This window comes from Balearica regulorum, chromosome 6 (genome assembly GCF_011004875.1).
Source record: "Balearica regulorum gibbericeps isolate bBalReg1 chromosome 6, bBalReg1.pri, whole genome shotgun sequence".
In the NCBI taxonomy this organism is placed as follows: Eukaryota; Metazoa; Chordata; class Aves; order Gruiformes; family Gruidae; genus Balearica; species Balearica regulorum.
In genome coordinates, this window is record NC_046189.1 from 8,732,023 (window position 1) to 8,803,856 (window position 71,834).

The 71,834-nt window shown below is 38.9% G+C and overlaps 2 protein-coding genes and 1 long non-coding RNA gene across 5 annotated transcripts in view; 1 reads left to right on the forward strand and 2 right to left on the reverse strand.

The window, feature by feature from the left end:
• The first annotated feature begins 9,167 nt into the window (after positions 1-9,167).
• WDR75 (WD repeat domain 75) lies at positions 9,168-26,144 on the forward strand. The gene is made up of 21 exons (XM_075756151.1): positions 9,168-9,302; positions 9,476-9,605; positions 9,969-10,034; positions 10,693-10,786; positions 11,525-11,649; positions 11,979-12,049; positions 12,606-12,722; positions 13,305-13,393; positions 14,220-14,378; positions 14,721-14,780; positions 14,868-14,983; positions 15,463-15,635; positions 16,468-16,631; positions 18,788-18,971; positions 20,622-20,716; positions 20,939-21,034; positions 21,629-21,798; positions 22,394-22,453; positions 23,578-23,721; positions 23,802-23,893; positions 25,879-26,144. Exons 1-21 carry the CDS (start codon positions 9,217-9,219, stop codon positions 26,084-26,086), a joined length of 2,499 nt encoding a protein of 832 aa, XP_075612266.1. The 5' UTR covers positions 9,168-9,216; the 3' UTR covers positions 26,087-26,144.
• On the reverse strand, positions 19,099-38,767 carry LOC142602324 (uncharacterized). 3 transcript variants are annotated; one of them, XR_012836024.1, is made up of 6 exons: positions 38,637-38,767; positions 37,256-37,341; positions 37,075-37,122; positions 33,834-36,541; positions 19,746-19,860; positions 19,099-19,273 (listed from the first exon to the last, which is right to left on the reverse strand). It is a non-coding gene; the product is annotated as an uncharacterized LOC142602324 (long non-coding RNA). The 3 variants fall into 3 exon arrangements; XR_012836025.1 differs by lacking the exon at positions 19,099-19,273 and having other exon boundaries at positions 19,542-19,860; positions 33,834-34,062; positions 34,250-36,541; XR_012836023.1 differs by lacking the exon at positions 19,099-19,273 and having other exon boundaries at positions 19,542-19,860.
• Positions 38,768-61,137: 22,370 nt separating this feature from the next.
• The window catches only part of SLC40A1 (solute carrier family 40 member 1), a 15,795-nt gene continuing 5,098 nt past the window's right edge, over positions 61,138-71,834 (reverse strand). The window contains exons 3-8 of the mRNA XM_075756149.1: positions 71,679-71,834; positions 70,677-70,792; positions 70,223-70,349; positions 66,723-66,965; positions 64,178-64,843; positions 61,138-63,035 (exon numbers count right to left, since the gene is read on the reverse strand). The exon at positions 71,679-71,834 is cut by the window's right edge and continues 4 nt beyond it. Of these exons, the coding sequence (XP_075612264.1) occupies positions 62,716-63,035; positions 64,178-64,843; positions 66,723-66,965; positions 70,223-70,349; positions 70,677-70,792; positions 71,679-71,834 (1,628 nt within the window). The 3' untranslated portion in view covers positions 61,138-62,715. The remainder of the gene's footprint in view (positions 63,036-64,177; positions 64,844-66,722; positions 66,966-70,222; positions 70,350-70,676; positions 70,793-71,678) is intronic.

Below are 71,834 nucleotides of genomic sequence, written 5' to 3' on the forward strand. Positions count from 1 at the left end.
GGCCTGAAACACACCCATTGAAACAAAATGCAGGTGTAAGAAGATTTCAGCATTTGCCATAAGGCTGAGTGAAGCCTGGCTTTCTAGATTTGTACTGGAAACCCTTGTTGTATTTGGCAGCCACTCCTTTGTGGAGCTCTCAGGATTTTTATTTTTTTTTTTTGTCTACAGACATAATTGCTCAATAGAGGAAGAAAATTCAGCCAAAAAAGTCAGTTGCAGATACCTTTGCTATTTTACTTTGACAACCTAGATTATTTTGGAAATTTCAAAAGCTACACATCCTTTCAGACAAGGTTATTTAACACTGCAAACTAACCTTCGGTCCTGCTCCTCAGACCTGATAGTTACTTAAGAACACAGATTCCACAGAAGTCATCATGTGGCCAGCAATCAATACAGTTTAAACAGAAACTGAATACTTATCAAGCTTTCTGCCTTGCCAGCCAAGTACTTTAGTTCCTCCTATACCATCACGTAAGAGACTAAACATTTCCGATTCCTTTTTCTCCTCTTTGCAGAAGCGACTGGAAGCACGGCAGTAACAATATACCTAGTCTCTGGGGGAAGGGAGGGCCTCAAGTTGTTCAACAGCTAGTCTGCTGGCTGACCAAAGAGAAGATTTTAATGGCTCTGGCAGGAGCTCTGTCTGGCCTTTCACGGCCAGTAACTATGAGCTCTCCTAAATGATGACAGCTACAAGTCTTAGGGAAGAGTGGAGGCAAAATGTTTATCCGCAAATGTCAAATATAATTTATTTAATCATCTTTGAAGTAGGCAATACCTGCATAATACGTCACTATAACTGATAAAAGTAGGCCCATGGCAGAATCTTACTGTAATTAAAGCAATTTAGCTACCTAGACACCTATTAAGGCAGCAAAACAGCAGGGCACACTATCCACAAGTTTATGGAATGTGTTGGGGACTTCTTCTTCAGAGACAGAGCAAATTGCTAGGGGGTATCAGTTTCTTTACCTCTGATATTGATCAAGAGGCTATTCCAAAAAATTGAAATTTGGAAGAAAATAATTTGGAAATGAAAAAGTTTAGTACTCTAAGCAGGAAAGGTGTAGCAGTAGCACAGGAAGGACAATGGGCTTCAGAAAAAAACCCACACATTTAAGAGTTTTACTGCAGTTTACAAGCAGAGTAGCACTGAAGACAATGCAAAGCCTACTATGGCTCTTGAAATGAAACTACACAGAACATATCACAAAAATTTATATGATTTACCTTCAAAGAGGTTGGAATAAAAGCTTAAGTAGTAAGGTCAAACTGAAGTCTGCCATAGAAACCATAATAGCTTGAGGGTGTATTAATTTACCCAGAGCAAGCCATGAATTAAACACATAGTCAAGATAGGAGAATGTATTGAAACAAAAGAAAAAAAAGAAATTGAACCAGCACAAATAAGCAAATAATTCCAATTAAAAATTGTGGAGGGAAAGGATTTAGAGGAATAGGTGCCTCAGGAAGATTTTCTCACAGGAATAACATGTATGCAAAACCACAGGTAAATCAGATTAACATTAGTGTTCATGAACACCATGGTATCCCAAATAAATGCTTTCACTCCATAGTGTGTTTTCTCTCACCTCCATTTAACTAATTATAAACTGTATCAAATACCTGGGAAACTTCACCAGTTCTGTAACTCCTAAAAGTAGGTTTCTTTTACAGTGTGCTAGTCCAGATGGACCAGAAGCGCAGTTTGCAGCAACTCCAGGTTCTTCCTGCAGGAATACATTTCAAGGCTGTCATGAAATAAGTCCAAAAGTTCATGCAAGTACTCATGCTGGGATCCTTCAATTAGACCTGCCATCATTTGAAGACAGCAAAGATGCTGCTACTTCTGCCTGCAAAAATATGGCACTATCCTTATTAGTTCATTGGAACAATACCTTCCTGCTAAGTCAGGAAATCAGCTGGACTTCATTACTATGAACTTTTTAATCTGTCAGTGTCCTGCAAATACACGGTGTGGATCAGAAGCACACTGTGCCAATACAGCAGGCAGACTCCAAAAAAAGTGTGCCAATAAAAACTACAAAACGTTAGCAACATGAATGATAGCAACAATTGCTAAAGGCAACATGAACCTAAACCCAAAGACAATTTTTGCTCCACCAGCTACCAAGTTCTAGTAAACTTTAGGAAAGGGTATGTAAAGTATGTAACGGATTAATATGTGCAGACCATTTTATAAAATTCTTTTGTTAGAATTAGTGCCTATGAATTAACATTGTGGAAAGAGCAGGCATGCAGCAGTACAACTGAACAACTGTGTTTGGCTTAAGCAGGAGAGAATTTGGAGTGTCATGCCCAAACCACACTTCACACATTCACATAACCTGTTACTTGCATGTAAACTAGGAGGTATTCTCCTTTTATGCTTGTCAGTCCAATAGACTTTAAACTACAAAGCTATTCCATCATGACTGACTGTTGTTTCTAATAGCTAAAGTGCCACAGCTCAGAATACACCATGGTTTGAGATATTTATGTTGTTTTTTCTCCTGCTACTTAAGGCAGCAGCATTTACCCAGAACAATAAAAACAGTGTGCATTAAAAGACACCACACAACTCTGAAATAAACAGTAAATTTGGACTCTCCCCCCAACATCCTTCTCTTGATAGAGATCACAGTAACAACCACTTGGCAACAAAACAGTTTTCCGTGCTATGAAACTCAATACAACTGTTCAAAAAATCCACTCCACAGCTGCTGCAAGACAAAAACACAAACCTTAGTAATAGGCATCTGGACTTGGCCCTTGGAAATAATTTGGGAAATGAGTTTTATCTCAACTTGAATATACTTATAAACTAGAGTTCTGTTGGTATTCTTTAGCTCAGAGGAGACCTGTAAATAGGAGAGGGTACATACCCTTCAGCAAGCATCAGCATGCATGTGTCAGACAAATGCCAAGGCATGAAAGAAACATCAATGCAAAATGCAGGAAGAAAGCAGAGGATATATTTCTCATGAGAAATAGGTTTGTGAGAGGAAAAAACAGGTAACCCTACTAGATGTAATATCAGAAGAGGGGAAGGTGGTCATGACCTGACCCATTATATTACGTTACTTGGGACAGGACACCCACCAGTTCTTAAGCATCACTCTCACTGATCTTATCTACGAACCTTTGAGGCCCCTTGCAGAGTTCTCTCCCATTAAAGATAACCACCTTTCCTGAGGAATATTTTTAAGGAATTAATTAAAATACTGGAAAAATAAGAGTCTATGCTTGCTTTCTGAATTGCTTCTTGAAAAGTAGTGCAGTTAATCCTAATGAACTAATGCCAAAAAAAGTACCATTTTTCTCCAGTTGCAAGTTTTTACAATGAGACTTTTCACAAAGACACTAAAAGCTGCACCAAGACCCCAGTCTCTTTGACCTGCTTCCTCCCAGTCACTGGGCATGTAATCCAATACTAGGCCCTGTTCTTGCTGGTTTCAACAGGAACAGGATGGGATTAAAAAACTGAGTGATTATCAGTAGTAGAGAAGTAATGTAAGTCAGTTGAAAAGACAACAGTAAAGCTTACATTCTGTTGCTTTGTGGTTGGAAATGCCAAGAGCAGGAGAACACTGTTTACACACAGTCATGCATAGTTACAGCTGGTTTGTATCAGAGGAAAGGCCGTGAACATTTGCTACACTACAGGCACAGAATTTCTAAAAGACTAAGAGTCTCTCTTTTTAATCCAGAATCTTTTTGTAAATATTGCAGTACTCACCTTCCCTAGCTGGACAAAGCTTGGCCTCCTTTGCCAACAGGGAACACTAGAGATTCAGCAGCTGCTTGAGGTAAATAATCTCACAAGGATCATTTAATCCCCACTCCTCTCTAACTGTGTCCTTGCTTACTAACAGCCACTATTCAAAGAGAACAAGACCTTGAAGCGAGATCTTCACATAAAATAATATATTCTCAAAGTATGTCTGTCTTTTTACAGTAGATCCTCTGCACAGAACAGTTTCAGTTCAGAAAGAAGTTAAAGATGCAGGCTCTGTTTTGCTTACCAGGGTATCTTTGGAATATGCAACATCTATTTAGGAAGTTACGAGTTGCTCTGTTTCCATTTTTGTGGAAAGGAAAAAATGTCCAGCAGTAGCCAATGCCTTACTGATAAAGTAACTTAAAGTCATTTAGTGTCATGGCTGATTATGAAGGACTTGTTGTCATTTATTTCAGAGCTTCTTTTTGTTACTAGAATAGTGGAGAGATGCCAGGACATAAAACCAGCATTGCACCTCTACATCTGGCTGACAGTAATAAGCGGTAACTAACAATGGGATTAGACTGGCACTGCCATCACAGAAAGGTACAATACATAATATCTATTTTTCAATGAGCAAAAACTAGCTGTAAAATGCGTGTGGATTAACACTCTGGCTCCACTCTCTCTATCGGGTCAATCTAAAAGATACTCCTGGCACTGTATCTACCCGGCACTTGCTTGCCCAGTTGAAGCCCTGACTATTCTATGATTGCATTGGTATAAGGCACATGCAGATGCATAAAATGCAGATGATGCACAGCTTTTAAAAACTGCCATATGGGACAACACATACATAGAACCGTATACAGGTCCCATACACAGGCTAGAAGACTATTCACAACCTGCATACAAAAGCACAGCTCTACTTGTATGGAATTCAGTTGGTACAGCATCTCCACAGAAATGTCCTTGCCAAAGGGAAAAGCACAATCCAGTGAATGAAGAAAAGGTCAAATGCATTCACACCACCAGAAGGTGAGTGAGGTTCTGCTGGCCTTTTACATTACAGTTTTTTTCTATTTCCATAAAAGGAAGAGATTATTAACTACTAGAAATGGCCAGAAAATCCTTTTTTTTTCCCTTTGACTGTAGCTGATGCAGTAGCAGAACATGAGAGTGCTGCTTATGGCAAGCCTGGGTTGGAACAGAGATCTCCAAGGGACATCACAGCTCAAGCACGTTCCACTTTTCTGGTATACTACGCTTCAAACACCGAGTACTTAACGCTGCAGTCATTCTTCTAGCACCCTCTAGTGCTCACGGCAGCTATGAACCATCATTATAACGGGGACATGATCTCTAAAATCTGACCTTCCCCTCTAGGAAGAGCTGCTTTCCCAACTTGAAAACTGCTGATGTGCCCCACTGTAGGAGCTTCCCATTGATAGCATGTGTCTCTGCTACATACTCAGTTGTAATCTCTGTCATCTTATATTTTCTTTCAGTAAATAAATAAGATGCTAATTTCCATGTACCACAGAGTAGAAAACAATGTAATTTCCCTTCAAATGAATATATTCCCAAACTGGAAATTAACATACGAATTCACTGCCTTTGCTTTAAGCAAGTTTACACATGCAAAACAGTAATCAATTATTTGAGTCAGTCACATCACCTCCTAAACGATGGAGTTATAAAAACAAGCAGCCTTTCTTAGCTCTTATTTCATTACAGAAGACCGCAAGGCAGAAATTTCAGAACCCTCTTCTCATCTTTGCAAGCCACAAGCTAGCTGAGGGGAAAAAACCCCACAAAATTGAAGGCCTGTCACCACCAGTTATTTTTTTCTACTATTTTGATTTCTGATGACAAAAAGACATTCGAGACCGACACTGGATTTTAAAAACTGACCAAATTTTGAGATGCACCAGATAAATTGCTCTCATGCTGAAATTTCAGCCAACCAAGATCTCAATGTTAAAGCAGTGTGCAGGGGACAGCAAGGAGCTGATCATAGCTCTCTGTGAGCAGCCTTCAGAACAGACAATGATATTCTGTTCAATGATATTCTGGATATTCTATTAAGGAGCAAGGTTGAGATGAAATAAGGGCCAATAAAGTAAGAAATCTGCTGAAAAGAAAGTTGAATGTAAAATATAATTAGCATTTCAAAACAGTTTTTGTCCTAATTGTGTTACTGACTACTGGTACAGTAGTGTATCACACCCTGCCTTAAGGGACTGTCCTTCTGCTGCCTTGAAGTCAGAGCTGTTGCTTTTTCCTGATCACTCTTACACTGTATTATTTACCTTGGCTTTCAAAAATGTTTGAGCAGTTAAGAAATTTACAATCTAGACAAAGTACATAAACCTAACTAGTAACATTTGTTTAGAAAGAACTTGCCTCTTTGCCTGGAAGGATTTCCTTCTAAGTTGATAACATATTCAAAAGTAATTCTATTTTAACCTACAACATTATAAATAAATGTTTTGGAACTACAAATGCATTATCTCCAATTAGTTTACTTAGAATTACATACGCAATCGCACGGTTAATTCTAGATGCAAACAAATCTTTGTCCAATACATGGGCTATTTGCTCAATTCATTGCAATACATTAAAAAAAAGTTGTAAAAATTACACCTTGTAGTATTTATAATCACTTCTGAAAGAGTCACAAATGAATTCCTCCTAAACAACCATCAGGCTGAACGCACTAGAATTCTTACTGAATCAAAACATTACAAAACATTACTTTGGGAGAGACAAAAATAAATTTCTTCAGACTTGCACAAACATACAAATTTTATATTCTGGAAATGTCAATTTAAACAAACATATCAGAAAAGCATACAAAGCCCCCGCTTCAACCGAATGAAAACAAACAACAGGTTAGATTAGTTTTGCTCCTTAGTCACTTGAATACCACAAACCAGATACTTTCAGGATCCCCTACTCCCTCAACCCCCCCAAAATTGCTACAGCTTATTTTTGGTTCCTTATATACCTGTGCACCAAGCTACATTTTCCCCACTTAAAAATACATGTTCTGACACAGAACTAAAAGGCTAAGTGCATTTCAAAAGCCAGAACAAAACTTTTTTCCTTCTTTCTTTTTTTTTTTTTTTTAAACACACAAGACTGTAGGTAAATTTATGGCAACCATTTTAACTTTGAATACAAAAATCTTTTAGACTCTTTTTAAATGAAACTCTGGGAAAATACTATCAGTTGTTCCATGAAGTGACACCTGACCATAAGCTGTATACATAACCTTACATTCATTAAATATGAGACAAGCTTTTCAGGAACAAATTTCTTTATTCATAACATCACAAAGACACTCAAATGAAAAATATGGCAGTATGAAGTTTAAATAAATAAATTAAAAAGAGAGAAAGGAGTAGAAAAGGAACATACAGCATAGATTAGGCGCAAAGACAGAGAAAATAAACCATAGGCAGCCAGCACCAGTGCAGATCACTGTTCTCCCCAGCACAGTCACTGCTTTCAGCACTGGGTTTCCCTGCTTCCAGCAGCACAATTAATTCATATCTTTCTTCTCATCCTTAAGCATTAGAACTCAGTCATGCAGTTACAATTAATGTGACTTCAGTAGCAGAAGACCATTTGGTAGTTACGATATACAGGGTTTTTTCATCTGTAGGTGCACTGTCTAATTGTTCTAAGTAATGCTGTCCAAATATATTAGTAGTGCTATCCTAAATACAGAACATTACAGTGAATTGGATTGTGTCACTATATCAGATCCAATATTTACCCTCCTAGTTTGGCGGTAGTCTTGAGTTCTACATGGTTTATTATCTTCAAAGCTTATGACTAGCTTCTTAAAATGATAAAATTAAATGTGCATTACAATAATATAATAAAAATATATATGCATTAAGATGCACGAGGTATTTGCCTTTCTCCTTAATCAAGCAGAAAGCTAAACAAGCTAAACAGGCCAAGTTTCTGGGTATTAACTAGGTTTGACTAGATTTAGTGTAGGCTTGGACTAAAGAGACAATAAGACTTTTCCTATTCACATAGGAAATGTGAATTAAGTTAAAGGGACTAACTTTTCCTAGAGACCCTGCTTTTTTCCCCCATGATAGAACTCTGGCTTTACCCAGTATCTGTGGCTCAGAACTCCATCCTGTTCTACTGTACCACGCAGGAAGAACATTAGATAAATACCCACCAGAATGAGAGAATGACACAGCTGTTAAGCCCAACAACTGTAATTAGGCAAAAATTGTAAATTCTGCTCTCAGCTCCAGAAAGCGCATACTATGAAATTAGTAAAGCATTTGAGATTAGGACCCAAGTTTCCAGATGTATTACGTTCTCTCACACCCATACCCTGTTCCCTATAAGCACAATACTTGAATGCGTGCACTACTATTCCCATATGATCCTTACTTAACCTCTACACTAGAATTAAGTCAGCAATTAAGAAAAGGACATAACTTGGCCTACAGCAGGATAATCACAACTAGCCACCAGAATGCACCTGTTACTGTTATTGTTATTTTAAGTGGGATTGTTTACAATCAACTACAAGGATACCAGAGATTGTTTCAGTAGTGTAAACAGCAGCCAAAAATACACAGCTGTGCAAGAGTTGTAACTGCTATTCTAAAGCAGCAGTGAAGGGCCCAGACACTATAAATCATGCCTTATTCCACACCTTCAGACCACTTCTGACAGTTTTCCCTCAGACGTGAGAACTTCACGTCCTCAGGAACTCAGCAAAGTCACAATTCGTCCAAGTCGGTGAACAACCGGCATTTTAACAAAGTATACCTATCTATTTCCTCAACTCAGCCTTTCTGCCTACTTAAACAAGGGAGTTACGCATTTTTCTCCTCAGATTATTATACCCACATAATTCCAGACTCAACTAAGGGGGTTCTTCCTTGCAGTCGCCTTGCAGGCTGTGCAACCCTCTGTGGCACCGGTTCGGCAGCCACCCGCTGAGGACCTGAGTGCTTGGGTGACTCGGAGCGAACGAGAGGTGCCAGGCACCTGTAGGCGCCAGCCGGCCGATACCACCGGACCTGAGCGGTACCGCTCTCTCGGGCTCCCCGCGTCCCTCCAGGGGGAATGGAGGAGAGCGGCCGGGGCCAGGGGAAGCTTCTGCGGGAGACTTGGACTCGGCAGACAGCCGGGCTCTCCCCCAGGGGCACCAGCCCCGCGGCTCCCCTCACTCACCGCCTCTGTGAGGAACAACCGACGCGGCCGTTAACGGTCGGCGGAGCGCTGTGAGGAGCTGTGAGGAGCCGCGAGCACGCACGAGCGGCCCGCCCTCACCGCGTCACAGCCTAGGAGCCAGCCGGCGCGAGACTGCCCCAGCCGCGTGCCGGCAGCGCGCGGAACTCACTGAGGAGCCCGGGCACCATAGAGTCGCGGAGGAGGGCGCGGCGAGAGCGGCCGCGCTCCCCGGGGCAGGGGTGAAAGGTCGGGGGTTCCGCCGGGGGAAGATGGTGGCGCCGGCGACGCTCCGCGTGGTGCGATGCGGGGGCAGCAGCCTCCACGGCGCCAGGGCCGTCTTCTCCGCCGACTCCAAGTAAGGGGGGCTGGGGCCCGGGCGCCCCGCCTTTGGGCTGGGGCGGGGGGGGGGGGGAAGCTCCGCAGCGGGGGCGGCTGCCGGCCGCCGTCACCGCGGCCTGTCGCTCCCGGGGCTGGTCGGGCCCCTCTCCCGCGGGCGGCGGGGTAACGGCTTTCCTCCTGCCCCGCCAGGTACCTGCTGTGCGCCTCCGGCGACTTCGTGAAGATGTACAGCGTGGCCACCGAGGAGACCCTGCGGGTGATGGGGGGCCACGCCGACCTGGTGACGGGCATCCAGCTCAACCCCCACAACCACATGCAGGTCCGGGGGGGAAGGTCTGGCTCTGGGGGTGCCGGGGGCGCCCCTGCCCCCGCGGCCCGGCTTGTGTGCCTCCGCGGGTGCTGGGGGCTGGCTGGAATTGGAGAACGGCCTGGAAGCGGTTGTAGCATTGTTGGGCTAATGTTTGTCTGGAATCTGCCCGGAGTGGTAAATGTTGTATCTGTTTTCCACCAGAAAAAATTGTGAAGCAGCCCAGAGCTGGTCTGCGTCCTGTATTTTTGATGATTCAGCTGCTCGGAATGGCAGTTCCACTGATCAGTCCTTCAACTGTCAAGCTGTGCTTTTATGTAAAAACTGACTTTGGTATATTCCTTTAACTTACATATTTTATTTTATTTTCCTCAGCTATATTCTTCCTCTCTTGATGGCAGCATTAAGCTGTGGGACTTCATGGATGGGATTCCCATTAAAGTATGTTGAGTTATTCCTGTTGAGCACATGTCCAAATTATTCTTGACCCATTGATAGTAGAATAAGGATTTCTGCAGCTCTTACTGCAAGTGTGCACAAATCACCCTGAGATGTGTCGTTCTGCCATTAACGCAGCCTGAAAACCGTCTGTTTGCGGCACTAGCAGAATGTGGCAATTGGTGTGAAATTCGTGGTGATGCAGATTGTTTTGGGAAAAAGATGGGACGTGTACTGACAGACTGACTTTGCTACTTGCTGCACTTCAGAGTCCGGTGTAGCTCTTGGAGTGGGATATGCTAACAGGAATCGACGTGATGGCTTGAAAATGTGGGCTGCTAACTGCCCTGTTGCTGCCATTTTTTGCTAAATAGAGGCACTTCCCTGTAGGTGGGCCTTCTGTTTTGTATTAGGGGTAAGGTTCCTCCAGGTTTTTCAGTATATCTGATGCCTCATATTTTATCAGTACTCCTTTAACATTTGTGTTAGTCCTTGATAGAATAAAGGTCTTTTTATTTGTCTTAGAATTGAGAATTTTAATTAATACATCAAGGTTTCTTTAAAGCACACGTGTTTTCCTTACTGTAAAAACTTAGCATTATTCACTCTTGAAAACTGAAAAGTGTAGTAATTGTTGACCTCCTTTTTTTTTTTTTTTCAGACTTTCACTGTAGGATCCAAACTTCTGGCACTGTATGCACTTGCTAGTTCTGAGGACTCGGTGTTTGTTGTAATTCCAAAGAGTGGTGAAAGAGGTACCGTATGATAAGCATCATCCTTGTTATCTGTGTCATTCTGTGTCTAAGCTACTGTCATGTCAGTGAATGGTATGCTGCAACAATGTGCTGGAATGTTTTAATTTTGAAAATATTTCTTAAACCTATGACAGATGTCTGTAGTCCTGCATTTTATACCCTTTTTTTCTGTTTTCATTCTGTGACATCTTTTTTTTTTAATATTTGTCTAGAAGAGTATCTGTCTTCACTTTTGAAGCACATACTGCGTGTATCTGATGTTGTAGATGCAATAAATCTTTAAGCAGTGCTTGGCGTGATATAGGGTGTGCTACAGTACTTGAGACTGCTCTTCCACTTTAAGCAGCATTAACATAAGTAGACTTCTCCTATTTAACAGCATGTCTAGATGTTTTTCCCTAGAATTTTGTCTGAAATATAGCTTGACCTTACTCTTACTATACTGTTACAAATGTCACTTCAGAGCAAGAACAAATATTATGCAGCTTTGCTTGGTTTCTGCTTACAGCTGCACTGATATCCACTACCTAGTTTTCAAGCTTCGGTACTATTGTTTGAATCAAAATATCTGAAACAAGTATTTTTTGAAAGTTACTACAAACATTTTCAAACTCAAAACAAATATTGGAAGGTACTAACAGGTTAGGTTTAAGGTAGAAGGGTTGTAAATCGCCCTTGTAAGGGGTGTACATAAACTTGTTCATAAAAGCCTTCTGATAATGGATTTCCTTTGGTCAGATACGTTCCAGCTGGTCTCAGTTAAGCTGACAAAAGCAGCAGGCCAAGATTTGGAAGCCAGCGAGTTGTCGGTGGTCTTGGATGGCGTGGATGCATCACCAAAGCATATTGCATTTGGAAGAGAAGTATATGCACCTTTTGTTTGGTTTTGGTCTTTTTTTTTTCTTCTGTTGGGTGTTGGTTAGGGTTTTTTCCCACTCTCAAATGAACTGTATGCTGTTTATGCTTTTATACAAGGACAGCAGCACTGAATTAGAATTGAAATTACAAGAATCTGTGTAAGACCTATGCTTTCTTTTATTAAAATAAAAGAAACAGCACTTACAATAGGAAAACATTTACTTAACATCACCTTATCTTCAATTTTAAGTACTTTGTTGTGAACATGATTTTTTTTTCTTTCATGTGCAAGAACGTAATTCGTATGTCCTAAGTTGTTGTTTTAATATAACAGGGTGAATATGTGGCATCAGTGAAGGAGGTTAATCTTCAAGTTTATTTTTTTAAACAGAAACAGTTGAACAGGTAAGAATGAAAATGTCAGGTATTGATTCAGTCTGATACACCATAAATGTTTGTTAACTTGTGATGTGTGCACATGTGGGTTTTTTTTTTTTATATGTGTCAGCAACCATTCTGTTTTATGCTGGAGAGGATGTAGCCAATATCTAAGAAGTTTCCCGTAGAGGCAGACAGCAGGGTGCTGCAGTGGCATCGGTAGCTTATGTTTTCAGCTCAGGCATGTTATTTTTTTCAGGTAGATGCTTAGGCTGATGCTCAACCGAAATGAGTGACGTAGTTTGGTCGGGGCCAAAACGGGTGGGGGAGGAAGCGTGAAAGGAGAGAGAGAAGGAAGGAAAAATCTTTCAGCTCAATTGAAGGCAAAGAACTAATGAAATAAAAGAGAAAATTAAATCTGTTGCTCTTCTTTTGGAGGGTGCATGTAACTATAACAAGTTGGAGATGTTGAATTCTGCTGCTCAGAATTATTTTTATGTGCATTAGCTGATCCTTTTGAAGCTTTAGTTATATGAATTGTTTTTTGTTTTTTTAAACAAAGTTACCTTCTTAACTCTTGAAGGTTTTCTGTGAGTACAATGAAGACAAAAAGTGGAAACAATCACTTCACTTGCATAGCGTGCCATCCCACAGAGGACTGTATTGCAACTGGCCATGCTGATGGAAAGATTCGCCTCTGGTACGCACGTTTTGATACATCTGTGTGCCCCATAAACTGAATAGGAATAGGACTTCAATAAAACCTGAGCAAAGCAGTCTAATTCGTCCTTAGCTTTCCCATTTTCAGAAGTCACAATGAGCAAAGAATGGCAAGCCTTGTGCACCTGCAGTACTGACATTGACTTCAGGGTACAGCTTCAGTTTAATGTAAAATGGGAAAATGTTCCTGTTAAGCTGTGCTCTGCAATCTAAACTCTATTTGAAAAAATAACGCAGGAGCTGCTGAAATAACTCTTTATGGGCAAATAGAGTCCTAGGGAGAGCATGCTAGTGGAACTGCGTGGTTCAGAACAGTATGCTGGCCAAGTTGCTCTGCAGCATCGAGTTGCTCAGAACGTGTCTACGATGTGCGGTGTGCACCAGGAACGCTCTGAAGACCTGCTGGCATGGTTCCTTCCCTTCCTTTGCATCACTTGAGCATGCAAAAAAATGTAGTCTGGAAGTTAGAGGAGAGGATACTTGGATTAAATTCAGTATTTCCTTTCGTTTGCTCTGTTGTTGATGATACACTTAAAAAACTGTTCTATTCTACCCCACATAGGAGGAATTTCTGCCACAAGAAAGAGTACACATTTTCCACACTGCACTGGCATCATGACACTGTCATGGATCTAGCTTTTTCTATGGAGGGTGAGTAAAAAAACCAAAACACAACCCTCCTCCCTTCCCCCCAAAAAACCCAAACAAACCTTTCAAAGGCAAACAGTTGCAGCAGAGAGGGAAAAATCAATAGAAGTTTGAGTTTGTCCACTTACAAATAAATTAATTTATAGAATTTTAAAAATGTCCAGGAAGGATCTGAAATAAAAATGGAAGCAGTTGTTACTTTTTAATATATTTTGATTGGCATTCATAATGTCAAATATCTACCTTCTGTGGTAGAATGTAAAATCTAACCCCTCCTTTTACCTCTTTCTTTTTTTCTTTTTTTTTTTTCCCCCAGCCCCCTTCATCAGAAATACTGATGAGTTCTTGCCAGAGTTTTACTTGCATCCAAATAAAATAAGCCAGTCTCGTCCAAGCTTAAACTTAGTGGCAAAAACACAGTTAACTTTTATCTGAATTGTGTGATCTGAACTATTCTCCTTAGGATATTTCTTACTGCAAAGTACTTCTCCTAGAAGAACAGTTCAGCTATATTCTAACACAAATACTCGCTGATTCAGAAAGTAATGGAATCTACTACTCCCAAAGCATTGTTTAAATTTTGCTGTAGGCACAAATTCTTGCTACTTAATGCAGGTTTCTCTAGCAATATAACATGGGATAATGAGAAGTATATCTATGTGTATTGCCCAAGCTAGATATGAGGAATAATTGCTTTGTATGTGATGGTTTAAGAAAGGTTTTTGAGAAATGTTTGTTTGTCTGTCTGTCATTGCAAACACATATGCTGATGATTTTTGGTTTTTTTTTTTAACCAAAACTTATAACTGCATTTTTATTACTGGAAAAGGAACCAGCTTGCTGAGTGGTGGAGTTGAGTCTGTTCTAGTTCTGTGGCACAATGAATCAGACCGTCAGAAGGATTTCCTTCCTCGTTTGGGATCTGCTATTGAGTACATCTCCATGTCATCTGATGGTGCGCTCTGTTGCACCTTGCATACAGACAACAGTAAGCCAAAACATATTTTCAGTATCACTTAATGCAAAATGGAATGCAAATCTGTATGAACTCTTTGTTAATTTCAGATTAATTAACTAGATAACTACAAAAAAGTTCAATATTGACCTGAAATAACAGATGCTTGAAGTGATCTTTTGCTCTTTCATCAGTTCTGTGAATTTGCCTGACGACTGCTGTAACTTGGCTTTCCACCTTGACGTAGGGGTATCATAAATTGGGAAAAGATAAGTTTATAGGATTAAGTACAGTTGGTTAAGGTCTTTTCCCCACCACAAGATGCAGTTACATTGCAGAAGCCTTTTGCAAGACTTTATCTGCTTTTCTTTTCAGGAATTACAATAATCAACAGCAACCTAAGATTTTGCAAAAGTATCCAAGGGCTAATCAAAAGTAAGTGCTGTAAAATCTATCCTCCACTTAGAGGGCAGAATGTTACTTCCTATCTTGGGTCATTTCTCATCTTATTTTTGTTTCCAGGTACGGATGTCAAGACTGGTCTAGTGGTTGATCCTAGAACCAAAGCTTTAGTCCTGAATGGAGAGCCTGGCCACTTGCAGTTCTATTGTCTCCAAAGTGACCAACAGCTGTTCAGTGTAAGTTGGACAGGCTTGTACTAAAACTTATTCAATTAAGTAAGTTATGCATCAGAATTTATTTGAAGACTTCGTATGGCAAACAGGAAAAAACCCAACATCTACACTGCAAGGCTGGAGTCCAAGCTGAGATGTTTTCAGCTTTATCGCAAACTACTTCTACTTGTTAAGTGTAGTTGAATGTTGACAGTTGAATAAATACTTCAAAACAATGTGCTGTTCCTGTTAAATGTAAAACATTTCTAGGTAAAATCGCTCTAAAATAGCTTTTTTTCTTCTTATTTTTTCTTCCTTCCTACGCTTAGCATTATTGTGGAACGTACATGCCTTAATTACGCTTCCCCTGCATTTTTTTTTTATGTCATAGCCCAGTCAGTTCTAATCTGTGCTTTCAGAACATCCTTTCTCTATGGTTTTATAAGTGATATCTCTACATCTACACTTGAAATTTGAAATTTAATTTTGGTCTTGTTTTGCAGTTGGATATTGTACAACGACAATACATTCATCAGGCAGGTTTAAACCAAGCTGACCTGGTAAAAGTTGCGTTTAGTGCACAAGGCAAGTGGTTAGCAACAGTAGAAGAGAGAGAAGAAGTAAGTGACCCTGAGTTACAGCTGAAGTTGTGGTTCTATGATGAAGAAACACAAAGGTAATGATAATAGAGCTGTCCTTCAAGGTGTCAAAATCTATCTTAAGTATCACACAAATATTTACACATACTTTGTCTTGCAAAGTTTTTCCAAATCAACTAATAAAATTCTAGGGAATACCCTAGGGAGAGTTTATCATGCATGCTACATGCATTTGAAACAGCAAACAAAGTTTAAGTAAATACAGACTGGAAGTAATTGCCCTGAGTTTAATTTATTTACATTAATCAGACAGGCTATTTTAACCATGGGACTTAAATTTGCGTATGTACTTGGTATTAAAAATCATGGACTTGACGGAATGGTTCTATAGATTGTTCTGTTTTCCCACCTCTGTCTAATTCCTCATTAATTGATTAGTCCTTTTAGGGTACAGAAGATTCTGACTTTATTGTGGATTTTTTTTTTTTTTTTTTAGCTGACTTACACATCTGGTTCATACACTTTCCCTGGTTTTCTTATGTACCAAAAAAAAAAAGCCTATAAATTATTTTCTTAAAGAAGAAACAAAGTAAAATAAAACTGGTCTGTGTAGTAGCTATATGACTGGTTGTCTAAATACTGGAAGGACTGCCCAGAGTTCAGGCTGAGTATTTGGGAGTGACGCTTGCTTAGTGATAATCCTTTCTCAGGGCTGGGCTACAACCTCTGTTGCTGTATTGACGTGATTAGGGAAATCCAATCTGTAAATGTGATACCATTTACCTATGTAATTAGACAGAATTTTGTGATTCCTCTTTTCCCTGCCCTTTCCAGAATCATCTTAAACTGAAATCTTCCACAAGTTCAAAGTGAAATAAAATAGCAAGCTTCTGTCTTCTTTTCCTATAGCTTTAAGCTGAATACTAGAATAAATATGCCCCACGAGGACCACATAACAGACATGTGCTTTCGTGACATGGATGAATTGGAAGATGACTCTCTGATATTGGTAACATCTGGCAGAGATTGTGTGTTTAAAGTCTGGGTGATGGTAGAAGATACTGATCCAGAGGGTAAGTATGATCAAAACATAACTTACTCTTACTTCCCACTTTGTAACATACTATAGAAATTCTGACCCTAACTTCACCCTTTCAGAACTGGGTTCTCCAGTCCCATGCATTTATCCGTTTCTGCTGTTGCACAGAGTAGTGCGTTCTCCTGAGCACCTTCTATGGTGGAGTTCTCTCATAGTCTTGCAATATTATGGATTGATTATGGAGGTCCCTGAAATAGCAAAAACCTTCCCGAGCCTGCTGCAGAAGGGGATGGCAGCCTGCGTTGATTGTTTAACGGGTTGTTTGTGGTAATGATTTTTCCGTGCTGGGAAAATGGATTTTTGTCATTCCTCTGGGTAGTCTTTTTATTTGAGGCTTCTGCTCAAGGGAGCAGGATGCAGCAATGTGTTACTCTGGTTTAGTTGCCACAGTGGAAAATAATAGCACTTTGCCATTCTGCAGCTCCACCACTTCAGTTCCTTTTCTGAACATCCTTCCTTCCCGTTAGATATTTGAATGTCCTAGAATGGGTATTTAGGATCCACTTCCAAGATACCTAAGTAACTAAATCTCACCTCTCAAAATGCATGCTGATGTTCATATGTTTCAAACAGAACATCTGAAGGATGTGTATTACCCAAAATACAAAAGATTTCCCCCTTCTTAATTTCCTTTTACTTAAATGTTATTACTGTGCCAGGCACACTTATGTGAGCTGGGACTTTCCTGCCACTTGGGTGTCTTATCTTTTCATGTTCCCAAATACACGTGGTGGTGGTCTTGCTGAACTGCTTGCAGTTTAGTAACACGTTTGTGTGTTCATGGGCAGGTGAGAACATGTTCACAAGTACTTTTCAACTACTGAGGTTTCTATTTGACAAACTTAGGTTGCCAAATTGACTTTCTCTTTCCAAGCTGTTTGTTCCTCAGCAGTGGGTGCTCATGAGAAGGAAAACAAAAGCCTGTATTCATTTACTAGGATTTATGCATATATTTACTTCATAGCAACTCCCTCAATGGGATCTGATTGTAAATGATTCTAAGCCTAGATGATATCTTAATGAGCAGATACTTCCATCTTGAGGACAGTGTGGGCTGAGGCTGAAACCTAATGGGGTCCCTTTTCCTTCAACAAGGTAGTTTTGTATCTGCAGACTGGCCTCATCAGGGGTTTTTTGTGTGTGTGTTTGTTTTTAAGTGACTATACAGAGTTCTATTTCATGGCATCTGTAAAAGTACAAATTAGTGCTGACTCCTGTGGTGTATTTGCCCAGTGGGGCAGGGTAGGAATGCTCAGGTAGAAAGACTCAACGTGCTGCAGGCTTCTGTGCAGCAAATAATAATAAACTTAACTAGTTTTGATGTGGAATATTCTCTGGCATGGTTTTATTTGCAGCAGATCTCTCGGTGTGCCTCTAGATGGTGCCGTGCAGTTTAAAGTAGTGAATTGTTTCTGCCTTTTTTTACAGGCAGTTCTTTTAATCATCAACTCATAGCCATTATATAAAGGATATCTTAGCATAGGGTGAACTTATTTTCCTTTCTTTCTTCATCCTACTCGTATGTTTCAAAAGCATGCTGTATGAATTTGTTTAATGTTATATGGTAAGTACACCGCTTTGCTTCTGTTTGTTTTTATGGTGATTATCACCAATGGGAAAGGTATCCCACCTGAATGCACTGGCAGCTTAAGCAAGACAAGGAAGCGTGCTGATGGGTCACTTCATGATCCTCAAACTTTATGTAAATGAACCATGAGCTTTGTTGGACACAAATGCAACCTGTGTTCAAATTTTTCATAATGCTTTTGTTCTTGCTACAGTTTTAAAAGAACAGTATGTTTCAAAACACTAAATGTTGAATCTACTTCAGTATCTTTTTTTATCTGACTTTTGCCTATTTGAGAGCACAGTTAACATAATTGGCAGAGTAAACATGAATATTGTACCATATCAGCCTCAGGATTCACTGTTCAGATGCAAAACTGAGGACAAATGGAAAACCTACTAGATGTTTCTTGTACTAGAACAGGGCAGATTCTCTGTACCCCTTAAAAATGTAAGCCTCCTAAAACAAAGCTCTCCTGCTCATCAGCCTGTTTTGCAGCCCTAATACTTGAATTCTTTCTTCAGGTACAGGCTTGAATTAACTACCTTGTTTATTCAATGCAGCACAGCAACGTGTGAGCTGGAGCTGTGACTTTGTAGGCAGCTACCACAACTACCAAGCTACTAACTGCTGCTTCTCAGAAGATGGCTCTTTGCTTGCTGTTAGCTTTGAAGAAACTGTCACTGTATGGGATTCAGTTACTTGGGATCTTAAGTGTACGTTTTGCCATCCACCTGGAAAAATAAGGTATGATTTTCATCTGGCTTTTTACATGTGTCTTGAACTCTTGGAACAGAAAGAATCAATTCATAGTAGTCCAAGACCTTGTCTGTGTTCATATAAACATTGAGTTTAACAGTCTTAAGTTCACACATAGAAAAAGACTGTAAAATGGCTTTTAGGTGGCTGGTAACTTGCTGTTAAAAATAGTAAGATCAAGCTTTGCAGTTTCATCTTCTTTCTTAAAAGTTCTGTACCTCCCATGCTCAAATCTGCATCACTGGGCACACAGTAGTGTGTTGACAGCCGTTCTCTTTTTCCCCATTACTCTAGGGATGAATCAAAGTACGGAAAAGTATAAATATAAGAAGTTTGTGCTTTGTTCACATACACATGCATACAAATAGAAATAATAAACCATAAAGCCATATTGACCTTAACTGCATTGTAAAATATGTATCTTGATCCTTGCTAACTTCTGTTCGAAAATCCGTATTTGCCTGGCAGACTGTCCCAGCATGGTTCATTGTGTGCTGTCATAAGGCATCTTGAAGGTTTAGATACTGTTCTGTTGTGTAAGGATAATGAGGAATGGCATAGGTAGAGATAAGAGACGCAAAGAATAGAACAGCCTTACTGTGCAAGTATACAGCAGTTTCTGATCCAGGTAAAGTATCATTTTTTTCATGATAATCTTGGAAAAATAGGGCAATAGGTGACTCGTTGGTTCATCTACTTAATATCTGTGCCAGATCTCTGTATCTAAACAATTTCTGAAACAGGAAGATGCTATAAACCTACTATGGCATTCTCTCTCAGTGCTAAGGTTTTTCTAACTGCTTCTCAAACTTGTTTCTCAAAGTCATTAACTGCAGTAATGTTAGGGGTACTTCATATACCCGTTTCCAGGAAACACCTAAAATGAAAAGCAAAACATGGCACGGTCACGATATTTTAAAGACATAAAGAATCACAGAAAGATACAGAGATTTCCTGCTTCCATGTTTTTGTGTGTATGCGTGTAAGCTTTTCTTTCATGTGATCAAGTCCAATTTATTTATACTGGTCCTCTAAGATTAGAAATTGAGAAACATGAGTCTAAAACTGGTCTGCAGGAAAATTGTGGGAGGTATGTCAGCAACATTTTTACTTTATCTATGGAGAAGACTTCCCTTGACAGCTTGGCACAGTGGCAAGCTTTTCCCAGGCAGCTGCTTCTTTTGTAGCCCTTACTATATGCTATATTAAAAGGAAATCAATTACTCTAGGACTGTATTAGTTGCATAACTTCCAAGGGCTGTGTTTTAATAGAGAATGCTTAGACCAATAATAGGAATTCTTTAATTATGGAATTTATGTTCCAGTCCCAATGTGAACACTTAGTAGTACTGATGGGTTCGTAACTTAAGTGCTTAAAATCACTCCTTGAAAGGAGAATGTTGTAGGAACGTGTCATCCTTATAGATTTATGCATACTTTTAAATCTCCCAGACCTATCTGGTGGTAGTGTGTGAAGTTTCATGCCACTACAGGTGAAAGCAAAAAAGAAACTTCTGATTTAAATATCAGAACTAAATCTTAAATGAATGCTTTTGTGACTTGTGAATCATTACTACATAGAGAAACAAAGATGAAATCTGAAGGTCATTAACTTGTTTTGACTTTTTACCTCTGTAGGAACATCTGCTTTGGGAGACTAACATGTTCCAAGTACCTTATTGGTGCCACTGATTATGGCTTTCTGTGTTGCTGGAACCTGCTCAGTTGTGCATGTAAGATCAGCTTAAATGTATGCTGGAGTGGTAACGTTTAACACTTGAATTTCCTGTGAAACCTTAAAATAATTCTAGTTTGATTCTAAGTGAAGCTGCATGCCTCTTCCAGAGGTTAAGGCCCCGCCTGTCGTTCCCATTTGACCTTTCATTTGGCAAAGTAGTGTGATAGAACTGAATGCTGCCTTTTCACGTCTGGCTGTTGCTGTGTTTGCCTTTCAGTGGAATGGAGTGCCCACCTCAACGTCTTAGTTCTGCAACCTGATCCCCTTTCCGAACATATTGCTGCTATTTCGTGGCTCTCAAAAGAGTCCAGCTGTAAGTACAAAGGTTTCTTTGACAAGTAATAGTCAGTGGAATTTAAAACTGTGAAAGCGTAATTTCTAGAAGAGGTTTTCTTAGAATTCAGCCCCATGAAAGCTGTAAGACAGACTTGAGTCTGTGTTTGCACCTGTGGAAAGCTGAGCCATGTCTGACAGTAGCAGTCAGTAATGCATGCTGGTTCCCCATCTCTTCTTCCAACAGTTAGTTTGTGGTGCAGGATACAGCACAGCATTAACCACGTTCTCTGGGTGAGGATCTCGAATGTTCTTGACCCTCTCCTGTAAATGCAAACCTGTGGTTGAACTGCTGAACTAGCTATGTTCTACAGCTTTGACTACAAATTAGGGTTACTCTTCCTAGAGCTATGGCTCTACAGAAGGGTTAATTTCCAGGTATGTTCTCTGGATTGGAATACTGTGAAAGGTATCTTCTACTATGCAGTAGGGTTATCCAATTATAATTCCTGCAAACTAGTGCTTAAAGGCAATCCTGTGCAGCCCTTACTGGCTGTGATACACAGGGCTTTGACAGCTATCCAGAAAGGTAAAAATTTCATGATTTACAGAGAAGACATTCTTGGTTTTCCAGTGTTTGTGTTTAAACCAAATGAGCCGCGGCCAATCTATATCCAGAGAAACCTTTGTAAAGAAAAGATCCAGTTCGCTGCCTTTGTTCCAAGAGACGAACCTGAAACGATTGGCTCAGAAAAATACCTTTGGCTAAGAAGATCCCAATTATTTTTTCTTACGGATACACAAGTAAGAAATAGTGATTGGCAGGTGGTTCCTGGGGGAAAAAGTATTTTCCTGAATGTGAATTGACATAAATTCAGAGTTCTGCTGTTGAGTGTAAGAGGTTTAGGTTTTTTGTTGGTTTGGGGTTTTTTTTATTATTTCAAGGCAGCGTAACCCATGCTTTCTTCTTTATTAAAAGCTTTCAACCGCCAAAACAGGTTAAGTTCAAAATTGATTATTTACTGGTGTTCTACTGCTGATAGTTTCTGCTGCCTCATTCGTACAAGAAACTAGATAATTTGGGAACATTGCTTATGCTGTTTCACTCAAGAAGCTGTATCGTTGCTGATTATCCACATATTTAATGATATTCCATTTTCCCTGTAACATGTGGGTGGGTGGTTTTTTGTTTGTTTTCCCAAAAAGTCTATAGAGATCCTCTAGCTCCATTCCCGCTTCCTCTCAGTCTCTTTATAAAATAAAGAGGAAGAAATGTGTTTGCCTCTTCCACTTGACTGACAAAAGCTTTTGGGCCAGTTGGAAGCTTCTGTAGGCAAGGTATGGAAATATGGAAAGCAAGTTTCATGTACTATAACTGTTACATCATCCTGTATTTTAGGAGCTAATGACGCTTAGCACGAAGTCCCTAGAAGAAAGGCTTACTCCATCAAGCAAACAGGTACCTGTTACAGAAGTTCTGACAGAGATGTACAGAGCAGCTCAAAATTCTTTTGGAGTTGTTTGTCAGATTCCAATTCCCTTCTGTCATGAAAATGCTTGTCAGATCTTTAGATGGAGTCTTAGGCCCTTAGCTGAAGGGGCAGCAATCTGTATTTGCTTCTTTTTTGGCAGACGTGCTGTTTGTAAAAACCTTTAAAAAAAAAAAAAAAGTATTAGTAAGCTCCTCCTTTTCTTATTTCCCCTGAACAAAAAAATGATACTTTTCTAAAAGGATTCAGGTTACACAAATGAAGTAAAACCATTTGATATTTGAATAAGCTTTTGCCTTATCTTGGTTTCTTCAACACTTGGAACCTTGAGTGTAGCCCGAACTGCGCTTTCTGGTGCGGATGAACAGTTGTCAGTCACTTGTGACTTATCTGGGAGAAGGAATTTCAAAAGTACATTCCAGTATGTACTTCTGTGGAGAAGTAGTCTGAGAAATTCAGTCCTTCTGAAGAAGCGTTTGTACCCACTGAACAGAATTCATGTTGAAGAAGCGTTTCGTACCCACTGAACAGAATAAACCTGTAGCACTTGATTGATTTGGTTGGTTAGATAAAATAGGTCAAAGTAGAAGTTAGGATCTTTCTAATACAAAATCCAATGGGAATGTGGTCATAAGCAATCAGTTTCTTTGGAGGGTGGGGGAATACTTTAGTACTCAGATTAAGGTATATTTATCTAGGAAAATGCCAGAAGGGAAGCTGCCATGTTTTGCTTCCAGTTGCATAATTAAATCACTCAGCAGATTATCTTTTAGCCATAAGTGGAATCTGAAAGCCATACTTAGTTTTTCTGGCACATGCACCAATGTCCACGTTGGGAAGTTAATGGGTACGTCAACCAAGTAAAACGTGTTGTCCTTGAATCCAGATCCTGGAGAGTTTTATTACCTCTGTGCAGGACTCTCTTGGGATGCCTGACACAGAATGAGTAGAGAGAGCCGTATGGCTCAGTTGAGTTAAATTCGAGTGCAGAATTTTGTCACCTAGGTTGATTCTGAATTTTGGTAACTCAAAATAAGATAGAACTTAGATTTATGACACTAAAATTCTACTTAAAACTTTCACCTTTTTCAAGCTGGCAGTAGAAGAAAGTCTTCCTGTGACCCCATTTAGCTTGCTGTTGGGAAAGCACAGACGTCAGCAATCACAAGAGGGTACAAACCTTGGAAAACTAGTTGTTCATAATAAGCATGAGCAAGATTCACCTGCTGTCAAAGAGGTAGGAGTAATTACAGTAAGTGTACAAACAAAATACTGACAAACAAAAGCTTTCATAAAGCTGCTGTTTTATCTTTTCAGCTTTTGCACACTCCAGCACATGTTTTGCCATCTGCTTCCTTCCTCTGTCCTATATTTATTAATTCATTGCTCATCTCCAAAGAAAACAAAAGGTAAGAAAAATTGAAGAACTCTTCTCAGTTATTAAACTTAGTTTAAATTATGTACATCTTTGTTTAAAGTGTAAAAGCGGTTTTCCAAGGCTCTTCATTCTTCTGTTGACATAAGTAAGCAGAACACTTTATTGTGGCAAGATTTTTTTTAAAACTATTCAGTTTCTGGGAGATACAGGGACTGGCTGTTTAGTCTGTTGGGTCTTTTGTTGCTGTTGTTTGCCATAATGTGCTCATACACAAAGTGCTGCCTTTGGTACTCAAATGTTCTTTATGAATTTAACTTTATTCCAGGACTTTAATGTTCTTAGTGGTATTTTTGGATAAATGTCAGATTCTCAACTTTATTTGGTATTATGATGACTTGCTGCATAATTCTTCATTCAGGTTTCTAGATACACCAAGAAGTTAGTCCTTAGGTTTAATCTTAACAACTTGTTTAGAACTCAAATTTGATTCCTATTTAAGCCACAAAATGTGACTGTATATTGTGAACAGAGTTAGCTAAACTTGTCTTGCAATGCATTAATCCCAGGGTAGTTTGATAGGTACTTAATGTATTGTAGGTTGTTTCTCTGAGATCGATGTGTGCGTCAAGAAGATGAATGCAGTCACAGGGGTTATGACTGCACTCTTGTATTAAGATTAATATCTTTGCTTTGGTGTAAATGACAATAGATTGCACAAAAAAAGCAAGCAATTAACTCTTTAAAGTGTTACGTGAAACTCTACCAAGCCAGAGATGAAAATGCGTCCTTAGTATCAGCTACCATTCTGAATTTGCAAAGCCCAGTGAGAGGATGGTTTAGGATGGTTTACACTGCCAAGGTTTGCCCAGAAAAAAAACACCAATTTGAGCAGTTTTTGCATGTGCGTTTTGTATTCTGCCACAGCAGCAGTATAATCAATTCTGCTACGCTGTGTTGGCTGGTATTGATAGCTTCCTTACTGGATAACACCAGTAAAAAGTCTTTTTGCCACATCAACAAAACACTGGCAGAAATCTAATACCAGGAGTATACAGAAACTTGCGTGTAGTTTTCAGTATGGAAGAATTTTGGAGTTTAGTGGCCTGTGTAAATATTTGCACATGTAGAGCTTGTACTTTGACACTGGTAATTAGTATGGCCGCACACTCCAAGTTGCATATAAGAGCTGTAGGATTGAGCTCTTGAAGAATGACAAGAATGTATCCATGTATAGATGAATCTTCTTACTCATGCTAAATGACTTTATTTTCCTTGGCAGTATAATAATAATAATATATAATACATGTTTCACCATTTACGTTTTGTGAGTGATAGTTTGTATTCAAACAGATGATTTTTAATGAGATCCAAAATATTTATACAAGACACTTGAATTAATGCTAATAATTACCACATTGTAAGTGGTAACTGTTCTATATAATTCTTTGGAAGTGTGCTTTCTACTTCAGCACAAGTTTAACTCTTGAAGTCAGAAGGGAGCAGCACTTTCAGCACCTCCCAATGTTTAAAAAAAAAAAAACCAAAACAAAACAAAACCAGCCAATCAACTTTTTTTTTGTCTTTTTCTAGTAACACTCTAGGTATTGTAGCAATTTCTAAGATCAAGTGACCTTTTTCAGATTTGAAAGAGAAGAATGGCTTCTTGAATACTGGCTCATCTACCAGGGTAGCCAATGTTTCTAATCCTGTAGGAGTGTGAGGTTCTAACTTTTTACACAATTCTGAGCTACCTGTTTTGATTATGTGTTATATTTGGAGAAAGAAAAATACTTTAAACTTACTTAAAACAGAGGACAGCTATTTGAAAAATGGCTTATAATTGAGATGGCAAGAAAAGCATAGTCATTTGTAAGTACCTGAGAATAAAAAAATAAAATCTAATGTTTACTTAGTTATTTGCATGATACCGTGCCTCTCTCCTATAGTATGTGATACTATAGTGTGTGCAAGTACACATTAATTTCATTAATTGGGTTGTTTCCAATCATCATACAGTGCTGAAGAAGTTGCTGATGAAGTAGAAATGGAAAGCGAAAAAACAGAGGATGATTCGGATGAGGAAGGAGATGTTACTGAAATGGAACAAGAAGATACAAGTCCTGTGGAATTATTAGGAGAGATGACTTGTAAACTGTCTAAAGCCCAGGAAAAAGAGCTACGAAAAATAAGGAAAATGGACTACAGTTGGATATCAGCTTTCTAAACAGATATCATGTGGGGGGTTTTATACTGTAAGATAAAGCTTTGTGGATTAAATATTAAAAAAAATTTCTTTCAAGTCCTTTGGCCATACATTTTAGCAGCCTTTACTTCCATAAGAAAGAACTGAGGGAAGGGGTTACTGTTTTGAAAAGCTGGTTCTGATCCTGGTTTATTAGTTATTTTCTGTGATCTTAGAAAAGGTTTAACTTGTGGGTAAAGCAAAGGCAAAATTGATCACATCCATCCATGTAGAGAAAACACTGAAATTTATCCTTAAGAAAGCAACTCTATGTGATTTTGCTGGAAGGTTTACTTCTCCCACTTTAACGTGAATGCAAATGTTTGTAGTAAGCAGTTGCAACCCTTGACATATTGGCAAGTCAACCATCATTCACCTCTGTATTAAGCAGTTCACAGACTGAAAGCTGGAGATGAATGTTGTAGCATTACCTAGAATATGACACAGCAATGGTATCACCTGTAAATTTAGCAGTGAAGTACTTAGTATATTGGGGCTGCTATGGTGAGCTTTAAGTGGACAAATAAACTGTAAAAGACACTGGTACTCAAGTACTGCTATAACACACCTCTTACCTGCGCAGGTGAGAGGGGAGGGTGGAGGTACACCTGTAGCCCCTGTCCACTCACAGGCAGGCTGAGCCCAGGTGAGATCAGTCAGACCCTCCATCCACAGGGTGCTTGATCCCCAAGAAAAGGAAGAGCTGCCTTTTAGCCAGGCCAGCTCCTTCCCCCAAAAGGGTGCTGGCTCTGTAAGGGGCAAAAGAAAGGGGGTGCCTCAGGGTCCACCCAGCTCCTGCAGGGCCAGGTCAGGAGCTGTCAACTGCACTATGCGGATGCGGCTGTTCCCTGAACCTTGGCAAGCCCTGCTTGCCAGTTTGGATCTGCCAAGCATGTCCTCGTGACAGCCGAGGACAGTGCTAGGAGCAAAACCGTGTGATCTTTGTGTATAATTGCCACAGGCAAGAAGCTTCCAGAAATAAAAAGCCTTACACGCTTATCTACATGCAGTAAATGAAGTAACATGTACCACATAAAACCACAGTTGAATAGGGACAGGGTGCTCATTTCAAAGCAGACAAAGACCACGTACTCTGGCACACACCAATCATTTGTAAACAGCCAATGCACTGAAAAGAACTATTGAAAATAACTCTTGAGTGCTGGCTGAATCTAAGTCAAAAATTAAAATTCATTGTTATAGAAAAGTGGGAAAACTAATGCACTGGTTTTGTCCTGTAACTTTACAGTCATATGGATGTCAAAACACGAACGTGAGGAATACTGCAGTAGACATTGCTTTGCATAAAAGACCCTTACTTCGAATTTGTTTCATGCAACTCGGAGTGAACTATCCAGTGATAGCACATTATGTGCTGTTTATATTTCCATCAGACATAAATGTGAAAAATACATAACTTACAGTTTCAGACTAAACCAGTTAGGGTTAACTTAGTTACTTGGCAGCCAAGGGCTTCTGCAGCTCCTCATACACCAAAGTTACATACCATAGCCCTTCAGACTATTTATGACAACTGGGAGTGACAACATTTTCTTCTATCATAGATTACTCACATACTAATATTACTATGAATTTTAAGGAAAGTTCTTCATAATTTCAGGCATTTTGGTTTACTGTTTATAGGCCTTGGTATGACACAAAAATACTTTAAAACCTGTAAAGGTTTTTCAAAAATTGTTTGCCTGAAAGCTTATTTATCTTTTATTTTTCTCTCTCAAACTTACAGGGAGAAGAGGAGGAAAACACAGTAACTGTCATAACTACAGCCAGCTTTTTGCTTTTGTATTTTTCTCCCTTTATAACAGCTGTTTAGATAACCTTTGGTATACGTAGCTGAAAAGAAAAATCACAACTCCCCAAATATTATGCAATTTTTATTTCCATCCCTCTTATCTACAGATCTAGAACTGATACAGCCTTTTCAGAACCTTGGACCCGATAGATTTTTCCCTAAATGAAAAGTTTCAACAGAACAAATAGGGAAAACATGTTAGGACACGTTTTGACAAATGTGACAAATTCGTCAGACTGACAAATGACAGCCTTTGAAAACTTGGAGGTTTAGACAATAGAAAAAGACTAGTAAACAGATCAGTTTTTTAGCCCCCTCAAAACATGCACTATACTAGGAAAGACACACTGAAAGGTTTTTGTCTTCTTTTGTAAATAACATCAGAGTTCAGCGCTCTGGAAAAACAAGTGCAAGTTGAGTATCAACGTGATGTATATGCACGTTGCTTCAAAAACGCTGGCAGCATCAAAGCCTGGTATTGTGTTATTGTGTCAGCAACACAAGTGTGGCTTTAAAGGTAAGAAGGAAGTATCAATATTTGTTAGTGTGGGCTTTTTTAAACTTTGCATTTCTTGTGAAAGTGAAGGGCTTTACTGGAAAATAACCAGGTATGAACAAGAGACAATTCAGATGCAATTCAGCATCTAAAGACGCAATTTGATTTGGTGCAGTAGAGCAGTGTGTTAGGAATCTTCATCAAGAAAAGATGTAGTTGTTAGAGTTACATTTTCTAACCTTTGTCTTTACTAAATTTGTTTTGCTTTGCACAATAACAAAGGGAGTCCTCACTTTGTAGTTTTGAGTGTATGTTTTTTCTACTCAAGCAGGAAATACATTTCTGGTTAGAGTTTTACTACATTTAGTAGGCACATTCTGACCAACCTTTTTGAAAACATCTTCTGAAAGACTGAAAAAATACAGCAATTGCAGCCCTCCCTCCAACTTCTTCATTGTTGTAACTCCTCTGTCTGTGCCTGCTTTGGAATGCTTTATTTTAAGAACAGTTGTTTTCTGCTCTTCCTCAGTATGTTTTGGGGTTTTTTTGTAAACCTCAGTGGCCATGAAAGTTCTCCATATTTACTGCGCTGCCCTAAGTCAAATCTTAATTTGATTTTTTGGCTTCTGCTTCTTCCTTGTAAAGACTTTATAAGGATTTCATTATTCTTTATCAGAAAGATTTGACACAAAAGACCGTGGAGAAAGAGATTGAACTTAATCTCATGATTCCAGTTTCATGATAAATACAACAGGTAATAAAATGGTCAATAGCTATGGGTGCCTCATGCATCCCCACAGGACAGCGATTTTCACAGAAGCAGTCACAGCTGTATTGAGCCTGAGGGACAGACCACACAAGGAGGGCAGCAGCCTAGAAGAGGAATTGCTTACTTCCCAAATCTTCCTCTCAGACAAGTGGTCAGATAAACACAAGGACCTGAAACTTCAGCAGCTATGGAAAGCATTATAAAAAATAAATAGATAGACAAGGCCTTATGAACTACATCATGGTAATAGATTTGACTGAGATGCTGCTTCCCTGTGACACTGCTCTAAACACAGAGGAGAGGTGACCAGTAATTTTAACCTGCTGGTTCCAGTCAAGCTGAGTTCCCCAGAGACTGAAAATCACTGCTGGGCACAGGTATTTCATGGCCCCAGACTGGTTACTAGTAAACAGCAGCTCCAAAACACACCCTGGTCCTTGCTGGGCAGACTTGGCAGGGAAGCTGATACTACTGAACTACTGGCTCTATTTTTTCAGTTGTTCAAGAACAGGGGAAAAATAAGAACTGCAATTGTGCAGCATGTTTTAGCATCACCTGGATCTTTGTATTTCACATGTATTTCTGCCTAACAATCATTTGGCTGTCTGATCCTGGGGAGCCTCCTTCAGCTATCTCAATCTGCCAAAGCCCGGTATGCAGTGAGCCTTTTAAAGCATGTGCTAACAGCCAGAATTAGAATCAGCAGAGAATAGGACACAGGAAAACCAACAACAACTTGAAATACAACTCCGGGGACTTCAACAGACCCTCTAGTCCACCCTCCTGCCCAGAAGCAGAATAACTGAGGTATACTTATTCCTGACAGATATTTGCCTAATTTTGTAAACCTCTGATAAAAGTCATGCTATCGTCCATGTCAGCTGTTCAGTGCTTACCAATTCCAACAGTCACAGGTTTTCCTAATAAAGGAATCTTTCTTTCCTGCAACATTTCTGTTCTATTCTTCCATGTTTGTTATAAACTTCTTTGATAATAATCTTTAGGAAAAAATGAAAGCATGCTACTCTGTTTCCTTTAAACAAAAGATCATCTCCTTTAACCTTTCATTTTTGCTTTTCCCTAGGCCCTTTGAAGCATCAGAATTAACCTCCAGACCTTCTTTGGGCTAATTGCTTCACATCAAATATTGTTCTGACTGATTTATCATAATTTCAAGGGCTTTGTCAGTGTCATTTAATACCGATAAATGTTTCTGGATAGTCCTAAAGCCCGTTCTTTCTCTGTTCCGGCTTGTATTTGTTGCTGCTTACCCTAAGTATCTGTGCAGCCTTTTTTGGTGATGGCAGAAGCAAAGGCAGCAATTTATACCTCAGCTAACGCCGCAGCATTACACAGCAAACACCGCTTCAGATGCGGAATCTCTGCAGGGCAGCATTCTCTGTGGATATCCCCATTCAGATCGAACGGTGCGGGCATTAGTTTTGGCCTCTGCACAGCATTTCTTCAGTAGTAGATTATAATTACGTAAACTGGAATTTAGCCTGGGCAGCAGGGTCACTCACTTCTAAGGTTGCAAAAGGTATTTAAATAATACCCTGAACAGCTCAGGATTTTAACTGCTTCAACTTAGCACATAAAGGGGAGAACTTGTCACAACAGAGTATCTTCACAAGAAGAAATCATTATTGGACGGCAGAAATCATGAATTAAATTTGTTACTGGAAAGCAACTCAGCGTGAAATCCTGACTCTTCAGAAATCACTGACAAAGCACCCTTTGACTTTATAGTCCAGTCACGAAAACATCTAACCAACAAGATAAAGTACTAAATTTTAAAATGCTACTATAAACAGTGTTCTGAGTGGTACGTTTGGTTTGAAAGTGAATGTAGTCCAGGCTACTTACGAACAATATTAGGAAGAAATTCTTCACAACATACCAAATGAAGTCCTTTAGGTAAATAACATAATGCGGCTGTAAGGAACAGTTACCACACAGCTCTGGGAATGCGCGTATCAGCAGTTTCTGAGGTTGCAGGTTTCTCAAATGCTTTGAACGCGTAAGCGGCCACCATGGAAAGAAGCATTCCCTCCTTCCAGCTAACATTTGCTGCTCGCTTCTGCATCGCCTGTGCCAACACAAGCTGTCATTGCCTTTGTGGGGAACTAGGCTGGGGGAAAAAAAATCTGGCTTACAACGAAAGCAGATAATACACAAATAAATAGTTTAAGACGTTCACAGAACTACAGCCAAGTGCCACTGAGAACAGGGAAGGACTTCTCAAGAGGTTTTTGTATGGTCAAGAGATGAGGTTTTAATGTTATACACCCAAAATCCCACTCTCTTCTCACAGGGAGTCCCTTTTGCTAGGAGAGCCATAACCACAGCTAGAGCGTTCCTGAGAGGCGTGCGTTTGGTGTGGTACACGAGACACCTCTGCTCCAGTGCAGCAGCTCCCAGGTTCCCCTTACACTCTCTTCCTCCTCTCCCAAACGAATGGGCCCAACAAACAAATGTCAAATAAAGTAGTGGCCTGCAGTTCAAAGAAAATAGTTAAGTTTGATACTAGCATGGCATTAAATTATTGAGGGGGAATCTTTTCTTAGCTTCTAAAATGAAATCAGTTATAGAATTATGAGGCTTTTTAACATCATTATTGGAGCCATGACCTTTGTCCTCTGTTGACCTTCACAGATACAGCTGTGTTGCTAAGATTTAGGCTTATCTTTCAAGAAGAGACACTGCAGCCATAAACAACTCTAATTTCTTCCTAAGAGCAGGAACAAAAGAATGGGTTTGAAGATGGAAGGTGCTACCCAGAAATGCAAGATTTTTTTTTTTTTTTTCAGATTTTTCAAAATGGCTTTCTTGTACTGCTCTTTTATTTTAAAATAGCACAGACTTTAAATTATCTCACCCATAAAGCTGGTTATCAGTTTCTGTTATTGATGCCTCAACTTCTGTTTGTTTGCAGTGCTACTTAGTTTATTATATTTTTAGATTTGAGACTGTGATCAAAGCTTCAGATATCTCGGCTATTTTATTTCCTTTAGTGACCAAAGGAGTTTTCATTTCTTCCTCAAACCAGCATAACAAGCCAACAAACTCACTCCCCGACATTATCTGAGATGACATCTCTTTCATTTTTAGCCACCTACTTTACAAATAATAAGAAAAAGTAACTTGGCACTCTTGTAAAGTTTGTTACTCAACAGCAATATGCAATTTTCACCAAAGGCGAACACTTCTGCAATGAAAAGTTTTTGTTCAGGTTAAGTTTCCCCTGTGCTTTGAGCTAAGGAAGAAATACAGGGAAAGCTGAGAGATCTTTCACAGTCCTCTTACTTTTCCACTTTGAAAATGAAGCTTTATGTACCATGTAGTTCAGGGGATTAATTAACATTATGTTCAAGATGACTTTTCAGTATGAAAGACAACTAAAAAAAAAAAAAAGATATCCAAGACCTGACTTGGAAGAACAGGAGTGGGTTTGTTACCTGCTGTATACACTGCAACCCATCAGGAGCACACGCTCTGTTGCGATCAAGACTGCAAAGACAATGAAGTGCAAGTCCCAAATCGCATCGCTTTAGTCTCCTTATTTTTCACATGAGCTGACAGAAGCTGCAGATTGCTCTATTTCCCACGTCACTTCAAAATCATAGAAGGAAAAAGCTAAAAATTTAAACAAAAGTAAAAAGGAGTGCATATACTCTTAGTACAAAGAGACTATTTAAGCCCTGAAATATCTCATACTGAAAAGAGCCCTTTTTCGATTGGCATAGTGCAAATGAAAGCTGGATTTCTGAGAACTATCACATATGCTAGGAAAGGAAAATTTTGCTTGCTCCATCAGTCAGTACAGTATGTTATTTCTGGACTGCATAGTACTCTGAGTAGACTCAGGATACAGTGTCAGTTTATCTTTCCTTTTCTATGTAAAATCCACTAGCTGATCTCAAGGATTAAATGGAAAGAAAAACTCACATCACTTGCAAAATAAAAAACCACTTCTAAATCAACTGGATTAGATGAAGCCAGAAAACCACCCTGAATGTACATCAGTGCAAATCACCTGGAAGCAATAAATAAAAGCTTTCCAGTTAACCAAAAAAAGAATTTTCCAAAAACATTTCTACTTTGAATAATGCATTGTAAGTAGAACTACTTACAAAACAATTAAAGATGGGCTGGGGTATACAAACATGGAGATTTCCTGCTGCCCTTCTCAGCTCAGTAATAAATCAAGCCACTTACATAGTTGAGGCAAAACAATCCAGTAGACCTCGTAGCAATGCTGCAAAGATATATATACACATATATATATGCGCTCGAGACCTCAACTTAAAGATAGGTACTAGTTCAAATATAGACATTTCAAAAAAAAAAAAGCACTGCCTATTTCCAATAAAAAAATATTCTCAAGCAGTTTTTCAGACTAAATACATCTGTATAATGCATAATACAGAAATCCTACATCCAGAGAAATATATTTTAAGCAAGCTTAGCTCTTCGTTACTCAAGAAAGACTGAATCTACAGAGACTCACAGGTACCTGTGATCAGATTGCACGAGTAGTGTCAGCAAGAGAAGGAACAGCAAAGGGGAACTGATTAAAAAAAAAAAAAAAAAAAAAAGAGAAACATGCCTTAAAGCTTAGGAAAAAGAAAACCAAAAAGGCTCTATGCACAGCAGTGTTGCTAGTGTTCCCATAATTTTGTGGCTTTGGGTGTCGCTTGATCTCCAATGGCTACTTTTCATCTACCTGAAGCATTCACGTCTCTTTTCCATATGAATTCTCTGGTGCCAAGCCACAGGCTCCTCTTCAACAGGACACTCATGGTGACTCTCTCCTCTTACCAACCACTCGTCTCGATTAACTTTCTGTAGTGTAACCTCTTGATCCAGTAGGCTTAAAACTGACCAAAGGGTTCAAAAGTTATTTGGAAGGGGAGGCGAGGGAGATGCACACAGAGAAATTGCAGAAAGTTTCATTTTTTCTTATGGAACCAACCTAGAAATCAATTCTCTCCTTTTGTGTAACTCCCTACTAGTCAATCATGCCAAGTCAGAGAGACGGCTGCTCTGCCTTTCCCCTGTACTCACCCACTTGGCCACCTGCGGTTCCCAGCAATGGAAAGCGATCCAGATGATCATGCACTGATGCACAGGGACCAGAATCTCTCATCAAGACCCCACTGAGCCATGGACTTTAAAAATATATTCAACAAAAAGAAATCTAACAAATTTAGCCTAGATTGTAGTTTCTAAGTAAGAATAATTAGGAAAAGCAAAAAGGAAACTTCCTGCAGTCACATCAAATGGACTTGAAAACTCACTAAAATTTTGTAATCTTTTTATTAGATTAATTCAGATGAGTATAAAGATGTTCAACTAGAGACAACTTAAAAACTTCACAAGTGCAACACAGCAGATCACGCAATACAAACCAACACTGTATAACAGATTAGGTTTGACTGTGAGCAATGATTACTTTTTTTTTTTAAAAGGAAAATTTCTATTGGCATAAAGCTCTAGGTTCTGTGAATTTGGAGCAAGCTATTGAGAAGATAATTCAAACAATGACGACAACAACAGAGATCAAAACAGATGAAAGTAACCGGACAGCAAATGCTAAAGAGCACTCTTATAGAATCAATTTATGAGACTTCAGTAACTCTGCAGGAAATAAATATCAGGTCTATAATCCTCCAACTGATAATTACAGGAATAAAGATTAAAACAAACAGGGATCTTCAAAAAAAAAAGTTAAAAAAAAGGAAGAGCTTTATAGAGAAATAAAGGGTCCCCAAAGGAAGATACAGATAGCATCTGGGAACTGTTGTTTTTTGTTTCTGTTTTAATTTCCACATATAATCAAGCTCTGGCCAGCATGTCTGTGGTACTCATAACTGAAGTGCAGTTTACTTTTGCAGAAGCAAAGCCCCGGCAGGAATAGTGAACTGCTCCTGTTTTCAAAGCACCCACACTTTTCCCATTCACCAGTACTTGCTCATCAAACAAAATGGTACAGACATGAAGCATTCACAGCTACTTGATACTGGATATCTGGCATGAAATGTGGAACAAGCCATTGTGCTCTGTTTGATGTGCTAAATATTCATTAGCAAGAAAACTGAATTGAGCTGTAGAAGTAGGCTACTTTCATTAAGGAATCTAAATCATACCGTTGTTTTAGACATCTTTTTAAAAAAGATTCAATAGTTACTAAGAAACTACATCTAGACTAATGCAAACATGCCTCTGATATAAATAAAGTTTAACATATGAACAGCTTGCCAGACCTCAGAAAACTAAATTTTTTTTTACGAGTCATTGTTATAATTTTTTTTTTTCCATAGGGAAAAAAAATCTGTCCACTTAACAATAGGGATTAGGTTAATTTTCTTAACATTTTACTGAAATAATCACTTTAATTGTCATTTTCTTTTAAGTTTCATAATAGCTGTAGGCTCAGATCTATAAAATTCAGTATGAATGAAATCAGCAGGGTTCCACCAAAATGATCTCAGAATCTTTAGGCGGTGTTATTTGCCAAGAAATTAGAAGAATAAGGAATTTCATAATAAACAATCAATTGAAAATGTTAAATTGAAAAGTCTACCTTTTTATTAGATCCAGTCAACATTAATTACTTAAGTAAAATCTGAGAGGTACAAAGCAGCTTTTTTTTTAATCCTGTGTTCATTTTCCAAATTCAATTTGACTATTCATTAATGAGATCACACTGCAAAGAAAAAAATGTGAACCAACCCTTTGTGCAAGTTCACTAATCCCGTATTTACTACTCACTCAAAATATCAAAAATGTTAGGTGTTTCATGTTCATAAAGAAAAATCAGCATAAAAGGAAGGAAATATATATGTTAAGAAAGAAAACTTAGAATATTCTAAGTCTTTGGAAAAACTTGAACAATGGGGAATCGTTGAAGCGTGCTGTAGAAAGATGTTCTTGAGAGATATTCAAAAGAAGTGTCTATTTCTGGTGCTATTTTCTGTAAAGTAATAGTGAAATAGGGCTACACCATGCATATTTCAGATCAGAGGGGTTGAAAGGCACAGGCAAATATTACGTTGGTCCAAGTTTTTCCAGGGAAAAAGGTCACCATCACTTCTCCTGACTAGGTGAAGCCTGCCTCACGGTATGGAGGGTGGCCACTGCTTAAATACAGCCCAGCGTTACCCAGGGCAAAGAGGGGTTTGTGTGTGGTCACTGACACAAGCAGAGATGAGAGTCAAAAGCACTGAAATTTGTTGGGTTTTTATACCCACTCAGGGCCTGTAAGACAAATACATATTCCAGATACAGCACAGAGGGGACCCTGTGAACATACTTGTCTGTGCATTTTGCTGTCACACTGACAGAGATAAGATCCATCTGAAAAACAATTACTGGAAGCTCAATTTTATTCATTTTATTGCTTCAAGGGTACGGTACAAACCAGAAGGCAACAACATCAGAAAAAACCCAACCAAAACCCAAGCCAATTTCCCATCCACCTCCCCACCCTCAATTTGGAGAGCAAGAATGTCATTTGAGATTATGGGCTTTGAAGAAATAAAGTTTGTCAACCCAACGTGTTTCGTTTGCTCACTTCATGAGTCCCTCATGAGAGGGGTAAAAACCAAACAAACATATGAAACAGCTGTGTTTGCATTTAAACAAACATTAATTGATTGAAGTAATGAGTAACCTCAAAAATAGTTTAGAAGGTTCATCGCATCCTTCAAATATTTGTAGACTATTAGAATTTAACCAATTTAATTATGTATGTAATCTTTCATTACAACAGTAATTGGAAACAAGGAGGGGAATGTGCACCACATTTGTACATCTAAGTATAATGGTCAGAAATAAAAGATGAAAAGTGAGTTAAATACTTTGAAAAGTTTTCTTGACAGTAAATCTACCTTCAGCTTCAAGTTTCCAGAAGACCCACTTCAGTTACACTTCAGCTCCTTCAAGAGAAAAAGAGAGGAAAAATACTGTAAAAGTAACCTGACAGCTGCCTCTCTGGCTTACTCCATTAGTCCACCTCCTGCAAATCTACTACTACATCCAACAGATATATGAGCAGATGTTAGTATTTACCCCATATTCTCTTTAGAAAAAGATGAGAAGTCCCAACTGATAGCTTCAAGAAGGTGTGCAGACACTGTCCAGAGCCCCAAGAATGGCTGGGAAGGAAACACAGCACCCATTACTAATATAATACTATCCCCTGGCTGTGCTCAACTGGAGAAACAAAAAGATGAAAAGAAAGCAAGAACGTATTTTAGGCATGCATAGCACATCTTTAAAGGAATTTGACATATCACTGGTAAATTCCATAGAAAAAGACAAGAATTTCTTACCATATCCTTTATCAAGCATCATTCCTGGGATGTCAGATATCACTGCTAAGATGGATTTTACTAACCACTTGTTCCATTAAACTCTTTCCATAGCATACATTGTTGCACTCAGAAAACAACTGGTCATTTTGAAAGAGGAAATGCAACTTTTAGGACTATTTGTTTTTTAGTTTATCTACTTTTCTGAACATCTGAGCTAGAACAAGTTACTAGGAAACTGTCTTCTATTTATTTACCTTAAATTTCATGCCTCTAATTAATCTATATTCCTGTAATAAATACTTCAGCCACTTATTTCTGACTTTCTTCTATGAAAATCATAATTAATGTAAAAGGATCTTTTAAGCACTCCATAAATACAATACAGGGCACTGTTCCACAGCAAATAATCTATTTGCTTTCAGTATTTTGCCTTCTCCGTAGTGTAAGCAATACCAACTCCCAACTGTGTGCTAACAAGGGAGATCAGGGAACACTGCAATGCACCAATACACTCAGAAACCACTGAGCTATATGGCAGGCAAGTTGAAAACATGTCTCATTAATCAATACCATGTTTCTGGACCACTCATTTGTTTGCTGAATAAGTTCCACTGCTATTTAGAAAATAAAATATAGTAGGTGATCAGAACCAGATGATATACACAGAACACTTATGATTTGTTTGGTTTAATTTTTCTAAAACTCTGGAGGAGACGCTATTATTTACAATTCCAAAAAGAAAGCAATTTAATCAAATTTAGCTTGTAATGATGGTAGATTAACACACTAAATAATTCCCCCCAAATCAAGCCTAGACTGTAGACACAAAGCTGTACATGCAGGGAACGCACAGCAGTAGACTGAGGGATACTGCTAATTAACTAAATCTAGTCAGAGAAACTATTCATTTTGCCATACTTACAAAGTTGTTCCTACAATACTAGAAGCAGTCCTAGAAAATTGATTTTTATCAATCCAAATAAGATCTAAATCCTTCTCAGCCCTTCTCTGTTCAGAACTTTAGTATCATTGAAGTTACAAACTAAGAGACCCAGTCCTTCCACATGAGTTAGAGCACATAAAGTTAGACTAATTTAATTTATTGGGACAATTCAGATGTATTAGAAATTACTTACATACACATTTGGAAAAATCAAAGACTTCCAGAGCTCTTCAGAGAGTGGGAAATGGAAGCAGGAGAGGAGGCAGAAATTTCATGTCAAGAAGGTAGGCACCACATGTTCTCAATGAGCTTCTGGTTTCCAACACCAACTAAGTTGAAGAGATTCCAAAAGATTAATCGTGTGCTATTGGTCTATTAAGTTGAATGACATTCTTTATCTCCCCAAAGACCCGAGTTCCTAGATCTACCAAAAAAAAAAAAACCAAAAAAACAAACTTACAAACAAACCCTACAGAAGCCCATGAGGTCTATCAGATGGAAAAGTTGGGCAGATAGCACCCTTTTGCTAAGCTATAGTCTCAACTGAACAAACAGACATGATTTTTCTCGGTTCATGTTTGTAGCATATAATAGCAATTAAAGGTAATCAGGCATGCCATTATATTTGTACTTTGTGTCTTTGTATTTCCTAAGGTTGTGTGGCTTGAAAGAATTTACAGCTTTGAAATAACAGTGCATACCTATAGATGCTTTTTCACATTTTCCATTGTAAAGATACTCTCTATCTCTATGCATATGGAATGAATCCTGCTGTGGTAACATCTAGAGCCACTTCTCAGAGACAGGAAAGATAGAGATTGCCTCGTGTCCCAGGGCTGCACTGTCTCCAAATAACATGCATATTATCTGACACACTCACTCAGCATGAGCAGTTATTTACTGCAGTAGTTCATAAACAAGGAGTAAGACCTGTAAATGCAGTGGGAAACCAAAAGCATTTCATTCTAGGAGAGGGCTCATACCCAGAGATTATATCATGCGTCCCCAAACCCAAAAGTGAGGCCATCACCAAAAGGATGAGTTCCATGGCACTGAATTCATGTGTAATTTGGTATTAACTTTCTGCATCCTTACGGAAGCTAGCGCAAGACAAAATTTCAGCAGTCAATGAATTTATGAAACATAGTTGTGAATGATAAAAAACCCCACCTCTCTGAAAAGAGAGAGGGACTTTTTTAATTTGTGTCAGGGACTTACTAAGGCTCTTTTTTTTGGGATCATTTGGGAAACCATCAGCATTACCATAAAATTTGAGGCTTCTCTGCTAGAAAAGTTAAGAATTTTGCTGAGAAACCTGCTTCATGTATCATACCGTTGAAAAGCTTTTAAACGTACAGCCTTTTAAGAAAGATGGGGGAAAAAATATTCTGTATTTATGTAAAGGATTAGGGAAATGTGTAATGAAAGAGGCATCTTCCACTGAGTGACAAAGGTCTCTTACTGCATATCCAGTTGGAGATACGTATGCTCAAAAGAACAGCAATGCCTCCAGGTAAACTGGTGATGTTTCAATGTACACATTGTTCATGTTCACTTCCAGAGAAACTAAAGCTATCCCAATTTATGATCATAAACTCAGAAAATATACAAATGGGGCCAGATCTGAATTATCATGTGAAATTAGACAGTTTTGAGGCCATAGATAGGGAAGATTAAGCTAAAAGCATGATCCACAGCTATTTATGCCACCGAGAATGCTGATCTCACATGGGAACAACAATATTACTGTTGACAGTATACCAAAGCAGGTTAGTGTCAAGTTTAATATTTTGTAGTTTTTAATTTCTCACTTTACCTTAATCCCAAGAATACATTCTCCAGATCAAAATCATATGGTTAAAAATCACATGATTTAAGGGCCTTTTTTTTCCCCTCAACCATTACTTCAGAAACATCTGGTCATTGAACCAGTCACAAGTCACAGCACTTCTCTCCTGCTACCAGTACCTAAACTGATGAGAAAGCTGACACAGCAAATACACTGTGGCTTGGATCATTTATAAAAGGGGATCTTTCATGCTTAGCAATCTTCACAGTTGTGCAGAGAAAGGACAGTTTGACTAACCACAAAACCCAAAACAACTATTAAGTAATGTACCGTCTTCCTTTTAGTGCTCTCATGTCCCATTTTTAACATGCTTTTTCAGTTTTTCCTTTAAGTCTTCATACACCATTTATTTATTTTAATTATTTTGCCAAAGAATGAACCACTCAGTAGATAAAGTAAGGGACCTGGGTTTGTAGTTTCACTGGAATACATTCCCACAAAGACCTCCAGGGCCACAGAAAGGACCAAAGCAAGAGACAGAAACAATCTTTAATCATTTACTTCCCACAAAGCATACCTTGTGCTTTGTGACCTCATTCTGCTGAAGCATCTTTTAGACTGTCTCAAAGTGCAACTTATGTCCTAGATAAAATCTATTTTTAGAAAAAAATCTGTAGAATATCTGAGGTGGAGAAAGCATGAAGTATGCCTCTCACCGAGTGCTTTTATCTTCAATTTGTGATCTACAGCCAACAATATGACTGAAGGAAAAATATACCATTTTTCCCATTTAAAAATATGCCTATTCCAAAGAGGAAAGACATTCAGAGATTAGCAACATACACAGCTCTCCTCATACTGACAAACTGCAACTTGGTAAATTAATCACAAAAGTAGCTTTAGAGTCTTTGGGGCCAATATGAAACAGGAAAAGTATTTCCTTCCTTTAGTTCCTGAGAGCTGACTTCCTTTATGAGATGAAATGTATTTCCTACAGCTGGGCATGGAAGCAGCTCTCCTGCCCTCGGCCACACCACGTAGCCATCCTGACAGAAAGTACATTGTGGAGGAGAAAAGGGGGGCGGGAAGGCAGGACATGCAAATTCACCCTGTCCACTGCTGAAGGAGAACAAGAGAGTGATGACTTCCATTGGGCTCTGGCTGCCTGAAACAATTTTCAAGTTTTTCTGACCCTCACTATGCAAATTAGCCCTCAGTCAGATACAGCTACTAAGGAGTTTGACACGTCAGAGAATCGGACTACGCATCAGGGTTAATGGAGTTCGACTCATTCCCCTTAGATTTGACCCCAGCAAGTCTGGCAGTCTAAACAAGTCAGTCTAAAGGCAGACAGAGATGTCTAAGGGCAGCTGAAGAGATAAGAAGAAAGCACAATGTCTAAATTGGACTCCTTAAACACTTCATTTTTATTTCTCTTTCTGAAACTCCTCTCTTGGGCTGGCCCAGAAAAAAATGCATCTTGCTGAAGGAGGTCTGTAAGTAGAAAAAGAAAACATGGAGGTTTAAAGTTAAAATACAAAATAAAAATGTTAACAGCACTGTATAACAAGTAGTTAGACACTAAGAAGAGATATTTAGCTGTTACTCCTGACTGGGATTCTGCCTGAGATAGAGGGTTGGGGCTGAGGGGTGAGGTTTCCCTGTTCTGAGAGGAGCCTTTGCCCATCTAAGTCACGCAGTCAGGAAGACACAGTTATTTATCTACAATAACGTACATCTCTGCGGCCGCTGCCACCAGTTTAGCAGCAGCCTGGAAAGCAAAATACTTTTGCTACCTCAGCTCCTGACCACAAGGAACTAGAGTATGAAAGAAAACAATTTCTGTCTTTGTTTTGTTCTTGAACCTAACCAGAACCTGACCCCATTCAAAAAAACTTCAAGTCTAAAGAGTGTATTAATAAAGGGTTATAATAGAGGTAAATACAACACTGAAAAACAACTACGCTTATCTCCTTCCCTATGGAGGCATATAGCTCCTCAAAAGAACTACAAACGTAACGGTTCAAATGCATAGCTTAGTGTGAATGCATTACAAAATTGAAGCCATTTTAACCTTTTCAGGAAACAGAAACAACATTCAGTTCACACAAGTTTTAGGCTGAGTGTGAATTTCAAAAGTAAACCCTTCACAACTGGCTTTCTGCAAACAATCTGCAGCACCAGGAATTTTCACTCACAGAATTAAGAGTCCCACCGTACAGGACAGTCACATCACCACGGTGGCAAACGCTGTACACGGTTACACCAAGTGATCACAGACAAGGCTTTGAGCTATTCAGTGATTCAGTCAGCACAGAGGTAGTAATATTACTATCCCCATTTTTTTTAACTAGCATACACTGAACTCTTATTTTGAGGAAGAAATAAATTGACTAATACTTGGCTCAAAAAAATCAGGATTATCATGGAACATTGTTAATGTTCAACAGTTGTCTAAATTGATAGACTCTTACAGTACAATATGCAGAATGTAGATTTTTACAATATGAGTAATCCCATTTCTAGTTTTAATTCATTTTTTCCAACTATTTTAGCTGCATCATAAATGTGATGTTAACCTGTTCAGACAGCAGCTTAATCCATTAAGCATAAGACAACAGGCCTGTTGTCCTGTTCTGGTTTTTTTTTTAAACTCTTACCCACAGGAACAATGCAAGCAGCAACAAGGGTATGATCCTGAGAGGCAAAATTATACCATATAGGACTAGACCACCCAGATACTTAAAGCTGAAATACTTGGAGGGACATCAGACTAGAATCACACTACAATCACAAGTAAGGTATGGAGATGACTGCTTTTATAATTCTTTGCAAAAGGAGAAGGAATTTGCAATAATTAGCAGTGGTCCTCATCCTGAAACAGCAAACCGTATTTTCTTTCTGGCAAGCAGCTGAACTATTAATGTTTGTAAAGTATACGGAGACCTATCAATAGAAAGTGTACTAGGAGCGGAAAACACATCACCACCCATGTGTTATACAGACCTGCATTAATTTTACCCCTTTGAAACCTAGTTTGAATTAAGAACTACATAAAACTTTGATGTAAAGCAAATAATTGTTCTGCTCAAAACACAGGCTGTTTTTATGCTTTGAAGATGCATGGCAGTAAAGAGCGGGAAGTCAGAAATTATTTCCATGGGAAACAAATGACTCCACAGTACTCCTATCATTGCTCAGACATCTACTCCTGGGTCTTCTGATTATGCTGTGAAAGGATGTGAAACCTCAGAAGTATTATTTCTTGTATATTTTTACATGTCACGAGCACAATGAATGTGATTGCTCCCAGGAGCAAATCAGAGAGCATGCCTATTGCTAGAATCAGAATGCACTAAACTCAGGTTTTGATCTATTAAAAGAGACTATTTACAGCTAAGGTTTCCTTTTTGAAGAAACTTCCCCTTCTGAAATCTCAATTTTTTGCACATTTAGAGTTTGATAGTACATACATGCTTACATGAGGATACGCTATTATGCATGGTGCACGTATTAGGGTTTTGGTACCAAGTAGCAAAAGCTGATATAGCATAACCTGTTTTCCCTTGAACACCAGAGAGAACCACAAAAATTTAGCTGAGAAACCAATTTTCTGTATATTTTCAGGACTTATAAAAAATTGCATTTCTGATGCTGTAGTAAATAAATTGAACGAACACTAACTTTCATTCACCAAGAGGCAGAAACAACACCTGACTGACTAACTTTAGCAGATGACATGTAAGAAAATGCATTCTTACAGCTTTACTGTAAGACTATATGCTTTTACATACTTTACTGGATTTTATCCTGTTCTAGTTTTCATGAAGCACCTCTCAAAGTACCTGAATATCTTTGCCATGTCCTCCCGCACAGTGCCTCTTAGCAATACGCAGCCATTTTGCAGCCGCTGCCTGGCATCCCCGCATTTCTGGCAAGTGTCTCCGTGACATGACAAATAACTTTTGGCCCATAATATCAATTCTACAAAACCGCTTTCTAATTAAAATGTCAATTGAAAATCTCTTCTTATCCTAGCATCTGAAATTACTTGAAACTAATATTAGACATATATGCATAATTCATAAAATATTTATCTTCAATTTTAAGCTTGTCTTTTTTTTTTTTTTAATTTCTAGCATGTGTTAGGAAAACAAAAAAAAGAACTTCTCTGAAACAGTGTAAACAGGAGCTAGAGGTTCATTCCAGGCCATATGCAAGGCAAAAGAGCACATTAGCTCTTTTCAAGGCTAAAATAAAGATCATGTGAGGGATGTACCAACTTTCCATACATAACCAATAGACAGCAATTTGACTTCCTAATTGCATTTCTGTTTTTCCAAGGACAGGGGAAAGAGAAGAGCTTCAAGGAAATGAAACTCCCCAATGTCAAGTATCAGCAGGATTACATTTGCTATATATGTGCTGAGAAACATGACTTTCCTTTCTAAGTACAGAAATAATAGCAAATATTCTAACAAGTGATCCTAAGGCAAGGGGTACCACATTAATTTTCTGTTTCACACAGACATGTTTTGGAGACAGATCCTTGTATTAAAAGTCATAGTAAGCCCTCCTGATGTTGAATAGGCACTGGAGCAGGCGCTTCAACAGCTAATGCACCCTTGCTATTCACAGCCTCTGAGCAAGCACATCAATCCACGCTCCAGCGCAATGTTTCCTTGGTATCAGTGGCTGCATGAAAGACGTATTTCATGCCTGAGGTGAAGTTCATCATATTAAATTAAGCATAGACGTGGCACATGGCAGATGGTGTTTTATACATGGCTGACCTCATACCCACATCTTTTTAGTGTGCATAGAAATGTTTTACTGCACCTTGCATCTCTCTAGGGAAGTATTTCCACTATGTTGTCAATAAATTAGTATTTGAAGCCTAACAAAATATAACAAAGACTACTGATTTTCCATCAAAAGTAGCTTAAAAATTTCCAGCAGTAGATACACTATGACAGGACTGTGACATAAGAACTGAGCTCTGTGCCACATTGCATTTAGAGATGCAGTGCTCTGGGGAGGCTGGAGGGGAAAACAGTGAATGTGTGGACAGGAGCTGTGGGCCATTTCTTAATGAATCCTGTTAAAGTGCTACCACTTACGTAGAAGCTCAGAGGAGGAACAAGCTCAAGCTAGGATGTCAAGCTAAAGATGATCAGCAGGTCTGAATGTTAGAGTAACCTTTAAAGTTGGTTGGTTGACTGGTAGTTCATACAGAACCTTTGCATTCACCCCATTAGAAAGCAGGGCAGCTGAAATTTCCACCTTGTTGGTAGTTATTATGCAGAAGCTTTCTAGAATCTGACTGTTGTTGCTCTTCTGCAATGGGTGATGAACAGCAATCTGTTCTCAAAACATGAGAGCTTCTTTTAGAGCATCGGTTATTGCAGATAACTTTTTTCTTGTGTCCACTCCTACACCTCAGCCAGTCAACTGAACCTAGGCTGTTTTGAAAAACTTCCAGGCGTATTTTTCACTTGTAGTCTCTCAAATTGCATAGTTATCCTGGCTTCTGTTTAACTCAGGAAACAGAACCAATAATGAGCACTATTATAGGCAAAGGGAGAAATAATTATTTGAGTTGGAGTGCCATTAGGGCTTAAATCATTCTTGTGCTTGCTCCCTATCATTCCTTGTATGTCAAGCCTAACTTAAGAGAAACTTGAACTTGCAAAACATTTTAAAATCCTAACGACTGGATTATTACTATTTTACCTCAAAGCAAGCAATTGTTTCTTACTTAAGGAGATGCAATACTGTGCTCTGCAACAGCTGTTTTGTGACTTGATAATCAGAATTCAGGTTTGCAATTTAATGCAATTCAAAATATATGTTAGTAGCAATAAACCTGTCTTACAGTAGACAACACACATTTCTTGACCTGGTGAGTAGAACTTCTACTCGTGTCAGTAAAGAATCAAAGTCTGCAGGCGGAAAAGTGGACTTTTATTCTGTGATCAGCTGTAATTGTCATTCCGATAATACTTTACTAGTGAGACAAGCAATGCTTTTAGTTCCTTCTCATTCCTAAAGGCAATAGTCCATGTAGGGAATCTATTTGTGTAGAGTGCTTGCTGCAATAGTTTAAAATGAGAGTTTACGTGAAAAATAAAGGTTTAGACCTCAAATCAATAGCCTTATCAGATTTGTGGCATCCAATCTTTATGTTTCTATTCTTCTCATTCTAATAACAGTTTTCAGAATCTGAAATGAAAGGTGAGTGGTAAAGGCAATATTATTTTAATCTTTTAAATTATGAAGGTCCTGTACAGATTTCTCTGTTTCCATTAAACAGTGTAATCCAGGTGAAGTGATTTCAGAGCCTAGTTTGAAAGGGTGTTTGGTTTTCCAGGTGTACAGAACCACCTACATGTACAGTTTGAGTACCATGATGTTTTACATGGAAGAATAAAGCTAAAGCAGGTAAAAGCAAGTCATATCTCCATCCAGAAGCACAACGTGTGTTGGTAAGGAACTTTCTTACACAGGAAAAAAACACCCAGCAGTAAAAGGCTGTCACCAGCCAAGAATTTCACAAGCACCTGTGCTAAATCTAAAATAAGTGCAAGATATCGTAAAATCATTACCTTTACCAATGCTCTGGATTGACACAGATTTCTGTTTAATAGAAGCATCTGTTTGAAATGTTTGGAATTGCCAATCAAATTTCAATACTTTAGGAATTTCTTAAGGAACAAACACAGCAGCTGCAAGAGTCAATTTTAGGGTCCTGTCCCCCCCTCCTCAAAAAAAAGATACAGGTATAGTGTCAAATGTCCTCTGTCAGCTTCTCAGAGACTAAAATAGGGAGACATTCAAAACAGCCGTGGCAAGGCTCCAGCAGTGGTAGGAGGAAAGCTTTGTCACGCCTGCCAAGAATCTCCGCGATTGAGAGCAGAGAGCTGAACTTTGCCTTACATAGTGGCTGACGAGCCCAGTGGTCTGTAAGGCTTTCGTATTTTCATTTGGCTTTACTTGCTTACAAACATGTAAACTCTGTGGGAATGCAGACAAAAAACCAACAACCTTTCATTGTAAGTTACTAATTTATACTGCATTAAGCCAGTAGTTACAGGTCAGCTTTCGCTATGGTATCCAGCTATTGCAGATTTCTTTGAGCCTATCTTCTCATAAACACTTCCCCCCACCCCAATATTTAATGATAGAGTGGCTTGACTCATCTCTTGACTAAAGGGCCCTGTTTTGCCAGAAATAGTGAAGAGAAAACCTCACGTGACATGCACCACATTTGCATTTCACTGCCAGAGTGTTTAATTTTGCCCGTGAACAGCTGAGTAAACACAGGAGCCCCAAAACCTTCAACAGCCATTTTCTTAAGTCACCTTTGCCAAAAGACAACTGATTTATTCTTGAAGAGGTTTTATTTTCTTAATTCTTTGGTTTGTTGCTATTCTAGTGCCTTGATGTGACACAACATTAATTCTTACCATTTCATTTTCATACATCTTGTACCCTCTAAAATACAAGTCAGCAGGCTGGGACTACAGCGTTAAGGAAGTTTTGTTGTGAATTTGGTTTAAATCACAGAACAGCTTCAGCTAAAATAAACAGCTTTTCCTCTTTGCTTGAGTAAGAAAACAAGTTGTTTGGGGTTTGACATTTAAAAGCATTTTAATGTTCTACTTTGCAGAGTTACTTTTGTTTAGAAAATGTTGCTTTTTAAGTCGTGCTTTGGATAAGGCTCAATATTTTGGCTTTTCCAAAATATAATTTGGAGCGTGTGTTCTTTTGTTGTTGATTTTTTGTTGTTTTTGCCAAGAACATTCAAGTATTTGAGGCTGAGCAAGACCCAACGTTCAGTTTTTTCCCTTCTCAAGAAATCTTTTTCCCCAGTTCAGTCACTGAACTGATAGCTAGTTTTATTGCCTAGATGGAAACTCTACTTCTAGATCATGGACTGAATCTGCAAAGGCATTTAGGTGCCTAACTCCCACATGAACAACAGGAATCGCTAAACTCCACTAAGAACTGTGCTGATTACTGTCAGTGAGCACTGTGCTATCACGTCGGATTCTTTCCGCCTCTCATTCCCTGCCCCTCCCTGCAAAGGAAATACCATGAAATTTTTCTCCGGAAGAACATGCTTGATTTCATGGATACTGGAAGTTGCCCTTTACAATCCTACTAATCCTCATGACCCACAGAAGACAAATGAGCTGGCCAGTCCCTGGGAGGGTCGCTTCTGCAGGGAGCTAGAAGGGCACTTGCTGAGCCCAAGCCACCTCACAACTGTAGATTGCAGCGGCTCCCAGGGGCAGGCCCTTATACAAAGGCTGCTCCTCTCCGTGCAAGGAAGGGGATGGACGTGTTAAGGGTCATCAGATATACCGCATCCTATCTTCTGCCTGAAAACTGAGGGGGAGCTGTGAAAGCTGAGTTTATGGGATCAGTGGGCTACTATAGCAAGGAGGCCAAAGGGCTCTCCCACAGTAAAGCACCATACCAGGATTCTTCCCAAGGAAGCTGAAGGAGGATGTGCTCCCACACATACCATTAGCCAGCTACCCAACGAGGTGGCAGGGCAGTGGGGAGAGGGGATCTGAGTAAAGCGTTCTTGTGTGAATAAAGAAAGGGGATTTGTAAACTGCTGAAGTGTCCATCACATGAATTTTGTTTCCTTTTTAGTTCTAATCAAGATTTTTATGGCAAAAGGCAGCAAGAACATTGCTTGCTGCTCATGATGCTGTATTTCTGCTACACAGAATGAACCCACCACACATGCCAGTTACAGTAATGCACACCTGACTGCAGATTAAACAAGAGCATCTCGCACACACATCCCATGTTTTAAGACAGTTGAATCCTACCCTTTTCATTATGCTTATGTTCACACATACACTGTCAGTTCAAATTTCCAGCCATACAGCTGACCTCTGATCATTGCATGTTTTTGTTGTCAATGTCAAATGAGTAACTGCAACCAGAACCCCAATCCAGGAAATACATACAAGTTGCTTCCCATGTATTAGTCTACTTGGGAAGAGTACTAATCCTCCTACCCGTGTGCAAAGTGACATAAAAGTAGTATGATAGAATATAAATGAGTTGACCCTGCTGTGGTTATCTTTCATGGGTTTCAGGTCTCTTTAGTTCAAACAATTTTCTCACAAGAATTAGAGTATCTTCAATAGTGCCATAGGTAGCTATATTCAGTGGGAATACCTTTAGTGTTTGCTGCATCCATTTGACTATCTTGTCACTATACTGTGTGACCTAATGTGCTTCCATACTCACTAATGAGTGATACATTAATAGATTTAGCATATAATCACAGATAAAGAGAGGAAAACTGTTACTAAGAAACACATGATAGCAAGTCTTAAAATACTCAGGGACAGGTTTGAACTGCTTGCTGGCTAGGAAACTGCTGAATCATGCCCTTAGGCTCATACCAAAAATAGCATTTCATTTGGCAAAGCATGTACAAGCTATTAACAGTCCCTATTGTTGAAAGCCTGCTGAATGGCTGCTGATCACAAAGGATGAAGAAGCATTCTCCTAACTTTTCTGCTTCCATGAGAGAAAAAGAGTAACAAGTACAGTACTCCCTTTCACAACATCAGTTTTTAACAGAACAAGTATGTCCCAAAAACACTTTCAAAACATTCTGTGAGTTTTCTGAGTTTAAGAGACCTTAGAAGAAACTTTACTTGCCTTCTTACACGTGTAGCATTGATAGGTAGCTGCTATCTCTCAGTTGTAGTCATCTCTGGTAAGACTGCAATGTTCTCAGTACAGGGCCTGCAAGTTATTTCTTAGACCTAAGGGGAGAAAAGAACCTTTCTTGATCATTTAAAGACGACTGAATTAATATGAAAAAAGTGGTTCTCTCTGAGGTGACTGCTTAATGCTCTTAACAAGGAGGGAGAAGCTTTAAAAAGTTGAGTTCAAAAGCTCCAGCTGGAGTTAATTATGTTCTCTAATAGGGTTTGTAACGACTGTTTCCTGGCCTTCGGCATCCCATAGGCAGAAGGAGAGACAAGAGTTGCCCTCTGAGTTTCTCTAGGTGTCTTATTACCTCTTCCCTTATTCCTTCTGCCCTGGTGTGATGGAGCCCTAGACTGAAGTCCTGGGTTTATCAGCAGAAAGGGTGCAGCGCAGGCTGCTGGTATGAACTTGGCAAAGTCCGTCTAAGGTGACTGGGCACCCCTCTTCCAGCAGCACAAGCTTCATCCTCTTTCTGGCCCCCGTGCCCGTGTGCAGGGCCTCTTGCCTTGGCCCTGATGCACCACGGCTGCTGCTGGCCTCACCCTGGGAGTGTTAGCCGCACTGGAGGGATAGATCATGCAGACCAGTCCCTCCGTCAGAGCTGCCAGGGGACACGCACTGAGAAGTTGTAGACAGAAGCCTAAAAAGGGAAGAAATATCATTGCAGTTTTCTCTGAGTCTGGGAGCGTTACTTCCCACCCCTCTGGTTGGCTTGACCTCTCCACAGTGGCTGACTGCCATCCATGTAATATCTGACCATTCAAAACACGTTGGTGTTTTTAAAAAGAACAGAAAGTATATTACCATTTAACCATCTGCCCTGAAACCTTTATACAAGAGTTTGGGTATCACATAATGAAACATTCTCATGCACTTTTTATTACAGGAGGGGTAAGAAAAATGTCTGTGGTGGCACAGCCACTTGAAGTTGCAGCTCTTGCATTTTGACTGTAACTTTCATACAATCATGTAATTTTTCTTGCAAATAAAATCCATCTTTGAAAAGTAAAATAATCTCTAGGCAGGAAGCGTGGGCAGCCCGGCTCTCCAGTCTCCATGGAGGGCAGTTTACTCAGAAAGCAGAGGATGGTATTTCCAGAGTTTCCTTTACAGAACTATAAATTGTGGTAGGTTGGACACAGGAGGTCTGTTGAAGAGACATCCTGAGTGAATTTGCTGCTTTAGCAAAGCTGCCTGGCACAGGCCATCTGCTGTATCTACACTGCACAGGGGGATATAGGTACTTTGTGCTATATATTTCTGCTATACAGAATGAACCCTCAACATATGATAACTGCATATGATAACCTTTGTGCTACGTATTTCTCACAAGTTCATGAGTAATTCACTGAAGTCTTCAGCACAGCTGTAATAATTTTCCTGAAATCCACAAACACATTTTGCTTCTTGGTTCTACTTTTTTAGATTTCAACAGCAAATGACTATCAGAGTCCAGAAATGGCGGTCTCCGGCACTCATCAAGCCCAAGATATAAATGACCTGCATTAATTAACCGTCAGTCAGTATCATTAGGATAGCACAGCACTGTCTCACTCCGGATGACTTCAGAGGCAGGAGTAAGACCTAAAGCCGGTTTATTGTAGTGTGACAAACGATGCTTCAGGGTAAGGGAGCAGGGAAAGATGGCAATGTCCACCAAATAAATTATAGGTCTGAAGGGTGGAGGGATTTAAATAACGACTAGAAGTGAGGTAATCATGTGAAACCAATGCATCTCATTCTGCATATCTGTGTATCTGCCATACTTCCCAGCTCCTTAATGTTTTATATAGTTTTATCACCCCAGTCTGAGCTCTCCAATACGCTCTTCTACAGGTGCTGGACAAATACTCCTTTACAAAAAACTGCTTTCTCCCATGCCTGTCTTGCTATCAGCCATACTTTGCTGCTCTGTGAAAGCCAGTCAGAACTGTCTTTTCCATTTCTAACCAACGTTTGTACTTAAGGCTTCCAGAATTGGTTTACTTTCCCCATCCTATTGTTTTGTGATCATAGCCAAACTTGTGGTATAATTTATTTAGCATGATGTAAGACAAGAATTGCTGACTCATCCTCAAACACATCTAATAATGCCTTGTATCACTTCCTCAGGATGCTCTTGTGAAACTGGTCTTTCCCTTTTTTCCAACATTGTTTTTTGTAGATGTAAGCAAAGTTAGCTGAATAAAAATGCATTGTAAGAACTGCAATCAATACTATGAGGTGAGCTATTCCCACCTATTTTATTGCTTAAGGTTTTAGTAACAGTTTTCACAGGCAATGATATGTAATCATGAAATTGTTTTTAATTTGTCTAATAAGAAGCAGGATAACATACTGATAGCCTTTTATTTTGAAGTGTTAACAAGGAGGATAAGAACTGCAATTTTTTGTTAACGATTCCATCTTTTAATGAAGAGGATTAGATGACCAAAATGGTCATCAAGAAATCATTCTCTGAATATGTATCTTTATTAATTCAGTACAATATTTGCTTGTTGTCCTTTCCAAAGGTGAAGGTTCTTGGAATTTATAATAGCAGTGCACAGAAGTCTGCACAGAATGACCTCAAGTCACGCTTAAGTATGATCCCAATTAACGCTGCACATATTCAGTAAACTACAAAAAAGAAATTGCTGCTGCCTTGGTCATCTTGTTTGGCACTGGGCTACAAGTCAGGCCTGCACTCTGAAGCTTTGACCATCAAAAGCACTGATAGCCCTGCTGAAGCACCACTGATTGGGTAGCACCTCTAGAGCCCTCTCTTCTGATGTCAAATTTGTCAATGAATACAAAATTATCTTCAGCAAATAGGTGATGCATGGGAAATGTACAGACCCAGAAATCAGCACCCATCCTGAACACACAGGTGCAACTTCCATGGCTTGGAGCTCTGTGGATGTGGAGGTATGTGGCTTGGGTTGAGGAGAATGCTGATCTGTATTTCCATTCCTTTATCACATTTAAGAGGACTTACAATTACCAGAAAGTGCTGAGGTTATTCATATTATCTTCTAGCACTTCTGTTTCCATGCTCTGATACTCAACTAACCTATGTCCTCTATGGCCGAGTGGGGAATGCCAACTAGACAGCAGATGCAACATGGGAAAGCAGTACAAAAACAGTCTGAAGTTACAGCTTTCTGCTGAACATCCAGCTATCAGCCTTGTGTCTTCTGTTTGCTCTGTTCCATTTAGATAAGACAACTTCTAGATTTTACCACAGCTAAGCAGAGAAAATGAAACCGTACATTCCTCTATAGCCCTGAACTTGAACTGGTAACCTACGTTAATAACCCAAGTAAACAAGTCAAGTTACCATTTTGTTACTGACAATCTAGCTGCAGTTAGCAAAGCAGAACTGGATACGAATTCATTATTTGTGGAGGGAGGAAATACCTAAGCATTCATCTTGAGAAAAAAAAAATCTGTTATTGTCTAATCAGGCTGCTTTTGCTATGAATCCAAAGATTAGACATCCTCAGCTCCGATTTCTCTATTCACTGAATTCCTCTATTCAGAAAATCTATTCTTCCTTCTGTCCACATGGTCACACAAAATTAAAGAAATAGAGGAAACAAACAGTTGGAGAACAGTTTCTTTTCCCTCTTTTGGCTAAATATGAGTCTAATGACACAGATTCAGGGGAAGGATTTAAAGGTGAGAAGACATATTTTATTCTTTTGTAGATATTGTGGATTTTGCACTGAGGCTAGTGGAATCTGCCATCTTCAGGCACTAATTAAAGCAAGCAAGGTAGTAGAAAACAGAAGAGCCAAAGCATGACTCTACTTCTTTGAAACTGAAAATCCCTGGAAAGGCTATCCTGGGACAGTAAAGGCAGTAAAAGGGCTGTAAAGATAAAGGTCCTTGAAATGTGCAAGACAAAAATGGCTGTTGCTTTATAATAAAACATCTAATAAGAACATTGTGTCTTAAAAATAAGTAAATAAAGGTTTCCTGACATATATAAAGTTTCTTGGTATTTCAGGTGGAGAAGAAACTTCAAAAGACATTCAGGAGACTTTCTTGTACAAAACTTTTCTCCCACGAGAAACATTTAATTTTTTTTATATTCCTTCCATGGGCATATACTACTTCTAGTGCTACTTTGTGTGTTTCTCTCCAGGAACTGGTTGTATTCCAAATGCCCCACAGTGTGCAGGGGTTGCAGGGGAGTTTGTTCCTGATCCCATCCACTCAGTCCATTGATACCTTGAGATTATGCTACTGAAATTTCCAGTGGATTTCTGCAAAGCAGCTCTGTCTGCTCATTCAAAACCTCTTAAAAGAAAATGTTGCATGGATGAAGTTGCCTGTGCTCAGATATCCACCAAGGAAGCTCTGCAGCTCAGACGGGCTGTTTAGTGTTTCTTTGGTTCCCAGCTGTGTTTGCTCCTTTCGGGCATGGCTGAACAATGCCAAGGTCAGTACAGGATGACATGGAATAGTATACTATGGCCAAGCAAACAATAAAAAAAAAGCTCCTGAAATTTCAAATAAGTCATTTTTATTCCTCTGAAACTTTTGTCAAAACTGTCCCAAAGAATGAATTCTTTATCTTGTTATCTATAGAAGAGAAATCCACTGCAGCACACTTCATACTGTAAACACTAACTTTGACTGGCCTTACTCCAGTAGCAGCTGAACAAATATTTCTAACAGGGACAACTCCTCCTCCCTCTTTCTCAGCTGGACAGACCACATATTTTTGTAACTCCCTGTCAGTTTTTATGTCTAATGTGGTCAGCCAGGGGAAAGAAGCTCCCAGAAATAAAGGAATTCAAACACTGCATTTACCTTTTCAGCAGTCCTAGAACTAAAACGTGCCTTTCTAGGAGCAGCCCCAGAAAACACATGGTCCAAATTCTCCAGGTTACTGTCTGCAGCTCTTAGTTAAATCAGCAGGCTACAAACAGCTAAGAGAGCTCAAAGCAGCAGACTGTATAGGATATGTATACATACAATGCAGGCAGGCTCTGCACAGGAATACTACATGTGAACATTTTGGAAAAGAGTTTTGTCAAGTCTGCTTAATGAAAACACGAATATTTGTACTGTTGTACCAAAAGAACTTGAGGGAAAACCTAATATTCCTAACTGTCATGCTAAATAATTCAGAAAGCCTTGTTTAGTTAAAGAAGATTCTCTGCTGAAATTATATGAATGTTAATCAAGAGGCATCAGTTTGAGTCCTTTAGTTCAAGATAAAATAATCTGGTTTGAGCTGTATTGAAAATGTTAATGTGAGGAATGTGTGTTTTCTTCACATTAGGTGTCCTACTTAAAAAGGATCATTAGATGAAAAGGTCCTGAAGCTGCTTTACTTGTACTTTCTAAGCATAAAGAGGATTTTCACACCGTTTTGTTCTTTCAACCATGTGTTTTAGCTTTCTGTCTTCAGCAGCACCCCTTTGAAGATCTGCTGTATCATTGCTCTATGAAATCTGACTGTGGTAATTGTGGAGTTTTGACAGTACTCAGAAAAGAAGCTTTCATTCTTATAAAAGATGCCTGAACACTTTAATAATCCTGCAGAACAGCTTGTAATAGTGAATTCAGAGATTGTTTATAAACTGAAAGCAAAATTAAGACATTAAATGAAAAGATGTATGTATTGATGGACAAGAGCTATCCATTAGACATATCCCTGGAGGGCAATTAACTGGTGGTTAGCTGGTGTGAAAAGTCAGTGTGAACTACTGTACTCTCTCAGCAGTGGATCTAGAGGAAATACTGTACTGGAAGAACCGCAGAAATACATTACATGCAATTGGAGAAAAAGAGAGCTGGAAAATGGTAACTGCCCTTGAAGACGTTCAGGATTAGAAACTCCCCAACTTCCAGGATTTCAAGCATGCTGTAATCTGACTGTGTTAATGCTGGTCTTCTCAAGCAAGATTACACGTTTTTCCCATCCTCTTAGTCAGGTATTGTTAGCACCTCACCTCTTAGTCTCTAAGTGACCCTAGTTCTTTCACTGGTCTCATTTCCTAGAGCTCTGATTACAACTGTTGCACTCTTCTGGTTTCTCTCCAGTTAGCACTGCTGATCAAGACAGACGCAAAGAAAAAGTGAGACGCAATACTCCATTTTTCCCAATTCCAAAGAGAACAACAGCCTGTACAATTCATGAATCATACATGATATAGACCTGTTTCCTTTTATTTTTTTACGTTATGTTGTCGACTTATGTTTGGCCTTTGTTGTGCTATAACCTCACAATTCTTTTCTAAAAAACCAGATAGGTGTTCCCTGTCCTGCCTAAATGTGGTGCCTTGCACTTGTCCACATTGGATTTCATCTTTCTTCTGGACCACTTTATCGATCTGTTAAGATGTGCTGTTGGCAATAGAAATACAGCCATATCATGCATCACATTACAGGCACATCCCATTTTTACCAGTGTTTTCTAGAGACATGAGGACTATGCAATCACACTGTTCTCTGTCACCTCCATCACTTCCTGACAAACGGCTTTTGAACCACATGGTTAATTCCATCTAAATGTCATGAAAGGTCTCAAAGATTCACTTCAACAGTTTTGCATGAATCAGCAGCTGGGTAGAGAAGTCTGCAACGGTTTCCCTTCTCCAAGGGAAAAGCCTCTGGCATGAGCACAAGTCTCACGTGTGCTGTTTGTCCTGTCAGCTGGCTAATCAGTCCCTGAGCACTCATGGGCCCCTTGCACACACATCACTCCTGAGGATCAGGCAGAGCATGTGCTCTGCTTTGCTCGGCTGATAAAACGGGAGAGGGGAGCACTGTGAGGAGACCTCATGGAAAAGCTGGGATTACACAAGACAGGGGTAGGAGCTACAGTTATTGCAGCTGTGGGTGTACAGGGACCAAGGACAGGTAGATAGAGGAAACCATGCTTTGTTAGTTCTGCTGCTGGAAGAAGAACTTACTTTCAGACTCTGGTATGGTGTCACTGGGATGCGGATATCCTGTACATTGTCTTTTGCCGACTGAAGTGGACGATGGCTTGCCATGAACAAAGTGGGTGCACTTTCCGAGCCAATCTGTACAGCTTTAACGAGTGTTTTGCTATTTTGGGGTTTTTTTGGTCTGTAAGAGTTATGCGTAGATACCTACTGAAGTTCTAACAGCAGCATCTACTGTACATGCCCTTTCCCTTATCTGCCAAAGGAGGAAAATCAGATTTTCTAAACATAAGTAACTTCTCATGCATTTACAAAGGATTAAGAACTCTTAACTCTACATGTGTGAAAACAGATTGCTCCATCACGCTATACCTAGAATAAGACTGGAAAGCACATGGTTACGTGCTTCTCTTGTGACCAAATGCAATAAAGTTTAACTAGAAAGAAATATTGACCTGCACAAGGACAAGCTAAGTATTTGAAAAAGCATTATTGAACAGCATGCACTTTGTTCATGCACTTTGCAAGCCTTTAAGCAAACATCCTTGTTCAGGTTTTTCTGCCCTTCAGAGTTGCAAAATATAGTCTGTCTGTCTTAAAGTAGAAGCTAAAGGCACAGTCTTACTCCGGGAGTAAAATAGTTTTAATCCTGCAGTGATTATTACACCGTGCAGTTAACAGCACCCACAAGCAGGAAAAAGAACGTGTGAGTACAGAGGGCAAGATAATAAGGTCTATTACTCTAATACTTACTACTAGCTTCTCTAATACTATTTGAGAAAGATATGAATGCAGAGTACAGCACAAAGTATTCCTGGAGAACCTGAAAATAGGTCAATCTTGAGGCAGATGAAAAAGCGTTATCATCTCCGCAGTGCTAGGTTTAGAAGAGCTAGATCTATTAGTTGCACTCTTCTCTAGCAGAAACAATCTTTACCCTGAATTATTTCAGGTTTGCCTGTAATCTTGTATTGTTTCAACATTATAAAAAGCCTATGACTTGGCATCGACTCAGTATAACTGCTAGTTTTTAATACTAAAAAGCAGTAGAAATTATTTTAAATGAGTCTGGAATTGTCTGTTCATTTCTATTACAGAATGTTTGGTTTCTTTATGAAGGTTTACCTGCAAATTGTGATTCTTTGCAGATTAAGAGTTTAAATATATGCTTTACAAAAGTCGTTGTGTAGGAGCCTGTGAATGAAACCTGTGCCCATCAGGAAAGGAGTGTAACACTATGACATGAAAGGATGTGATCTTGACAGTGATCACTGAAGGAACAGTCAGCCAACTTATGGAGGAAATGAACTAGCTCCGATAATACGAGAAATATACACCATATACGTCACAGAAGCAAAACCAGCAGTAACTGTAGTATTTTAAACTACTAGATATGAACCTACTGAATCTTCTGGAATTTTTAAGAAACAGTTTTCTCATTAAGGAAACAGGAAATTGTTTAAATTGAAGGGACTGAGTTCACTGTATCCTTTTTCCTTTAACATGATTCAATTTTCAGTCCCTGTATCATCAATGCTCAGTTTAAGAAACTCTTTTTGAAACTAAAAGCAATTAAATATTCCAGAGAAAAATAATAAAATATGTAATATGCAATCTATGTTGCATTCCAAAGGCAGGCTTTATATCTCAACTACCTAGTAGGCAAAGTAGTGCAACAAGCAAGTAAACAGAGTGGTAGGTACCCTCAATAATTCTACCTCTGGCTACTGAGCACTGAATTCCACAGGGTCTTAGAAAACTCAGCACTTTGCAAAATGTGAACATCTGAGTGAAGGAAAACAGTGAAACCACCAAATGGTAAATTGTGAAGGGCCTTCTTCAGTCAAAAAAACCCAAAGCGTTCTTTACGCATCGAGTATACTACCCAATACCATTCACAATTCTTTTTTTCTTTGTACCTACAAAGGTAGATCAGTATAACTACATTTTCACGTCAGTATTCTAAAACTTTTCTTAGTTTGTAAGTGGCAGTTTAGGAGGTAAATACTCCTAAAAATAAAAATTGGTAATCTAACATTGACATTTTGGTAGCTCCTATTAAAGAGGTACATCACTTAACCCAATACTACCAAGTCTGATACATGCACAAAGGCCTGTAGTTTTAACTCACCACATTCTAATTCCCACATGGCAGTAACTAATTATTACTAATTCTAATTCCCATGGGGGAATAACATGGTAATAATGTAACTGGGGACTACCCACAAAGGTATTTTTTCTAGGAAAAACTCTAATTCAAAGAGGAATCAGTTCAGGGTAATCCTAGTGAATGAACACAGCATCCTTCCAAAGACCGATTCATCACGCAAGCATATCCCGAACACATGTAACAAGCAGCAATCCTCCGTAACTCAACTGAAGTACTTTTCAAGACTAACATCAGAATGTTAAAAGTATCACATTTATTTGTGACCAGTCTGACGTCTAGTGTTCTCACCTACAGGTAGCTTCTACAGAAGGCCATCATCTCCACTTCAATATGGTAAAAAGATGACTGCGAAGGTAAAATCATTTGCTTTTTATTGCTCAGCAAGCCAATACACAAAACTGCTGTATGACCAGCGCTGGTCCTCCTGGGCTGAGGTTGTAAGACCACAACTTCACCTTCAACTATTGTCTTAAGTTACCACTGTGGATGGTAAATAAAAGTCAATTGACTAAAGACAGAACTATAGGGTCATTGAAAGGCTTTTACCACCCATGTTGTTTGCTGACTCCTCAATGCTATTTGTTTGTGTTTCAGGGCTATTTCCATTCCATCACTACAGAAAACCTTCATCTACAGGTCCCATGCTAAATATAGCATACCGAGATGCCCACAAACTGAATAATACAGGACAAATAATTTTTTATGCAAATTTATTCATTAGTTTTAACAATAGTAATACATAAATCAATACTATGTCCAGCATAAGGTTGTATAATAAAATATGCTATTCTGGTAAGATTGATTTCTAGTGCGTACATTTTAAGGGCAGTTTTTATCCAAATTGGACACATTTAAAAAAATAAATAAATACAAGGCCAAAAATGCTTACTTAATGAAAGTCCTGCTAAGTAAGACTTCAGGCTCCACATTGCTTCAAAGCACTACTCAGTACAGGTGTCTGCATACATCTTAGACTGATACACAAATGGGCTGGTGCTCAAGCAGCATACATTTTTTTGACATCTGACTCCGACCAATACATACAAGATTTCCAATTTAGACCTCTTTATTCCTCTTAAAGCTAACATCCACCTTTATTCTTTCTTAGGATTGTCTTGCCTTCTAGCTGTGTATCTGCACATAGGAACCCTAGCAACATCATGTGTACAAAATACAAAGGTCTAGCTCCCCCCCAGCTTTTTTTGGCTTGGGATCCAGACTGCACTATCTAGTGGAACTATTTATGAAACAAATTGCTACCCAACTCTAATAAGACTACATTGCTCTTGCAGATTTAAAAAAAAAATAAAAAATAAGACTTTGGGAACAGATGGGAACATGGTATGCTCCCAGCCGTATTTGTTAGGTTTCTGGAGCTCTCTAGACTTCAGGAATACATCCTCGCTGGGATGTGTGGTGCTTAGTACTACAGCATTAAGCTTCAGGCACACTGGGTTCTGTAGGCTATAGAAAGCCCACAAGAAGCTGCATTTTCAGCTTTGTTTCCCTGATGGCCAGTGAGTCAAATATATACAGAAGGCATTCAGATGTTCAAAGTGCAGTACAGAGGTATTCACTGACATTTGGGTTACCTTTATTTATATTCAGCAACATTAAAATCTGGTCCCAATTTAGATTAGATACACATGAGAACATATTTGGCAAATCAGAGGTATTTTATTTACTAGTATACTTATCACATACTGTATAGGCTATCCTTTGGGCATATTTACTCTACAAATCTAGATAAGCTTGTTTTATTTGTCTTCTGACTTAAATCCTGCTGATAGCAAAATTCCCTTTTCCTTAAGAAGTTACACTCAGGATTGAATCACAATTTTAAAACTGCTCTAATTTACATATTTTGCTTCATTATATCAAAAAAACTCCAAAAGCTTGGTCAAAGTATAAACACTTATAAACCTAGTGAAAACATCCCTGAGAAACTTTCAGTAACATAGCAGTAATGATTATTTTTGGTCCATTTGAGGAGAAAAATTATTACATCCAGTTAATGAATACTGAGGGCTACAATACATTGGATTCTCATTCATTCACTTTCACTCCTCTTACAAAATACTGTATCTGAGACAAAAGCCACTAGAGGTTTTTTACATTCTATTTAGTTCGATATATAATGTAATCATTACAAATTTTAAGATGAATGGCCTAGATTCAGCCCTGGTGTAACGCCTTTAACGCCAATGGAGTTCACACACTTACACTCCAGGGCTGAAGTCTGGCAACACAGATGACTGTGAAGGACAGTACCTACAATAAAAAAAACCAAACCACAACTTAAAAGTTACAGAGGATACTTTTCACAAGTTGCTGATGTATGTTTTTTCATACTACTTATTTTGCAAGCAAACATTTTACAAAGATTTGAGTTCAGAAGTCATACTGTCATGCCATAGGAAAGCTCAGAACACAACCAGGCTCAACTCTAATGAGAAAGCAAAGTGCGTAGAATAGTTTCCACAAAAGTGCACATACGGTTAATGACTATGGAAGTACTCTGTTAGTATACGTGCAGGGTCAAAAAAAAAAAAAAACAAAAACAACAAACCCACACCAGAACTTCTTGAAAATCAGAGGGATATTTCATTCTTCATTGCTCTGAAGTTGCTTTAGAGGGCCACACAGTCCAACATCTCATTAGCTTAGCAGTATTTTAGAACAAAGTCAAAATTTGCATACATGTAAAACAGATAAACACAAGCAATCCACTTTGACTTCTTTCACCTGGAATACTAATTTTCCAATACATTTGGCTTCAATAGGGTTTCTGAAAACAATAGCATTCGAAAATAAACTAAAGCTGCTTGTACTCTGAGGCAAAAACTAAGTTAGCCCTAGACATTATCTTTCTGTACCAGTACTCCTGACCTTAGCATTTTCTACTACAAACTTGAGCAGATCTGTCATTTGCAATTAAAAAAAAGCCATGCTTTATAATGTTACATCAATAGCTCCTGCTAAAATGAGGCTATGCTTTACTTTATGAAGTGCAACAAAAGTGTAATACAATAACTTGTACCTAGCATTTGTCTAATTTGTAAAGAAACATGCAAAAAACCCTACAAAGATGTTTCTGTAAAGTTAAACCAAAACAGATAGAAAACTAAAAGGTATTTTGGGAAAAATAGCAGAAGAGTTCATTTCAGGAATCCAGTAAGGATGTTGATACCCATTTAAGAAGATAGGGTAGCAGAACTGCTCATGGTAAGGGAAAATCAGGGAAAAATCCCACAAAGCCAAATACTGTATATGAAGTTATTCTGAAGCAACTAGAAAAAACCACCAACCCCTCATTTTGCTCCATGAGCACAAGAATTGTTCAGAATTCATGAACAAACTGAGTATAACTACTGCACAGTATCACTGTGGGGGTCAGCAACAGAAATTCAACATTATTTTTCAAATCAAATACTACATGTGTGGCTTTTGAGGATCCTTTGAAACACCAGCTGTCAATATCCAACTAGGCTGTCCTCTGCCAAACATGAAACATTTTTACAGGGTCACTGTAAGATGAATTTTACCTCTCTTGTGACAGGTTCCTCAAACAGCTAAGTTATGCATTCAACTCTAGAGAAACACCTTCGACAGGGTCACAAAAGGCAGTATATGTGTTTAACCACAATACTTGTGTAGCAAGTTAGAGAAGTGTATCCTTTCAGACAGTAGATGTATTGCCAGGTGGTGAACTGTCAGAGACTGCTTTGGGGTCAGGAGTGCAACAAACAAAAAGCTGTTTTCCCAAACTTTTTTGGGCATATCTGAAGTACATTATGTGGCCCATTGCAACAAAAGACACAGAAATAAGCACCAATAAGCCAAAAGCTTCAGGATTTGGGGCCAAGATGACCATGATGAAGTGCAGCAAATCAAGAAGATAATTCATGGAGTTTTGGACACCATTTATGATGCCTCTTTCAGATTCTACCACGTTTTCTTGGAGCAACTGTGTGACAGTCAAATCAAAGGACCAAAGGCCTATGGAGAGAAAAAAAAAAAAACAGTTATCCATACAACTGGGCTTCTCATGGTAAGCTTCCGTTACTGGCACAATGCAATTCATATTTCCAAACACTCACTCCTGCCAAAAAAGTGTGAAAGAGGCTAGCCTCTTGTCAGACTAGACTGGATTTCACATTGACAGTCAAGAGCAATTTACTTTCCCTTTACTAATATTTCCTGAAATAATACATACAGCTTGACACAGTAACTTGCCGGTCACATCTTGCTTCAGCATGTCTATCAAGTTAACAATGTTTTGCTTACCTGTTCCTTATTTAAATAGCTGTTTTACAGCTATTTACAGTTTATTCATGCTAGCTACCATTGCCAAGTTTTGTGTAAGATGTTTGCAAAAAAATCAAATGCATTTTAAACTATGCAGAATACATAATTTGCAACAGTCTCTGTTGACACTAGCTTCTGCACTGGTTTAGTTCGTTAATGATTCAGTTTTAAAAGTTTGTCTTGCAGACAAATACATGTGAATCAAGGATTTTATTCCTCAAAAAATTCAGCAAAAACTGCAGAAATTAAGGGTACAAAAATTCTACAGATGAGAATTTCTGTTCATTAAAGTATTTGACTGCCTCTTCTGTTGACTACTACACTAACCAGCGATTTCTCAAAAGATTCAGCTGTCATCCAAACAAAAATTTCTGTTCTAAACTCCTTTGCTGATCAGAGGTTTAGAGGTTAGACAATTTATTTAATGAATGGATTAATTTAGTAAACTGCTAAATTTGAAGGTTTTCATAGCAGATGTGTTTAGTTCTGTTTCCTATTAACAAATGGTTTTATTTGGTTGTGAAGGAAGATCATTTAGAGATGAGCATTCCAAAAAAACAAGTTACATTCTTCTCCAAGTGTGGTAACTTTTCTCCTATTAGTGATATAGGATATGGAAGAAATTAGTACTGCGGTCTCTGCACTGGCAATACTACTGCAAGATCATTTCATTTTCACGTGAAGTGTAATGAATTAGCCTTAGAAATGTGATGTAACACTTCAACTGTAGCCTACAATTCTAAACTCAAATTTGTATTTACTTGACAGGCACTGTAATTTTTAGAATTAAAAGCGGTCAACAGATCAGATTTGAAGAGAGACGTAATACTTACCAACTCTAGCAGCAATGACTCCTGCAAACAGGAGACTAACAGAGATTAAAGGCACAGGCTCAGGACTCATCTCTGGGTCGCTGTTAGCAGGAGTAGTAGACCCGTTTAAGAAGGTGGGCATTTCAGTTGCGAAAAACATTTCAGGCTTATCTTCTGGAGATGCTATAGTAGGTAATGGTTGACTTTCAAACAGCCTGGCACTGATGTCAGCAAATGGGGAAACAGTCAAATCCAGAGGACTTCCAGGCATGAATACAGAGATGGCACATAAGACTAGACAAGCAAATTGAGCAACTCCAGAAATAAGGCCCGTGCGAACCAGGCCACATTTGCGACGAAGCCAAGTGAAAGCTACTGTTCCCATGATTCCAGTGACTGCTGAGGCACCCATCAGGAGGCTTAGCACAGATCCACTCAAACCCTGAGTGTATGCATAGCCTGTAGTAATACAATCAAAGCCCAGAACAGTCATGTACAGAAACGCAAGACCCATGCCTGCAAGAAACACTGGCTGGTTGTAGTACGCAACCCATCCATCACGAAATGTGATGAAAGGTTCAGCAATCCGGGCACCGCAGCTGACTTCCTTCTCCTGTTGGGGCTCAAAGCCAGTTACATCTTTCTCAACAATTAACTGCACTCCTTCAGTGGGTTTCGTGTCACTCTCTGTAAACAGAAATGCAACTGTTAGATACACTCCTGCCTGGAAAGTCCAGAGTGTAAACTGCAGACAATTGTCTGCAGCTAGTAAGTCCACTTCTACAGAGTGCATCAGTTAAACTCTGCAGTCAACCTTTCTCTGATTACTTAAATGTTTTAAAGTGTCCTTAAATCCCACCTGTATAGTAAGATCAAGTAAAGTTTATCCCTATCAATTTAAGCTCCTGCTTATTTAATTAAACTGTGGTAGGAGAAAGCATAGTCTGCTTCTTTTCAATGGACTTGTGACCGAATGCTCTGTTTCCATAAAGAAATTATTTGCTTAATGAATACCAACACTAGTTGGCATTTTAACATAGTTTTGCATGTCTAAATGCACTAACCACAGGAAGCAGGGAATACTTAAAACATCTGTCAATACCTCATGTCATGCTAGAAGAACACAGGCAGAAATGCTTGCTGAAGCCTGACAAAGCCAAAAGCTTTCAAAACTTGACCTAAGAAAAATCTCAGACCATGCTTTTCCACAATTCCATTGTCACTCTAATATAGCAGAAAGGCACTTCTACTGGTCACAAACAAAAATCCAAACCGCCCAGAGCAGTATTTAGATTGGTAATGTGGACAGAAACTATACAAATGTTTGGATGCCTGAGCACTGTTTTTACATTGCGAAGTTTGGAACAAACTCCGTATACAGCAAGTAAGACAAATGAGGTACTTCTGAAAATTTTAAAAAGGCAAGTCTTACTGAAATCAGAATACTGCGATAGCAAAGACTAAGAGATATCTCCTACATATTGACATTTGCTAAATGCTTCATTCTTCAGGAGAATTCAAGAGGCAGTTGCAAAGCTATAGAGCCTTCTACGCTCTGTATCTTGCTCCCCTATCCTAGGTTGCCATCAGCCTAGTCCAATAGCTTACTGGACCAGTTATTACCACAATGGATTTGCTGGCTGGGAAGAAGATATGTCTCTTCAGCACTTTTAATAGCAACCTCCTATCTCACCATATACTGAGCAAAGAACAGATTGCTAGCTAGCTTTTAAAGTTAAACCAGGAATTCTTTATAATCTTTCTTTAAAAAAACCCACAATGTATTGTGGCTGGGAGGCCATAGCTTGAGCTTTCAGTAGTACTTGTGTACTGTTATCTTACAAATGGGAAAATGCTTAAGTTTTGTATTCTCGTATCTGGCATTTCAAATATTTTATAACAAAAATGTCTGCTTCTGAAACAATTTTAATTTCTGATATTAAGACTATCCAAAGTAATGTTAGTATCAATTTTAAGGTTGCTTATAGTCATAGCCATCTACACTGCAAATCCCAATTGTTCAGCTTGCCCAAGGGAACAGAGTTGAAGGTCAAAGTTTTTTTTCTCCACCAGTGAGTTCCACATACTGCAGGAAATGAAGCAAGACTAGAAATACTACTACTTACTCTACAGCCTCCTTGAAAGCCTGTCAGTACTATGAGTAAGTAGAGATGAGTTAGCAAGAAAGTCCCACACAGGCTGTTTTGTTTGTAGACACCTCAGAATAAAAGGCTTTGTCAGCTTATTAGCCATGGTATAGATGTATAGGAGCATTCCTCTCAATTAGCCCGAAATAACAGGGCAGACTTACTCTAAAGGATTAACTAAGAGAAGAGAATTAATTCTTTAGCTGCATTTTACAGGATTCCTCCAATAGCTGCACAAAGTGTTGTTACTTAGATTAGAGTCTCTAGTATCTACATCTAAAACCTGAAACCTTCAAACTCTGAGTAGAAGGCTATATAGCCTCAAAGCAGTGTCTGCAAAAGACAAAAGTCAACACTTCACTTTAATATATCAGTGAACATACTGTGGATTTGAACAGTTACTTTGGTGTTTTCAATACCTTTCTTCACATTCAGCTGTTTCAGTTCCGATTCTTCAACTTTTGCAGATTTGAAAGCCAGAGTAGGGGTTTTCTGATAAACCTTCCAGAGCAGCAGATATTCCACACACATCGACATCAGGTTCCAGCCAGAAATGAATCCACAGCCAATCATTGGGGAGCCAAATGTCATTATCTGACCAACTGCCATTGGGGCCAAGATATTGGTCAACTGATCAATTCTTCTTATTGTGGCATTCATATCTGTCAGAAATCATTTGATAATATCAAGTAATCAAAACACTTGCAATGAAACACTCACTAACATCACTGAGGATTGCACATGCATACACATCAAGCTAAGAAGTCTTGCCCCAACTGTATATGGTTCCAGCAGGAGTTAAGAATGCTAACCAGAGGCACCTTTAGAGTGTCCTAATGTTTAAGTTATCCAGGATCAACAACTGTGTTTGCAAGCCAAACCCCTACTCCTGCCAGTTTTGTCTGCACGAAGTCTTTTCAGGTTTAGCATGCTGGGTTTACAGCAGAAGTGTACTCCTGCAGTTAAAACTGTTAGTCATGAGATCAGACTACCCTTACATCCTAGAGATGTTACATCTCCTAAGCCTATCTCTGTAACGTTCAAAGCCAGTGTGCACAACTTCAGACATTAAGAGGAGTCTCATATGGTGGAATTTTTCCCTGTAAAGATAATTTTAGCAACCTCTGTCTCCCAATACTGGACCATGTATTTCTTAATCTCCTCCATTTACTTCTAATAACTGGTGACCACAGTACCCACCATGATAGCAGCAGACCTTTGAAATGGCTTTAAATTTCCTTATCGAGTCACATTGCCTACAACTGCCATCAGCCATTCTCAGAACTTACAGAGCAAAGTCCTCACTCCTTTCTGTTCCACACTTTCATGTCTACAGTCAAAACAAGCAGCCCATTCTTAGCATGAATGCATCTTCCATTTGCTGGTAGGGTATGTCTCACACTCCCCTATCTCGTTAGCTTTACTGTCATTACACCCTCCAGGCTCCTGTAATTTCTAATGAACAGTGCCATTGTTCCACCCCTAAAAGTTGCAACTCAATGGTTTTGCACGTCAGGGCTTCAGGCTGCTTAGAAGCACATCTCAAACCCATTTAGAGTCCTAGAATAAAATCAGAGCTTTTGAAGGGCAAGTGAAACTGTATACCAGTATGAAGCTGCTTTTCTGAATCTGGAGAGAATCAGTCCTTGCCGTTCAAAGAAATGTTTAAGTTATTCTATTTAGAATTCAAAGTTAATTCAATGTTAACTTTTTGACTGATGGTTAACTAAGATGAGTAAGTTAAATATTTGCATAATATTTGGCTTTAGAAATTCCAAGAACTGAGCTTTGTTTTTTGACTTAGAGGAAGGCTAATGCTTCCACTCAAAAAAAGGTACAAAGTAAAAGTGAATGGAAAAATTAGTCAAGGATAATGAAGAAGGGGAAGCCAAGGCAATTTTTTATTTCCCTATTCCATTAACTTACTTAACTAAGGCTTCTCTGAGGAAAGGTAACAACACAGAGATGGCCAACAGTATTTGCTGCAAAGTCAATGCTGGCATTTAATTTTTTAAGTTACGGAATTTCAACAGTCTCCAAGTTACATTATGATTACACACATAACAACCCTATTCAGCCTGGAAGAGATCCTTTAGATAGATCTGCTGAACTACCGTGCTTAGTTCAATGGGGTTTTTTGTTTAAATTAAGTTGCATGACAATTTAGAGTAACCTCTTGCCTTATTTTTTCAGTACAGAATGTAACTGGTCATATAATTCTGCCTGAGATCATGAAGCAGTGCAGAAGCAGAACTGCATCTATGCAGCAGCTCTCTGCAGGTGTGGTCTGTACCTTATCTCATGTGTAGTAAGTAGTACAAGGACTGGGGAGATGATCTGCTGAATAAGATCTGACACAAGAAGAAAGGTTAATGAGAACCATTAGAACTGTAAGGCTTTTACACCTAAATGATATTTTTCTACTTGTGATTCACACACATGAAGGAAGTTCACCTGTACTGCTGCTCTTACAAAAGGCATGACCTAGAAAGGCACTGCCAGGTCAAAATAAAAAAATTGTATCCTGGGAAATGAAAGCAAGACACTTTTAATGTGTCTAATTAAGAACTAGCCTCTCCTGGATGAGATGGGGAAATAAGATTCCTTCATTGGAGATAAACATCAAGAATAAATCCGCAATATAGTAGTAGAATCCCTAAAAGGACTCTGGCCTGTAAACTGCACTTTATGGGCAATTTAGGCAGCTTCATACAAAATTAAAGTTCGTAAGCTGAAATGCTGTCTGGGCCTGGAGGTATCTAAACTCCATAAGTGTCTGACTTAAAACTTTAGTCCCAGAGTTACTTTAGTGAGCTATACATGGCTTGGCAATATTAAGCTGCTCTGTGCTTTGTTTGCACTTCAGTATCACTTCCTCTATCTGGGAAGGCTTAAGTTCCCTTACAGGGCTGATTCAGAGCCCACATAGCCTGCCCAAGTTCATCGCAAAAAAGTGCTGCTTCCCACACTGTCTGTTACAATCAGAGCAGCAGCATAGCCAAAGATCAATCACACATCCCTTGGTGTGAAAGGCCTTGCAGCTAGGAGTAACCCCCCGCAAAGGAGAGTTAGGTGCAATACATCCATGAGGAGGATCCCAAACAATGTCTCACATCCAAGAAGTGTTATGACCACCAAGCTGCAGCAGAATTTGAATGGGAACTCATTCTCTCTCCTAATAATGCCATGCCACTGTGCAAGAAAGGGGAAAAAAGAAGGAAAAATATTTACTAGGTGAAAACAAAGATTAAGTCTGTACTCTAATACCAAAGGTATCAGATGTCAAAGGAACGCACAGCTTTCGGTTCCGACTGAAGTGTTCACAGCTCTGCGTTACACATCTAACGCAAGATAAGTGGATATATTCAAATATATCTGCATGCACAGCATTTCCTACTGGCAATTTCCTCATCCACCTACTTTACTGTTCTGGACTTCATTCTCATGTACCTCTTTCTTTGATCCCTATGCGAGGAGCCCAGTTACGCAACAGTTTTCTGTTTCATTCCAGGGACCTAAAAATAAAGTATTGCAACACTTGGCTTTAAGTACCTGGAAGTTAAATAGCTTTCCTATTAAACACTAGTTATTTGATTTAAGAGTGTGGTGTATGTTTATTTGTTCAGCAAGAATAAAGTTTTCCTGAAAAGGCTGCAGTAGGACTAAAAGGAGGACAAAACAAGTTTAGGGATGGCTAACTGAATTGTAATCACAGCAGTAATTTCTAATCTCAGTAAGTGTAGTCCAGAGCAGGGAAAAGGAAAATAAAAGATTGCCCTTTTTACCTTTAAATAGCCCTTTTGCTATTTTCTGATAATATCTGGAACTCAAAGATGTGCTGTCCTCTGTAAAACTCCAGTCTAAAAATCAAGCTTGTAAGGCAAGACATTTAAGGTATTAAAAAGGCAACATATTTCACCTGCCAGTTTGCTTCTGTCTTCCCCTGCAACCACAACGATCCAGTCCCTCTGAATTGTGATCGCTGTGGCAGTGCTGGCCAAATTGGCAATATTTGCTATTGTGATAACCAGGATATAGCACATCGTCTAGAGAAATGGGGGGGAAAAGTTACAAGGTGAGAAAATTTCTGAAGAGACGTCTCCACTCCTGCCCCATGCAACCAGAAAAGACACTTTTACATTTGAATCCATATATTTTAGTGTTATTCTTCAGACAAGAAGACCAAGTCTACTTTACAATTCCTGACAGAAAACAATCACCTCTGTTGACCCAACTAGCTCAGAGTTTCATTTGCTAGTTTTGGCTCACAGGAATGTCTAAATAGACTAGAGAGAAAAATAAAAATCATCTCTCCCATACTCCCCAAAGTTTCTTTGTAAGTTAATTCCTTATTAACAAGTTCAAGCACTCACAAGAAGCCATCCATGGTATAAGGCCAAAAGCTGTGTCTTAAACAAGAAGACAATCATCAGGATAATACCACACAGGATGACAGATGCATTCTGTACAACCAAGGATGTCTGGGCCACTGTTTTAAATCAAAACAGAGAGCAATAGTTATGAATGTAAGAATAAGCTAACTATAAGCTTAAGGAAATTATAATTAAGGAACATGCACAGATTCTTCAAATATTTTTATTTTCCTATTCTCCACCCAAAATATAAGTGGTAAAACTATACTTCATATTATATTTTGAAACTTCTATTGTCTTAGAGAAACAAATTAATGTCTGATGTAACTTTGTAGCTCTTAACAATTCACAGCTCTTAATTTACAGCTCAAGTCTTTCCTCAATCAAAAACCAAACTGTACACATATGAATTCTGACACTATTTTTAAAGGGGTAAAAACAAGACTTAGCTTCAGTCTCTAAAATTCATCTTCAGCATACCATGGAAGTGATGCTATTTTGTCAACTCTTGGAAAGTAAAAAAGTATATGAAGAACTTGATGCCATGTTATTTATAAAACAGACTAGAGCACGCATATTTAAAATACGTATAATGCAAATGCAGTGCATGTTTACACTGAAATAGAAGATGTTTCTGTCCAGACAGAAGACAACAAATAACGTGAGTGTATGTTAGTATTAGACTGAAGAACTTGGTCTGTAGTCCTTGAAGTTATGTGCTTTCTACCTTGGGCATTTCTGTGCATCTCTACCCATTGTAGCGGTTTAGCCTGAGCAGTGGACATACCATGACATGAAACTGTTTTACCCCTGTCTTTGACACTATCTTTGTATAATCATTACCACTCTGAAACACTACTCTTCTTCAAAAAAAAAAACAACAAAAAAACAGCAGAGCAAGTCCCATTCTCATATTTGACTTGAGGAATTAACTCTAACAGCTTTATCTTTTACATTAATTTGATCCATGCTTAAGTAAATAACTTGCTCTAGGCATCTAACCTTTGAGCCTGGAGTTCTTGTCCACCCAGTCTCCAATAATGGCTCCCAGGAGAAGAACCGATCCTGCCACAACCAGTCCATAGACCGCAGTCAGGAGTAAGCTGTTTCCATACAGTTCAACCAGGAATACAGACACAGCAAAATGCCACATACGAT

Coding starts and splice junctions, on each gene's coding strand:
- WDR75 (XM_075756151.1), top strand. CDS start 9,217: ATGGTGGCGCCGGCGACGCTCCGCGTGGTGCGATGCGGGGGCAGCAGC. Junction 14,984..15,462: donor GTGACCAACAGCTGTTCAGT/GTAAGTTGGACA, acceptor CTTGTTTTGCAG/TTGGATATTGTACAACGACA. Junction 23,894..25,878: donor ATCTCCAAAGAAAACAAAAG/GTAAGAAAAATT, acceptor ATCATCATACAG/TGCTGAAGAAGTTGCTGATG.